This window comes from Staurois parvus, unplaced genomic scaffold (assembly GCF_062004578.1).
Source record: "Staurois parvus isolate SC_StPar_1 unplaced genomic scaffold, SC_StPar_1.0 ptg000746l, whole genome shotgun sequence".
In the NCBI taxonomy this organism is placed as follows: domain Eukaryota; kingdom Metazoa; phylum Chordata; class Amphibia; order Anura; family Ranidae; genus Staurois; species Staurois parvus.
This window is the reverse complement of record NW_028318542.1, coordinates 555,538-627,626: the sequence shown is the minus strand read 5'-3', so window position 1 is coordinate 627,626 and position 72,089 is coordinate 555,538. Positions and strand designations below refer to the sequence as shown.

General features: G+C 45.1%; 1 protein-coding gene across 1 annotated transcript; it reads left to right on the top strand.

The window, feature by feature from the left end:
* Positions 1-32,417: 32,417 nt before the first annotated feature.
* Positions 32,418-60,600, top strand: LOC149445090 (mitochondrial 10-formyltetrahydrofolate dehydrogenase-like). The gene is made up of 9 exons (XM_089654227.1): positions 32,418-32,585; positions 36,821-36,908; positions 38,638-38,731; positions 39,324-39,423; positions 43,422-43,520; positions 44,032-44,197; positions 54,540-54,645; positions 58,296-58,495; positions 60,390-60,600. The coding sequence occupies exons 1-9, from the start codon at positions 32,418-32,420 to the stop codon at positions 60,443-60,445; spliced, it is 1,077 nt and encodes a 358-aa protein (XP_089510353.1). The 3' UTR covers positions 60,446-60,600.
* The last annotated feature ends 11,489 nt before the right edge of the window (positions 60,601-72,089 follow it).

Below are 72,089 nucleotides of genomic sequence, written 5' to 3'. Positions count from 1 at the left end.
AGACACAGAATTGTTACTCGCACAGACACAGAATTGTTACTCAGGGCCACAGAATTCATACTCAGGGATAGACAGAATTGTTACTGAGTGCCAGAGAATTGTTACTCAGGGACAGACAGAATTGTTACTGAGTGCCAGAGAATTGTTACTCAGGGACAGACAGAATTGTTACTGAGTGCCAGAGAATTGTTACTCGCACAGACACAAAATTGTTACTTGCACAGACACAGAATTGTTACTCGCACAGACACAGAATTGTTACTCAGGGCCACAGAATTCATACTCAGGGACAGACAGAATTGTTACTGAGTGCCAGAGAATTGTTACTCAGGGACAGACAGAATTGTTACTGAGTGCCAGAGAATTGTTACTCGCACAGACACAAAATTGTTACTTGCACAGACACAGAATTGTTACTCGCACAGACACAGAATTGTTACTCAGGGCCACAGAATTCATACTCAGGGACAGACAGAATTGTTACTGAGTGCCAGAGAATTGTTACTCAGGGACAGACAGAATTGTTACTGAGTGCCAGAGAATTGTTACTCGCACAGACACAAAATTGTTACTTGCACAGACACAGAATTGTTACTCGCACAGACACAGAATTGTTACTCGCACAGACACATAATTGTTACTCAGGGCCACAGAATTCATACTCAGGGACAGACAGAATTGTTACTGAGTGCCAGAGAATTGTTACTCAGGGACACCTAATCGTTGAATTAAATAGTATGTCAGACAACATGCAGAGGAGTGGCAGAGGAGGCAATGTTTTAGGAGCGAGCAGACGTGGCAGCAGAGGAAGGGGTCGAGGCAGCAGTATTCGCAGCCAGAGGCCAGTGCTCCCGGTGTCATCCAGCGGTCGTGTCTCCACCGACAACCCTGCCGTCATTGATTGGTTGGCTCGGTCGTCTTCCTCTTCCCAGGTCACCTCTGACACCTACAGCCAACGGTCGGTGGGTACGTCAGACACAACCGTTAGTTGGCATGGCCCGGGACCAAGCCCACTGAAATCACGTGTCCTCTACCTGCCCCTGTCCTTTGCTGTTCCCTCACCAAGCGAAGTATCGCATGCTGTGGGCTCAGCCCCACTGTACAGTGAGGAAGAGCTAACAGAGGGCGGTCAGGAACGGGGGGAGACATCGGCCTTTTCAGCAGCCAAGCGAACAAGTACTGGCGAGGAGAGTGGCTCGGTAGCCGGTCTAGAGACAGGTCTGTCTCCTGACCCAGACGCAGCCGAGGGGGCTAGTAGTGAGGCGGAGACCCTACTTGATGATGAGGAGGTTGATCGCACTTGGCAGCCTCGTCGTCATCAGGCAATTTCTTCCGCATCATCAGGAGAAGAGGGTGGCAGCTTGGCAGCGAGCAAAACAGTCGGTGGGTTGCCCAGGAGACAGCAGCAGGGTCGCATCAGTGTCAGTGGAGCCAAACGTCCACGGAGTAGAGCACCAGCTCCACTGCAGCCTACCACCACGGCCAGTAGTGGTGCCGTTGCGCACGGAGGAAGTAGCAGTCAGCCAGTGAAGAGTAGCGGGGGCAAAGTTTCCTACTCGGTGGTGTGGCAATTTTTCCTCAAGCCGCCCGAGGAAGTAAACGTAGCCGTATGTCGACTATGTGGCCAGAAATGCAAGCGTGGCCAGGGGGCCCATGTTGGGACTACAGCGTTGCGTCAGCATATGCATCGTCACCATTCGGTGGCCTGGGAAAACCGTGATAAACATACGGCGGTTCTGCCTGCCCCAGCCCCCGCTCCATCACCCGCTCCGTTACTTGCTCCGTCACCCGACGTCGTCAATCGCCCTCTATCAGCCAGTCAAGGCTCCAACACCTCTGCTGAGGGGAGTTGTCGCTCATTGGCATCTTCCGCTCGTTCAGATGCTCCTTCTCCTGCTACTCCTCTTCTCGGATTCCGTCAACAGTCTTTCTTGGAATCCGTATCCAAGAGACAACAGTTTGCGAGCACGCACCCGACGGTGCAAAAGCTGAACGTCCTCCTGTCCAAGTTGCTGGTGCTGCAGTCCCTCCCTTTCCAACTGGTGGACTCAGCACCTTTCCGAGAAATGATGGCTTGTGCCGCGCCGCGGTGGAGAGTGCCAAGCCGTCATTTCTTTGCCCAAAAGGCAGTGCCAGCCCTGCATTCACATGTAGAAGAGATGGTGGGCCAGTCTTTGAGCATGTCGGTCTCTGCCAAAGTGCACGGCAGCGCCGACGTGTGGAGCTGTAACTACGGTCAGGGACAGTACATGTCATTTACGGCCCACTGGGTGAACGTGGTGCCGGCACAGCCGCACCAGCAACTTGGACAGGTCACGACGCTTTTGCCTCCACGTTTGCACGTCCTTGGTCCAGCAAGCATGTCCGCCTCTACCACCTCTTTTTCCGCCGTGTCCTCAGCCGCCACCCCCGTGCCAAGTCCCATTACCCGACCGGCATATCACATGTGCAGGGCGCAACGGTGTCACGCTGTGCTGCACCTGGTATGCCTTGGCGAACGTAGTCACACAGGGGAGGAACTGCTGAGTGTAATGAACAGAGAAATCGACAGATGGCTGTCTCCGCGCAAACTAAAAATCGGAACCATGTTGACTGACAACGGAAAGAACATGGTGTCTGCTCTGCGTCAAGGAAGGTTGTGCCATGCGCCATGCATGGCTCACGTGTTCAATCTGGTTGTCAAGCGGTTCCTAAAATCCACCATCCCACTGCAAGACATCCTTAAAATGTCACGTAAACTGTGCATGCATTTCAGCCATTCCTACACCGCAAAGAACACCCTCATTGAGCTGCAGCGGCAGAACGGAATTCCACAGCATCGCCTGATCTGCGACGTTGCAACAAGGTGGAATTCAACCCTACACATGTTAGACCGCCTTTACGAGCAGCGAAAGGCCATCACCGATTTCCTGATGTTACAAGCGGATAAAGGTACTCCCCTGTGTAACTTAGATGTCAGCCATTGGCAGCTCATGCGTGACACCTGCCGCTTGCTCAGGCCCTTTGAGGAGGCCACGCTATTCGTGAGTCGGCAGGACTATGGGATGAACGACGTCATTCCTCTGTTGCACGTCCTGGAACAAATGCTGTTAACAATGGCTGGTCAGGGTGCGGTAGACGTGGCGCACAGATCTCAACGCCACATGACCCCTGTGGGGGCAGGACAGGAAGAAGAGGAGGAGGTAGAGGAGGACATTTGTGCTCAGGAATTATTGAGTGAAATGGGTGGTTTTTCCACTCAGCGGACAGGAGTGGAGGAGCAGGAGCATCTGGTAGAGGAGGAGGAGGAGGAGACAGAGGACCCAGACGCACCGTGGCAGTATGCTGTGGAGATGGAGGCAGGGAGTCCCTCGCATTCCTTGGCACAAATGGCCCATAGCATGCTCGGTTGCTTGCGTAGCGACAGCCGAATAATAACCATCAGACAGAGGGATGACTTTTGGCTGTCCACCTTGTTGGACCCTCGCTACCGGTCCAAAATGGTGGCCTTTTTCACACCTGCTGAGAGGGAGGCCAAAATTACGTACTATAAAAACCACCTATGTAGTCAGTTGGTCTCTGCCTTTGTGCGCCAACGTCCATCCTCAGACACTGTGGGCCCTGTGCGCTCGCGTTCCGCTGGCATGGCAGCAGGGGAGGGGTGGGGTGGTAGGAGCAGTGGCAGCTCCACCAGCAGCGGCTGCCTCAGTCTGCAGTCGATGATGAGTAGCTTTCTTCACCAGCGCAGTGAGGAAACTACTAACCAGCCGCAGCAGCAGCAGCAGCATCAGGTGGACCTGGAGCAGGAGCTCAAACAACAGGCTTGGGCCTACTTGGACAGCACCCTGCCAACCGAGGTAGACAATCCCCTTGACTACTGGGCAACGAAACTTGACCTTTGGCCCCAACTAGCTGAATTTGCCCTTGAAAGGCTGTCATGCCCGGCCAGTAGCGTGGCATCGGAGCGCGTGTTTAGTGCGGCAGGAGGTATTGTAACTCCGCGGAGGACACGACTGTCCACCCAAAGTGTGGAGAGACTCACGTTTGTGAAAATGAATCAGGCGTGGATTAGTCTGGATTTCAAACCACCAGTTCCTGACACAACTGACTAAATCCGCCATGAATCATGCCTCAAACATGTGCCACTTTCAGGTCTCCTCACACTGCTGGTGTGTTTAATTTTTTGACATAGGGTGCTGGCAGATTACGGGCCTCCTATAGCTGCTGCCAGGCCCCTAATCTGCCATAGGCCCCTATATACCGCCTCCTCATGCTGCTGCTAGGTCCAGAGTCTCTCATGGGTCCCTGTACGGCCTCCCATTGCTGCTGTCTCCATCGCCACACTCTGCTGCCATGTGCCACTTTCAGGTCTCTTCACACTGCTGGTGTGTTTAATTTTTTGACATAGGGTGCAGGCAGATTACGGGCCTCACATAGCTGCTGCCAGGCCCCTAATCTGCCATGGGCCCCTATATACCGCCTCCTCATGCTGCTGCCAAGTCTAGAGTCTCTCATGGGTCCCTGTACGGCCTCCCATTGCTGCTGTCTCCATCGCCACACTCTGCTGCCATGTGCCACTTTCAGGTCTCTTCACACTGCTGGTGTGTTAAATTTTTTGACATAGGGTGCAGGCAGATTACGGGCCTCACATAGCTGCTGCCAGGCCCCTAATCTGCCATGGGCCCCTATATACCGCCTCCTCATGCTGCTGCCAAGTCCAGAGTCTCTCATGGGTCCCTGTACGGCCTCCCATTGCTGCTGTCTCCATCGCCACACTCTGCTGCCATGTGCCACTTTCAGGTCTCTTCACACTGCTGGTGTGTTAAATTTTTTGACATAGGGTGCAGGCAGATTACGGGCCTCACATAGCTGCTGCCAGGCCCCTAATCTGCCATGGGCCCCTATATACCGCCTCCTCATGCTGCTGCCAAGTCCAGAGTCTGTCATGGGTCCCTGTACGGCCTCCCATTGCTGCTGTCTCCATCGCCACACTCTGCTGCCATGTGCCACTTTCAGGTCTCTTCACACTGCTGGTGTGTTTAATTTTTTGACATAGGGTGCAGGCAGATTACGGGCCTCACATAGCTGCTGCCAGGCCCCTAATCTGCCATGGGCCCCTATATACCGCCTCCTCATGCTGCTGCCAAGTCCAGAGTCTGTCATGGGTCCCTGTACGGCCTCCCATTGCTGCTGTCTCCATCGCCACACTCTGCTGCCATGTGCCACTTTCAGGTCTCTTCACACTGCTGGTGTGTTAAATTTTTTGACATAGGGTGCAGGCAGATTACGGGCCTCACATAGCTGCTGCCAGGCCCCTAATCTGCCATGGGCCCCTATATACCGCCTCCTCATGCTGCTGCCAAGTCTAGAGTCTGTCATGGGTCCCTGTACGGCCTCCCATTGCTGCTGTCTCCATCGCCACACTCTGCTGCCATGTGCCACTTTCAGGTCTCTTCACACTGCTGGTGTGTTAAATTTTTTGACATAGGGTGCAGGCAGATTACGGGCCTCACATAGCTGCTGCCAGGCCCCTAATCTGCCATGGGCCCCTATATACCGCCTCCTCATGCTGCTGCCAAGTCTAGAGTCTGTCATGGGTCCCTGTACGGCCTCCCATTGCTGCTGTCTCCATCGCCACACTCTGCTGCCATGTGCCACTTTCAGGTCTCTTCACACTGCTGGTGTGTTAAATTTTTTGACATAGGGTGCAGGCAGATTACGGGCCTCACATAGCTGCTGCCAGGCCCCTAATCTGCCATGGGCCCCTATATACCGCCTCCTCATGCTGCTGCCAAGTCTAGAGTCTGTCATGGGTCCCTGTACGGCCTCCCATTGCTGCTGTCTCCATCGCCACACTCTGCTGCCATGTGCCACTTTCAGGTCTCTTCACACTGCTGGTGTGTTTAATTTTTTGACATAGGGTGCAGGCAGATTACGGGCCTCACATAGCTGCTGCCAGGCCCCTAATCTGCCATGGGCCCCTATATACCGCCTCCTCATGCTGCTGCCAAGTCTAGAGTCTCTCATGGGTCCCTGTACGGCCTCCCATTGCTGCTGTCTCCATCGCCACACTCTGCTGCCATGTGCCACTTTCAGGTCTCTTCACACTGCTGGTGTGTTAAATTTTTTGACATAGGGTGCAGGCAGATTACGGGCCTCACATAGCTGCTGCCAGGCCCCTAATCTGCCATGGGCCCCTATATACCGCCTCCTCATGCTGCTGCCAAGTCCAGAGTCTCTCATGGGTCCCTGTACGGCCTCCCATTGCTGCTGTCTCCATCGCCACACTCTGCTGCCATGTGCCACTTTCAGGTCTCTTCACACTGCTGGTGTGTTAAATTTTTTGACATAGGGTGCAGGCAGATTACGGGCCTCACATAGCTGCTGCCAGGCCCCTAATCTGCCATGGGCCCCTATATACCGCCTCCTCATGCTGCTGCCAAGTCCAGAGTCTGTCATGGGTCCCTGTACGGCCTCCCATTGCTGCTGTCTCCATCGCCACACTCTGCTGCCATGTGCCACTTTCAGGTCTCTTCACACTGCTGGTGTGTTTAATTTTTTGACATAGGGTGCAGGCAGATTACGGGCCTCACATAGCTGCTGCCAGGCCCCTAATCTGCCATGGGCCCCTATATACCGCCTCCTCATGCTGCTGCCAAGTCTAGAGTCTCTCATGGGTCCCTGTACGGCCTCCCATTGCTGCTGTCTCCATCGCCACACTCTGCTGCCATGTGCCACTTTCAGGTCTCTTCACACTGCTGGTGTGTTAAATTTTTTGACATAGGGTGCAGGCAGATTACGGGCCTCACATAGCTGCTGCCAGGCCCCTAATCTGCCATGGGCCCCTATATACCGCCTCCTCATGCTGCTGCCAAGTCCAGAGTCTCTCATGGGTCCCTGTACGGCCTCCCATTGCTGCTGTCTCCATCGCCACACTCTGCTGCCATGTGCCACTTTCAGGTCTCTTCACACTGCTGGTGTGTTAAATTTTTTGACATAGGGTGCAGGCAGATTACGGGCCTCACATAGCTGCTGCCAGGCCCCTAATCTGCCATGGGCCCCTATATACCGCCTCCTCATGCTGCTGCCAAGTCTAGAGTCTCTCATGGGTCCCTGTACGGCCTCCCATTGCTGCTGTCTCCATCGCCACACTCTGCTGCCATGTGCCACTTTCAGGTCTCTTCACACTGCTGGTGTGTTAAATTTTTTGACATAGGGTGCAGGCAGATTACGGGCCTCACATAGCTGCTGCCAGACATGTAATCTGCCATGGGCCCCCGTACCGACTCCTCATGCTGTGACGTTGCAACAAGGTGGAATTCAACCCTACATATGTTAGACCGCCTTTACGAACAGCTAAAGGCCATCACAGATTTCCTGATGTTAAAAGCGGATAAAGGTACTCCCTGTGTAACTTAGATGTCAGCCATTGGCAGCTCATGTGTGACACCTGCGCTTGCTCAGGCCCTTTGAGGAGGCCACGCTATTCGTGAGTCGGCAGGACTATGGGATGAATGAGGTCAAATCGGCCATGGGCCCCCGTACCGCCTGTTCACGCTGATGCTGGTCCCACAGTGTGACCTGGGTCCCTGTACGGCCTCCCATTGCTTCCACTCTGCCATGTGCCACTTTGAAATCTCCTCACACTCCTGCGGTTGTCCATTTTGTCATAGGTTGCTGGCAGATTACAGGCCTTCCATAGGTGCCACCAAGCCCCATATCGGCCATGGGCCCCCGTACCGCCTGGTCACGCTGCTGCTGGGCCCATAGTGTGACCTGGGTCCCTGTACCGCCTCCCATTGCTCCCACTCTGCCATGTGCCACTTTCAGGTCTCCTCACGCTCCTGCTGGTTTCCATTTTGTCATAGGTTGCTGTATGGCCTCCCATTGCTGCTGCCTCCACCGCCACACTGTGGCTCCAAACGCTGGTTTTGGCCCCGTGACTGGCCAAAGGAGTGAAGTGTGCAGTGATTCTAAGATCGACGGCACTCATCTGCATGTCATACTGACAGACAGTATTATTTCTCTTCCCCAGCAGACTCCAAGGGCATTTAAATTAAAGGTACAGTGTTCTGCACTAATATTAAGTCTCTCTGAAGCCTAGAAACACCCTTTTTTAAGTTAAATTCACAGCGAATTTATTCGACTCGAATCGAATATTGTCCACGAATTCGCCGAATCAGTCGAATCGAATTTTTCATTTCTTCGCTCATCTCTAACCATGACCTTACCCTCCAATGCTGAGACGGCTTGGCTGAAGGTTGGAATACCAGCCACAGGACTCCGCTCTCGCCGCACAAAAAGAAATTATATTTTTCAGCAGTCACAGTGTTGAAATTGTGAAAATTTCTTAAATTTTTTATCTTTCCATTTTTTAAACTCTGCCATGGCTGGTCCTAAGCCTGTGCTGTGAAAATAGTAAGGTTGGGTACTGGGAGAGTAAACCAGCCCTTTAAAAAAACATTTGCCACTATATTTTGAGTGGAAGGAAGAAGTTCACTGCTCCTGGGACTGGACAAGTGTGACTAGCAGAAGGTTTAACAGGGTAGCATGGAAATAAGACTGATCATTATATTATCCAAGATTGGATTCAAGAAGTAGATATGATGCATGAGATGGAAAGAACTTTAACCATGACTGATGACAAGTTGATCAGATAGCATAAATTGTGGTCAGATTGGTATATTTTCACCTTTTCAGACATCTATAAGACACTGATGTCTGTTTAATTGCCGCATCAATGTACTGTTTTTGATCAAATCGAGCGTTGAAAAGGAACTTTTATGTTTATATGCACTACATATTATCTGGTCTAGTACCAGCTTGTAGCTCTTTACATAGATAATCTTATCATCTCTAAATACTTCTTTGCATTACAATCTATGGCATGTTTTCAAATGTAAGACTTATTCCCCTTTGTGATTATAAGGCTGAGAAGAATTGTTATAGATGTTATGGCAGTATTTGTAATTTCACCATGTTTTGTTACACTACAATTCTCAACAATAAACTTTTATTGTTTGAAAAAAAAAAAAGGACAGCCAGTTTACCCATTTCCTCCTATTTTTTCTATATTTGCTCTTTCATATATTTCTTTTAATTTCAAGGATGCAACACATCCCAGGGGGTAAATCCAACACATAAATCTGAATGAAAGAATATGTAAACCCCAACACTTCATATTACTGATATGCCTGCTGTACTGCGTTCCATGTGCCAGTCCCTCTGCTTTCATATGCGATCACAGTTTAGGGCTTAAGCTGAACATAAACTATTTGAATTCCAACCAGTTCCTGGTGAATCGGCTGAGGTTTGCACAATGAGTGGCCCTGTCGGCCTCCTCCCACTCAACATCCCTCGACTGAAAAATTGGAGGATCCAAGCAGAAATTATTTATCCAAAAAGCAGCTACATCCAATCAAATGCAGCTGCTGTTCTAGTATTTTAATAGCTGGCGGTCAAAATACAATATCCGCAGCATGAGATTCATGCATCCTTTCTGTGTAGCATGGGACAAGGAATCTCAAAGCTTAAAGTGTTAGTTCACCTTTACAGAAAAAGAGTAAAGGTGAACTAACACCAGACACCCTCTCCAGTCCCCGCTGTACTTACCTCTGGGGTTGCTGAGCTGTCAGCACCTCTACAGACAGTCCAGCTCTCTGAGAATTTGAAATCCCCATTCTTCTGCCTCTTCTCTGTGAAGCGCATCTGGGATGGACCAGATTGATTCTGATTGACCAGCACAGTAAATCGATCTGGTCTGTGACAAGAGTGCTGCCCAGAGAAAAGCGGGGGATTTCAAATTCCTGGACTGGCTGCGGGGGTGCATACGACTCAGCCACCCCAGAGGCAAGTACAGCAGGGACTAGGGAGGGTGTCTGGTGTTAGTGCACCTTTTTTTATTTCTATAAAGGTGTACAAAGCCTTTAAGGCTAAATTCACACCTATGCAGTTTGCGTTTTGATCCGTTTATGCACTTTTTTTTTATTTTTCTTGTTACTAGGAAGATTTAAAACGCATTACATGCTTTTCTACAGCGTTTCCATTGTGCAAGGTGGGGGGTGACTGGGGCATTAAGAGAAGTCTATCATTAGAGGAGAGCACACTACATTCCCAGCACATCTAGAGAGCTGCAGTGGCGCAGATGTTTTACATGTCAACCACTCTCTAAAAAGAGATCCACAGCAGACCATTTTCAGAGGGGCACCAAGGGCTACTTTCCATATGAACACAGCCTGAATATTATCCTCTTAAGGTTTGTATCTTTCAGCAACTGGAACATTTTATGGTATAATTTTTTAATACATATCCATTGCTGAATTGAAGTTGGAAAAAAAAGGACTCTCAAAGTGTCTGAGCATTTATAACCACATACACCTAGATGTGGGACGGTTAACTGTTAGACTGAATTTTGCAATGGGTAACGGTTTCCACAACAATTAGGAAGGTGTATAAGCCCAAAAACAAAAATGGAATTTCTTAGTCCTACAATATGGGACACAGGATCTCATTACTATTCAGTTATATGCAGCCACCTTCACGTGCCTGGATACTAGCAAAAAAGAAGGGTACAGGGGCACCCCCTATATATGACCCCTTCCATTCCCAGTTGCCTCAGTTTTTTTTTTGCTTTTGTCCATAGGAGATTAAACTCATACCTCTACTAAGAGAAGCTTACCTTCTTCCTAGAGGATGATTCTCCCATGCTGAACCATAGCCATTGCATCTCCTACTGAAGCTTCTGGATGTAACCCAACATATTTTTCTTTGACACGACTGTTTCTAGGGCTACCACGGGTTTAATAACCTTAAAAACTATATGAAAAAAAAACAGCTGTACAATATGTATTTTTTTTATTAGGAATGGAAAATATTGATAAAACAGACTTACAAAATCTAGCACACCATAATTAAAAGCATAGCCCGCCAAAAGTAATCCAACAGTCATAGATATAACAGGTTTTAAATACATAATCTGATAATTTAAAATAGTCCTTGTTATCCCTTTTAAAGTGAGGCCTCTCATTAATAAGTAACAACCTTATACAAGCTCACTGAAGTTTATTGCAACTTAAAGTACCAGTAAAGTAAAATTCCAGGATTGATATAGCTAGCTTTAAAACTGCCCCCTCACCCCTGCTACGACCTATACCAGTGATGGCGAACCTATGGCACGCGTGCCAGAGCTGGCACGCAGAGCCATCTCAGTGGGCACGCCAGGAGGAAGAGAGGAAGAGAACGCGCTCTCCTGCGCACCGGGCGATCTCCGTGATCGCTGTGTCCTACGGACACAGCTGATCACGTGACGTGGTAAAAGGCCAATCACAGCGGCCTTTTACCACGTGATCAGCCGTGTCCAATGACACGCTGATCACCGGGAAATGCAAATGCCGGTTCTCGGCTGCACTTTCCTCACGCTGTCAGATCGTGAGGAAAGTACTGCCGAAAACCGGCAGTTGTCAGAGCAGGGAACGGCACCGATCATCAGGGTCACTGATCATCAGTGCCCTGATGATCGGTGCCCAGCAGTGCCACACACAAGTTCCGCCCACCTGTGCCCAGCAGTGCGCCCACCTGTGCCCAGCGATGCACCCACCTGTGCCCAGCAATGCACCCACCTGTGCCCAGCAGTGCACCCACCTGTGCCCAGCAGTGCACCCACCTGTGCCGCCCACCTGTGCCCAGTAGTGCCACCCACCTGTGCCCACCAGTGCCACCCACCAGTGCCCATCAGTGCAGCCCAGCAGTGCTGCCAGTCAGTGCCACCAGTCAGTGCCCAGCGGTTGTGCCAGTCAGTGCCCAGCAGTGATGTCAGTCAGTGCCACCTATCAGTGTTGTCTATCAGTACCCATTATCAGTGTCGCCTATCAGTGCCACCTATCTGTGACACCTCATTAGTGCTGCCCATCAGTGCCACCCATCAGTGATGCCCAGCAGTGCCGCTGGTCAGTGCCGTCTGTCAGTGCCTCCAGTTGGTGCTATCAGTCAGTGCCGCTTATCAGTGCCCATCATTTCCTGCATATCAGTGCATCATCAGTGCCTCCTCATCAATGCTCACCAGTGCCGCCTCATCAGTGCTACCTATCTGTGCCGCCTCATCAATGCCCATCAGTGCTGCCTATCAGTGCAGCCTCACCAACGCACATCAAAGAAGAAATATTACCTGTTTGCTAAATTTTAGAATAGAAGCAAAGGAAACCTTTTATGTTTTTAATTTTTTGCTCTTTTTTCATTTATAGTGCAAAAAATAAAACACCCAGTGGTGATTAAATACCACCAAAAAAAGCTCTATTTGTGTGAAAAAATGATAAAAATTGCATATGGTTACAGTGTTGCATGACCGCACAATTGTCATTGTTAAGTGCAACAGCACTGAAAGCTGAAAATTGTCCTGGGCAGGAAGGGGGTAGAAGTGCCCGGTAGGCAAGTGATTAATTCCAGTGTTGGCACTTTGAAATAAAAAAGTTGGTTTTGTGTTGCAGTTTGGGCACTCGGGCTCAAAAAGGTTCGCCATCACTGACCTATACTAACAACCTTATGGAAGAAAGATGCATATACTTACCTATTCTCAGGCCACTCCAATCTGGTCATGTAACCTCCTTTGTGTCAGCCAGTGATGGCTACAGAGGAGAGAGCGCTTCGACCATGAATGGAATACCTGAGCTATGACGTCACCCATAGGCTTCCTACGGGCCATCTGTTGTCGGTGGTCCCTTCTCTCCTTTGAAGGTACTGCTAGCTGAGAGAGGGGAGCAGATGATGTGACCAGACTAGGGTGGCTTGAAACGAGCTAATTCTATGCATCTTTCTTCAGCAAACTGTTGGCGCTATATAAATCCTGTATAATAATAATAATATTTAGTACAGGTGTTAGAAGGGGCCGGGAGCAGTTTCAAGATTAGTTATATGATCCCAGAATTCCAGTTTAATTTGTACTTAGATGCAGGAAGTCCATAACAAATTAAAGCAAGTGCCAGAAGGGTTTCCCAGACAATTTTATTTTACACCCCAAATACTGAACCATGAGAGATCCACACAAACATAACTAGTGGATTTATTCCATAATCAGTCTCCATTTAATGTTGGTGTATGGACCACCAGTCACATAGCCACACTGGTTGTGGATAATAGAATTTTGGATTCCATAGAAGGGCCGAGTCCTGAAATGTTCACAAGACTGGACCACTGAAGATGGTTCAATAAATCCATGCAAGTTCAACAGGTGCTCAGTAGTGTCAATAAAAAAAGGGTCAGCGAACTCCATGATTTGTGCTTTCAAAGTGGATTTATCCTATAATGGAATATGCGTATAGTAACAAGTCCACAACATGAAGGGTACTACGGGACCATTGAGGCATAGCAGGTCATTTATCTATACATCTCTCTGGGACCCACAGAAAGAGCAAACCAAGTAAAATAAATGTCACTCACTGCACCAATTGAGTTTAATATTTAAGCGTCCATCTCCTGAGTCAGCTAAAGCCCACTGTTGGCTGACATCACAATGCTGGTCCAGGCTCCGAAAAGAACCTGACCCTATGGTGGGGATTCGCTCACAAGCACAAGTGAGCTGCTGAGAGCCTGAGCCAGCGGCTCCCACTCCCTCCACAGCCCAGTGCTGTAGTGAGCACTGAAGAGGCAGAAGAGAGAGCCAGTGCCTGACAGTCTGTGGCTCTCTGCAGACTGAAGAACGATCAGCAGTGTTTGATCACTCAGATCTTGGTCTTAAGAGGCAATGGGGGACAGCTGCAGCCATCTAGGCAATTATGTTTGTTTTTTTCCAATCCCATACTTCCCTTTTAACAAGAATACCACTAAACAGGTTGAAGATATGCTTTCCTTTAAAGATTTCATCAACAGTCTCTCCTTAAAGGCTTACACCATCTTTTACACCAGTATTAAGGGTGTAAGACGTAACGGGGTGCAAATGGCCCCTCCCCACCCTATGATAATACGTAGGGGTTCTTCCTCTCCCTACAGCTGTTAAAATGGTGAATGAACTACCACCACAGTGGCAGACAGATTTGTAGTTCCCAATGAAACACAATCATGGTAATCACTGCATTCATGGTTAATTGACACTTCTCCAGATCTCCAACTGAAAGCTGGTACCTTGGGCAGGGAACTGGAGGAAGAGTCTGCAGTAGCCTGACATAGCACCTGTGATCCACTAGTCATAGGTGCAATGCTTTGCAGGCTCCTGTGAAAAATAAAATGAATGCACATTTATTTTCACCTGCAAAAATATGTATATTTTTTCCTAAAGGTGGCCTTAAATCCCAGTTTGAGTTGATCGGTGTTGCCCTCTGTTGGTTGGAACTTTATTCTGAAATCGTTTCAGAATGGGTTGATTCCCTTAGAAGTGGACCCTTCCACCACTGTGATAGGTTCTTGTTTCTTGGAGCTACACAGATATATACACCGGCCTGCAGTATGTGCTCAGAGCACTGGAATCCACCCAAGGTACTTTCCTAGACCCCCTTGGTGTAACCTGTGACTTAGCCATGCAGTGTTTTACAGGTCCAGGGCCACAGTGTCTCTCTCTGGTGGGCCCATCCCTAAAGACAGCTTAGGGAATATGCCCACAAGGGAGCATGCCCACAAGGGAGCTGTTTAATGGGGCATGTACCCTGGATTCTGCCTAAAATTTCCAATCTACTTCATAGGGACCGCAAGGCATCTCAGGACCACCAATGTGGTAAGTATAGGTGTGCTTAAAGTGATTGTAAAGCCTTATGTTTTTAATTAAAATAATATGTTATACTTACCTGCTCTGTGCAAAGGTTTTGCAGAAAGCAGCCTGATCCTCCTCTTTGCAGATCCCCCGCCGACGCTCCTAGCTCCTCGTCTTCAGTGAGGACCCCTATAGGAAGGCGCTTCCTATGGGTACACTACTGCAGACTCATTCCCAAGCCCTGTTGCCTGCGTCCATAGACACAGACAGCGGAGCTCGGCCCCACACCCCTCAACACAAATTTATTGTCAGGAGCCAATGGCTCCTACTGCTATCAGTCTGCCATGTGAAGAGGGACAGAGCAGAGAGCCGCTGCTCTTAGACACAGCGCTGGATCGCAATGGTAAGTAGAGGAGGGGCTGGCTGGGGCCAGATCTCAGAAACAGATGGTTTATTACCTTAATGCATAGAATGCATTAAAGGATAAGTTCACCTTTGGAACATGTTACATGTTCCACCTGTTTATAGGGTAGAACATGTAACATGTTCCCATAGCTGCAGCCACGTCCGCTGCCTCCCTTTCTCTGACAGACAGTATAGATAGACTTCTCCCCGTACTGTCAGATTGGAAAACAGGGCTCCGCCCACACAGCTGCATCACTCATTCACAGAGTTCTGTGACTGAGCGCCTACAAGTCCTGGCAGCCTTAGCGGCTGTGGGCTTGTAGTTTTCAATGAACTACCACAACACTGTCAAGCTCTGTGGTGGTTCATTGAAGCTTCCTGTCAGTATATCTGCTAGGCCGTACATCCCGTACGGGAAAGCAGATAATCTGGCAGGTGTGCAGGAGATCTGCATGGCGCCAGCGATCTAATGATCGTTGGTGCAATGCTTTCCAAGCTCCTGGAGACAAAAATAATAAATGCACATTTTTTTTACCTGCAAGAAAACGTGCATTTATTATATTTGTCCAAAGGGTGAACTTATCCTTTAAGGTAAAAAAAAACACTTTAATGTAGTCCTCAAGTCCCCCAAGGTGTTATCACATGAGCGCCAGATGCATCCTAGCTTCCTCCAGAACGTTTACTTTGCCTCCTAGCTTCCTCCAGAACGTTTACTTTGCCTCCTAGCTTCCTCCAGAACGTTTACTCCGCCTCCTAGCTTCCTCCAGAATGTTTACTCCGCCTCCTACTTCATCCAGAATGTTTACTCCGCCTCCTACTTCATCCAGAACGTTTACTCCGCCTCCTTCTTCATCCAGAACATTTACTCCGCCTCCTAGCTTCCTCCAGAACGTTTACTCTGCCTACTTCCTCTAGAATGTTTACTCCGCCTCATATCTTCCTCCAGAACTTTTACTCCGCCTCCCAGCTTCCTCCAGAATGTTTACTCCACCTCCCAGCTTCCTCCAGAACGTTTACGTCGCCTCCTAGCTGTCTCCAGTGGCAAATCACAGACAGCATGAACCCTTCCTGCTCCGGCAGTATTCTTGTGAGTACCCCTTGTGGTGTGTGTGTAGGAACCCCTCACAGCCAAGGCAAAGCCCTATCCTCCCCTGGAACCTGTCATTGCTGCAATGTCCTTCCACCAGACCTTAGGTCTCTGCTCCAAACATGAAAGAGGTATCAAAATGGAGTTGGGGTCACAGTATACTTTCAGGGGCCCCTCCTAGTCCTCATTCCTGCAGAGTGAGGGCCCCTTTGATATACAGGGTGACGGCTTCCTTTACTGTATACTGCCAGGGTTCCCTACTACCTAAGCCTAGAAGCTAGGGGAACCTCAAACTAAACACGGTCAGAGTCCCCTCCACCTCCGGCCTGCAGACTGAGGACCCCCTTTACTGTCGGGCCAATAAAGAATTACACAGGGTAAGGGCCCCTCTTCTCACAATGATAACCTTCAGGACAAAGCCCCCCTTTACTGTCAGGGGTCCCTCCTTCTCAGGCATAGAGGCATTCCAGGGACGACCAGCGATCAGCAGACAGGGAACCTCACGGCACTCGGCGTTCCAGGGACGACCAGCGATCAGCAGACAGGGAACCTCACGGCTCTCAGGTAGGGACACGGCAGGCTTCAGCAGGTAGGGACACAGCAGGCTTCAGCAGGTAGGGACACGGCAGGCTTGCAGGGTCTTGGCTGTGGGGTCTGTTTAATGTGAACTGCCTTGTATAACCGCTAGCCTACAGGGCACCCCCTTCCTGCCCAGGCCAATTTCCAGCTTTCAGCGCTGTCGCACTTTGAATGAAAATTGCGCGGTCATGCAACACTGTACCCATATGAAATTTTGATAATTTTTTTGTGACAGAGAGAGCTTTATTTTGGTGGTATTTAATCACCTCTGGGTTTTTTATTTTTTTTTAAACACACCAAAAACCACTGAAAATTTTGAAAAAAAAAAATGTTTTTTCTTAGTTTTTGTTATAAAATTTTGTAAATAAGTGATTTTTCTCCTTCACTGATGTGCGCTAATGAGGCTGCACTGATGGGCACTGATAGGCTGCACTGATGGACACTGGGTGACACTGATGGGCACTGATGAGGAGGCACTGGTAGGTGGCACTGATGGGCATTGACAGGCATCACGGATGGGCACTGAAAGGCAGCACTGATATATGGCACTGTTAGGTGGCACTGACTGGCACTGTTAGGTGGCACGGACTGGCACTGTTAGACGGCACTGACTGGCACTGTTAGGCGGCACTGACTGGCACTGTTAGGCGGCACTGACTGGCACTGTTAGGCGGAACTGATGCACACTGATAGGCGTCACTGACTGGCACTGATAGGCGGCACTGACTGGCACTGATAGGTGGCACTGATTGGCAGCACTGATAGGTGGCACTGATTGGCATTGATAGGTGGCACTGACTGGCACTGATGGGTGACACTGAAAGGCAGCTCAGATGGGCACTGATATGTGGCACTGATGGGCACTGGCACGAGGCACTGACATAAGGCACTGATGGACACTGACAGGTGGCACTGCTGGGGCTACACTGATCATCAGGGCACACTGATCATCAGTGCTCTGATGATCAGTGTACATGTCCCCTAAACGGAAAGCCCATTACAGGCTCTCCTCTCCTCTCGAGCTGTCAGCGTGACAGCTCGAGAGGATAGAAGTGCCGATAACCGGCATTTCCCTGTTTACATGTGATCAGCTGTGATTGGACACAACTGTTCTGATGGACACAACTGTTCAAATGACCGAGCCGACATCTTCGAGGGACACAGCGCAACGCCGATTGCCGCGCTGCACGCTCCCTGAGCCACGCATGCGTGGTGAGAATGGGAGGACATCATATGACATCCTCCCAGAACAAGAGAACCACCTTGTGCCCGTCATATTACTATATGGTGGGCGGGAGGTGGTTAATGTGAACTGCTGTTGAGATGAACTGCCTTGTTTAATGTGAACTGTCTTGTTTAATGTGAACTGCCCTTGAGCTGAACAGCCTTGTTTGAACTGAACGGCCTTGTTTGAGCTGAACGACCTTGTTTGAGCTGAACGGCCTTGTTTGAGCTGAACTGCCTTGTTTAATCTGAACTGCCGTTAAGCATAACTGCCTTGTGTAATCTGAACTGCCATTGATCTGAACTGCCATTGATCTGAACTGCCATTTGAGCTGAACTGCTTTGTTTGAGCTGAACGGCCTTGTTTAACTTGTTGCCGACCGCAGATAGCCGAATGACGGCTGCACTGCGGCCGGCCAGTTCTGAGTGGACGTCATATGACGTCCCCCCAGAACGCGCTCTCCTGCGCGCCACAGGGGGCGGACACAGCTGATCACGTGATGTGGTAAAAGGCCAATCACAGCGGCCTTTTACCACCTGATCAGCGGTGTCCAATGACACGCTGATCAGAGGGAAATGCAAGTGCCGGTTCTCGGCTGCACTTTCCTCACGCTGTCAGATCGTGAGGAAAGTACTGCCGAGAACCGGCAGTTGTCAGAGCGGGGATCGGCACCGATCATCAGGGCACTGATGATCAGTGCCCTGATGATCGGTGCCCAGCAGTGCCACCCGCAAGTTCCGCCCACCTGTGCCCTGCAGTGCGCCCACTAGCTCCGCCCACCTGTGCCCAGCAGATCACCCACCTGTGCCCAGCAGTGCACCCACCTGTGCCACTCTGCAATTTCACACACATGTGCCCAGAAGTGCCACCTACCTGTGCCCAGCAGTGCCACCCACCTGTGCCCACCCACCTGTGCCCACCAGTGCCACCCACCTGTGCCCACCCAGCAGTGCCACCAGTCAGTGCCCAGCGGTTGTGCCAGTCAGTGCCGCCAGTCAGTGCCCGGCAGTGATGCCAGTCAGTGCCGTCTATCAGTACCCATCATCAGTGTCACCTATCAGTGCCGCCTATCAGTGCTGCATATTAGTGCCGCCTATCCGTGACACCTCATTAGTGCTGTCTATTAGTGCCGCCTATCCGTGCCACCTCATTAGTACTGCCTATCAGTGCCCTTTAGTGCTGCCTATCAGTGCCGCCTATCAGTGCCCATCAGTGCTGCCTCATCAACGCACATCAGCGAAGGAGAAAAATTACCTGTTTGAAAAATGTTATAATAGAAAAAGAGAAACTTTTTTTTTTTTTCAAATTTTTGGCAATTTTTTATTTATAGCGCAAAAAGTAAAGCGCCCAGTGGCGATTAAATACCACCAAAAGAAAGCTCTATTTGTGAGAAAAAAATGATCAAAATTTCATATGGGTACAATGTTGCATGACCGCGCAATTGTCAATCAAAGTGCGGCAGCGCTGAAAGCAGAAAATTGGCCTGGTAAATAAGGGGGTATAAGTGCCTGGTAGGCAAGTGGTTAATCTGAACGGCCTTGTTTAATCTGAACGGCCTTTTTTAATCTGAACTGCCATTGAGCTGAACTGTCTTGTTTAATCTCAATTGCCGTATAGCTGAACTGGGTGGTCTGGTGGGGGACTGTGACACACTGGCTCTGAGGAAGAGGTACAACCTCAAAACGCGTCAGCCACCAGCTATCCAGAGGTTCACAGTCCCCCACCAGACCATCCATAGGGGTTCCTGATCCACTGTGCATCCCCTGCGACATGTTTCTCATTTTGATCTGATTTTACATTTGTATTAGTGTCACTGGAGATGTGAGTGGCAGTTGGTTCTCACCCAGTGCCAGAATGCCCAAAAAGTCGCTGATTGCCGCCATTACTAGTATAAAAAATGAACCACTTGTCTACTGGGCACTTATGCCCCCTTCCTGCCCAGGCCAATTTTCAGCTTGCAGCGTTGTCACACTTTGACAATTTTGCGGTCATGCAACACTGTACCCATATGAAATTATCATTTTTTCACACAAATAGAACTTTCTTTTGGTGGTATTTAATCACAGCTGGGTGTTTTTATTTTTTGCGCTATAAACAAAAAGAGAGCAAAAATATTGAAAAAAAAGTTTTTCTTTGTTCCTATTATAAAATATTGGAAACAGGTAATTATTCTCCTTCACTGATTTGCGATAATGAGGTGGCACTGATAGGAGGCACTGAGAGGCGGCATTGACAGGCTACACTGATAGGCGGCACTGCAGGGCACAGGTGGGTGGCACTGCTAGGTCACTGCTGGGTGTCACTGATGGGCCCTGATCATCAGTGCCGATCACTTTCCGGTTATTGGCAGTACTTTCCTCATGCTGTGACAATGTGAGGAAAGTGCAGCCGCTAATCGACAACTGTATTTACCTGGTGATCTACTGTGTCATTGGACACAGCTGATCACATGGTAAAAGGCCGCTGTGATTGGCCGTTTACCATATCACATGATCAGCTGTGTCCGTATGGGGGCGTGTTCTGGAATGACATCCATGGGCGTCCTCCCAGAACTAGACAACTGCGCTGTAGCCGTCTTTCGGCTATACCGTGGTAAGGAAGAGGTTAATTAATACTCCAAGATATATATATCACCATTTGTAGACACTATAACTTTCATGCAAACCAATCAATATACACTTATTGGGATTTTTGTTAACCAAAGACATGTAGCAGAATATATTTTGGCCTAAATTAAGAATTTTTTTTCCCCAAATTTTTTTATGGGATATGTTTTATAGCAGAAACCTTCTTTTTTAATTTTGGTCATTGTTCAGTTATAAAAAAATAATCCCAGCGATGATCAAATACCACCAAAAGAAAGCTGTGTGTGAAAAAAAGGATATCAATGCCATTCGTATGCAGTGTTGCCCCATCAGTGCAGCCAATAGTGCCCAACAGTTGAATCAGTGCCACCTAACAGTGCCCATCAGTGAAGGAGAAAAATTACTTGTTTACAAAACATTTGAATAGAAACTAAGAAAAACGATTTTTCCCCTCAAAATGTGTGGTCTCTTTTAGTTTATCAAAAAATAAACCCCCCCAGTGGTGAATAAATACCACCAAAAGAAAGCTCAGTCTAAAAAAAATGATAAAAAAGTAGTTTGGGTCCAGTGTTGCATGACCGCACAATTGTCAAAGTATGAGGGCGCTGAAAGCTGAACATTGGTAAGGGGGAGGGGGTAAAGTGCCCGGCAGGCAAGTGGTTAAAGCCAGAAAATAGGGAAACGGCACGCTGAATGATGCTTTGTGAATGGGGACACAAAACTAACAGATGTTGTCCTAATCCGTGTGCTACAGAGGAATCCTGGGAAAGCAACATGGCTCCAATCATCAACACACCACACACATCCAATGCAATGTACACTAGGCCGGCACACCCCTCCACACACGGTGGTTGGGGAGCGGACTGTACAATCACACGGTGACCCCATCCTCCAGCGTTAGGTAACCTGCTACACGGCACGGCAAGCAGCACACACCCCGCACCATCGCCCCTCCATTGCAGGACAGCCCGATCATGTGACCAAACATCACTCCCGCCCCTTCAACGACACAGGATAATAACCAATAGCTGGCAATGTCTGCACCGCCGCTGTCCAATAGCCGAATATTAGACAAGGGGGTCTGGCTGCATACTGGAGCTCCACTTTCCTCAGGAAACATGTGACCTCCACTCTAACTTTTTTAAATGAACTTTAATGTAACGTTTCCTGTCGAGCTCCAGCCTGCAGCCATTGGTTGTTTGTTACATTACAGTTCGTTTAAAAAAAAAAAGTGGAGGTCAGATGATATAGCGGGACTGCAGCGGGCATTCTGACACTGTGCACTATACACAGTGCAGCACACGTACAGCTCAGTACACTGTCCATGCATGTCACTATACACAGTGCAGCGCACGTACAGCTCAGTACACTGTCCATGCATGTCACTATACACAGTGCAGCACACGTACAGCTCAGTACACTCTCCATGTATGTCACTATACGCAGTGCAGCACACGTACAGCTCAGTACACTATCCATGCATGTCACTATACGCAGTGCAGCACACGTACAGCTCAGTAGTACACCGTCCATGCATGTCACTATACACAGTGCAGCACACGTACAGCTCAGTATTACACTGTCCATACATGTCACTATACACAGTGCAGCACACGTACAGCTCAGTACACCGTCCATGCATGTCACTATACACAGTGCAGCACACGTACAGCTCAGTACACCATCCATGCATGTCACTATACACCGTGCAGCACAAGTACAGCTCAGTACACCGTCCATGCATGTCACTATACACAGTGCAGCACACGTACAGCTCAGTAGTACACTGTCCATGCATGTCACTATACACAGTGTAGCACACGTACAGCTCAGTACACCGTCCGTGCATGTCACTATACACAGTGCAGCACACGTACAGCTCAGTACACCGTCTGTGCATGTCACTATACACAGTGCAGCACACGTACAGCTCAGTACACCGTCCGTGCATGTCACTATACACAGTGCAGCACACGTACAGCTCAGTACACCGTCCATGCATGTCACTATACACAGTGCAGCACACGTACAGCTCAGTACACCGTCCATGCATGTTACTATACACAGTGCAGCACACGTACAGCTCAGTACACCGTCCATGCATGTCACTATTCACAGTGCAGCACACGTACAGCTCAGTACACCGTCCATACATGTTACTATACACAGTGCAGCACACGTACAGCTCAGTAGTACACCGTCCATGCATGTCACTATACACAGTGCAGCACACGTACAGTCAGAACACCGTCCATGCATGTCACTATACACAGTGCAGCACACGTACAGCTCAGTACACCGTCCATGCATGTCACTATACACAGTGCAGCACACGTACAGCTCAGTAGTACACTGTCCATGTATGTCACTATACACAGTGCAGCACACGTACAGCTCAGTACACCGTCCATGCATGTCACTATACACAGTGCAGCACACGTACAGCTCAGTACACCGTCCATGCATGTCACTATACACAGTGCAGCACACGTACAGCTCAGTACACCGTCCATGCATGTCACTATACACAGTGCAGCACACGTACAGCTCAGTACACCGACCATGCATGTCACTATACACAGTGCAGCACACGTACAGCTCAGTAGTACACTGTCCATGCATGTCACTATACACAGTGCAGCACACGTACAGCTCAGTACACTGTCCATGCATGTCACTATACACAGTGCAGTACACGTACAGCTCAGTAGTACACCGTCCATGCATGTCACTCTACACAGTGCAGCACACGTACAGCTCAGTACACCGTCCGTGCATGTCACTATACACAGTGCAGCACACGTACAGCTCAGTACACCGTCCGTGCATGTCACTATACACAGTGCAGCACACGTACAGCTCAGTAGTACACCGTCCGTGCATGTCACTATACACAGTGCAGCACACGTACAGCTCAGTACACCGTCCGTGCATGTCACTATACACAGTGCAGCACACGTACAGCTCAGTACACCGTCCGTGCATGTCACTATACACAGTGCAGCACACGTACAGCTCAGTACACCGTCCGTGCATGTCACTATACACAGTGCAGCACACGTACAGCTCAGTACACCGTCCATGCATGTCACTATACACAGTGCAGCACACGTACAGCTCAGTACACCGTCCGTGCATGTCACTATACACAGTGCAGCACACGTACAGCTCAGTAGTACACTGTCCATGCATGTCACTATACACAGTGCAGCACACGTACAGCTCAGTAGTACACCGTCCGTGCATGTCACTATACACAGTGCAGCACACGTACAGCTCAGTACACCGTCCGTGCATGTCACTATACACAGTGCAGCACACGTACAGCTTAGTACACCGTCCGTGCATGTCACTATACACAGTGCAGCCAACGTACAGCTCAGTACACCGTCCGTGCATGTCACTATACACAGTGCAGCACACGTACAGCTCAGTAGTACACCGTCCGTGCATGTCACTACAGTGCAGCACACGTACAGCTCAGTAGTACACCGTCCATGCATGTCACTATACACAGTGCAGCACACGTACAGCTCAGTACACCATCCGTGCATGTCACTATACACAGTGCAGCACACATACAGCTCAGTAGTACATCGTCCATGCATGTCACTATACACAGTGCAGCACACGTACAGCTCAGTACACCGTCCATGCATGTCACTATACACAGTGCAGCACACGTACAGCTCAGTACACCGTCCATGCATGTCACTATACACAGTGCAGCACACGTACAGCTCAGTAGTACACTGTCCATGCATGTCACTATACACAGTGCAGCACACGTACAGCTCAGTACACCGTCCATGCATGTCACTATACACAGTGCAGCACACGTACGACTCAGTACACCGTCCATGCATGTCACTATACACAGTGCAGCACACGTACAGCTCAGTACACCGTCCATGCATGTCACTATACACAGTGCAGCACACGTACGACTCAGTACACCGTCCATGCATGTCACTATACACAGTGCAGCACACGTACAGCTCAGTACACTGTCCATACATGTCAGAAAGTGTCTGAGAACATGTGAATGTATGAGGAGCAATGGCTCATGGGAGTGCCCCGCCTACTCAAAGCTGAAAGGGGGCAGAGAAGGGGGCGGGGCCTGATCTAAGTTCGGCTTGAGAGACAGCCAATCAGGTGCGTGGTGCGAAAGCTGAGCTTTTGAGGCTCAGTCTGCGATTGGCCAACTACAGGGTGGTTGTGTTTGGATGATCACACAGAAATTCCTTCCCGTCAGCTGCAGCGTGGAGGAGGGGGCGGGGACTCCGAGGCTGTAAAGGTAAGAAAACATAGGCCATGCCTACTCAAAGCTGATAGGCAGCAGGAAAAGGGGGCAGGGCTTGATCTAACTTCGGCTTGAGAGGCAGCCAATCAGGTGCGTGGTGCGAAAGCTGAGACTTTGAGGCTCAGTCTGCGATTGGCCAACTACAGGGCGGTTGTGTTTGGATGATCACACAGAAATTCCTCCCTGTCAGCTGCAGTGTGAAGGAGGGGGCGGGGACTCCGAGGCTGTTAAGGTAAGAAAACATAGGCCATGCTTAATCAAAGCTGATAGGCAGCAGGAAAAGGGGACGGAGCTTGATCTAACTTCGGCTTGAGAGGCAGCCAATCAGGTGCGTGGTGCGAAAGCTGAGCTCTTGAGGCTCAGTCTGCGATTGGCCAACTACAGGGCGGTTGTGTTTGGATGATCATACAGAAATTCCTGCCCATCAGCTGTAGCGTGGAGGAGGGGGCGGGGACTCCGAGGCTGTTAAGGTAAGAAAACATAGGCCATGCCTTCTCAAAGCTGATAGGCGGCAGGAAAAGGGGGTGGGGCTTGATCTTACTTCGGCTTGAGAGGCAGCCAATCAGGTGCGTGGTGTGAAAGCTGAGCTTTTGATGCTCAGTCTGCGATTGGCCAACTACAGGGCGGTTGTGTTTGGATGATCACACAGAAATTCCTCCCTGTCAGCTGCAGCGTGGAGGAGGGGGCGGGGACTCTGAGGCTGTTAAGGTGAGAAAACATAGGCCATGCCTTTTCAAAGCTGATAGGCAGCAGGAAAAGGGGGTGGAGCTTGATCTAACTTCGGCTTGAGAGGCAGCCAATCAGGTGCGTGGTGTGAAAGCTGAGCTTTTGATGTTCAGTCTGCGATTGGCCAACTACAGGGTGGTTGTGTTTGGATGATCACACAGAAATTCCTCCCCGTCAGCTGCAGCGTGGAGGAGGGGGCGGGGACTCCGAGGCTGTTAAGGTAAGAAAACATAGGCCATGCCTTCTCAAAGCTGATAGGCAGCAGGAAAAGGGGTGGAGCTTGATCTAACTTCGGCTTGAGAGGCAGCCAATCAGGTGCGTGGTGTGAAAGCTGAGCTTTTGATGCTCAGTCTGCGATTGGCCAACTACAGGGTGGTTGTGTTTGGATGATCATACAGATATTCCTCCTTGTCAGCTGCAGCGTGGAGGAGGGGGCGGGGACTCCAAGGCTGTTAAGGTAAGAAAACATAGGCCATGCCTACTCAAAGCTGATAGGCGACAGGAAAAGGGGGCGGAGCTTGATCTAACTTCGGCTTGAGAGGCAGCCAATCAGGTGCGTGGTGCGAAAGCTGAGCTTTTGAGCCTCAGTCTGCGATTGGACAACTACAGGGTGGTTGTGTTTGTGCGATCATACAGAAATTCCTCCCAATCAGCTGCAGCGTGGAGGAGGGGGCGGGGACTCCGAGGCTGTTAAGGTAAGAAAACATAGGTCATGCCTACTCAAAGCTGATAGGCGGCAGGAAAAGGGGGCGGAACTTGATCTAACTTAGGCTTGAGAGGCAGCCAATCAGGTGTGTGGTGCGAAAGTTGAGCTTTTGAGGCTCAGTCTGCGATTGGCCAACTACAGGGTGGTTGTGTTTGGGTAATCATACAGAAATTTCTGCCCGTCAGTTGCAGTGTGAAGGAGGGGGCGGGGACTCCGAGGCTGTTAAGGTAAGAAAACATAGGCCATGCCTACTCAAAGCTGATAGGTGGCAGGGAAAGGGGGCGGGGCTTGATCTAACTTAGGCTTGAGAGGCAGCCAATCAGGTGCATGGTGCGAAAGCTGTGCTTTTGAGGCTCAGTCTGTGATTGGCCAACTACAGGGCGGTTGTGTTTGGATGATCATACAGAAATTCCTTCTTGTCAGCTGCACCGTGGAGGAGGGGGCGGGGACTCCGAGGCTGTTAAGGTAAGAAAACATAGGCCATGCCTACTCAACCTCACGACACTCGGCGTTCCAGGGACGACCAGCGATCAGCAAACAGGGACGACCAGCGATCAGCAGACAGGGACGACCACGGCTCTCAGGTAGGGACACGGCAGGCTTGCAGGGTCTTGGCTGTGGGGTCTGTTTAATGTGAACTGCCTTAACCATTTGAATACCGGGCAATTTTCCCCCTTCCTGCCCAGGCCATTTTTCAAGTCTCAACGCTCTCAAACTTTCAATGACAATTGCGCGGTCATACAACACTGTACCCAAACTAAAATTTTATCATTTTCTTCACACAACTAGAGCTTTCTTTTGGTGGTATTTAATCACCGCTGAGGTTTTTATTTTTTGCTAAATTATCAAAAAAAGACCAAAAATTTCAAAAAAAAAAACACGTTTTTCTTTGTTTCTGTTATAAAAGTTTGCAAATAAATAATTGTTCTTCATAAATTTAGGCCGAGATGTATTCTGCTACATGTCTTTGGTGAAAATAACCCAAATTAGGATGTATTTTTTAGTTTGTAGGAAAGTTATAGAGTTCACAAACTATGGTATAAATCTGAATATTGATCAATCCTGAAGTTCTGACGGCCAATCTAATTTCCTGAGGTCCAAGAATGTCAGAACAGTACAGATATCCCCCAAATGACCCCTTTTTGCAGAGTAGTCAGTCCGACGTACTTCATAAGAGGCATGGCGAGTTTTTTGAAGTTGTATTTTTTTTGTCATAATTTTTCGGAAAATGAAAAAATGTAAAAAATTATTTTCACTATTTTTTTTTTTACATACTGTCACCAGTGCAGTACAGCATCTTCATATAACTGGCATGGCAGTGATCAGGGACACTGACTATATATTTTTTAATTTTTTTAAAAAAATGTTTATTATTTTTAATTTTTTATTACATTCTTTTCTTTTTTTAAGATTTTTTTTTCATATTTCACTATGTCCAAAGTAGTACAATGTTACCATAGTAACATTGTACTACTTTGGGGAAGTGATCAGTATTTGTTTTTGTTTTTTTACACAATTTGCTTATAGCAAAGAATTTACTTGCATGAAATCGATTCATTCAGGGTTTTTTTTTTTTTTTGTACTTAGCTGTGATTTGGCCACAGCTAATCACATGCCATGTGCATGTGATCGCTGTGACCATTCACAGCTAGACAGTAGTATACAATGGATGGCATGAATGAAGCCATCCTGTGTATACAACTGTCACGTGACCTGCTGTGACAGGTCACAGCAGGTCACATGGTACCGGCAACAGGGCCGATACTCAGATCTGTCATCGGCCGTGTCCGAGGTACACGGCCGGTGACAGATCGCGCCGCTGCGCGGCTCTGCAAGTGCGAAAAGTGCGCATATGTGGGAGGACGCCATTTGGCGTCCAACCGGGAAATCCAATACATTTTGCCGGCCGCCTTTTGGCTATTGGCCGAGCGTGTATTGGTTAACTGCTAGCCTACAGGGCACTTATACCCTCTTCCTGTCCAGGCCAATTTCCAGCTTTCAGCGCTGTCGCACTTTGAATGACAATTGCGCGGTAAAACAACACTGTACCCATATGAAATTTTGATCATTTTTTTGCGACAGACAGAGCTTTATTTTGGTGGTATTTAATCACCTCTGGGTTTTTTATTTTTTCTTAAACAAACCAATAACCACTGAAAATTTTGAAAAAAAAAAATTTTTTTCTTAGTTTTTGTTATAAAATTGTGTAAATAAGTGATTTTTCTCCTTCGCTGATGTGCGCTAATGAGGCTGCACTGATGGGCACTGATAGGCTGCACTGATGGATACTGATAGGTGGCACTGATGGGCACTGATGAGGAGGCAGTGGTAGGTGGCACTGATGGGATTTGACAGGCATCACTGATGGGCACTGAAAGGTAGCACTGATATATGGCACTGACTGGCACTGATAGGCGGCACTGAATGGCCTTGTTTGAGCTGAACGGCCTTGTTTGAGCTGAACGGCCTTGTTTAATCTGAAATGCTGTTGAGCATAACTGCCTTGTTTGAGCTGAACGGCCTTGTTTGAGCTGAACGGCCTTGTTTGAGCTGAACGGCCTTGTTTGAGCTGAATGGCCTTGTTTGAGCTGAACGGCCTTGTTTGAGCTGAACTGCTGTATAGCTGAACTGGGTGGTCTGGTGGGGGACTGTGACACACTGGCTCTGAGGAAGAGGTATAACCTCGAAACACGTCAGCCACCAGCTATCCAGAGGTTCACAGTCCCCCACCAGACCACCCATAGGGGTTCCTGAACCACTCCGCATCCCTTGCGACATGTTTCTCATTTTGATCTGATTTTACATTTCTCTTGTGAGTATTTTACAATTTATAAATAAATCCCATTTTTAAGGTAATGCGCCAGGCCTGTGCGCCCTCTTTTTGTTTCTTATATACAGCTTTACCCATTGTGCATAGTAGTGGTAATAATAATTAGAATGAATGGATTTCATTTGGTATGCTTCATTTATGTTAAGGACAATAAATATTAGTCTGTGTATGACAAGAGTGGGGGCATGTAAAGGAATGGAGAGGGGGTAAAATGTTCACCCTGCCTTCCTTCACATGGCAATTTCATTACAATCCCGCAAAGAGATGGCCCAATCCAGCAGAGACATCCCCAAAATCCAGCACAGAGACAGTCCCCATCCAGCAAACAGTCCCAATAAAAGCAGGGAGATAAAACCCAGCACTGCCCCTAATAAAACAACACACAGTAATCACAAAACAGTACACAGCTAACCCTTTGATCGCCCAGATGTTAACCCCTTCCTGCCCAGTGTATTAGTGCTTTTTATTAGCATTGATTACTGTTATAGTGTCACTGGAGATGTCAGTGGCAGTTGGTTCTCACCCAGTGCCAGAATGCCCACCAAAGTCGCTGATTGCCACCATTACTAGTATAAAAATGAACCACTTGTCTACTGGGCACTTATGCCCCCTTCCTGCCCAGGCCAATTTTCAGCTTGCAGCGTTGTCGCACTTTGACAATTTTGCGGTCATGCAACACTGTACCCATATGAAATTATCATTTTTTCACACAAATAGAACTTTCTTTTGGTGGTATTTAATCACAGCTGGGTGTTTTATTTTTTGTGCTATAAACAAAAATAGAGCAAAAAGATTGAAAAAAAAGTTTTTCTTTGTTCCTATTATAAAATATTGCAAACAGGTAATTATTCTCCTTCACTGATGTGCAATGAGGTGGCACTGATGGGAGGCACTGAGAGGCGGCATTGACAGGCTACACTGATAGGCGGCACTGCAGGGCACAGGTGGGTGGCACTGCTAGGTCACTGCTGGGTGTCACTGATGGGCCCTGATCATCAGTGCCGATCACTTTCCGGTTATTGGCAGTACTTTCCTCATGCTGTGACAATGTGAGGAAAGTGCAGCCGCTAATCGACAACTGTATTTACCTGGTGATCTACTGTGTCATTGGACACAGCTGATCACATGGTAAAAGGCTGCTATGATTGGCCGTTTACCTTATCACATGATCAGCTGTGTCCGTATGGGGCATGTTCTGGAATGACATCCATGGACGTCGTCCCAGAACTAGACAACCGCGCTGTAGCCGTCTTTCAGCTATACCGTGGTAAGGAAGAGGTTAATTAATACTCCAAGATATATATATCACCATTTGTAGACACTATAACTTTCATGCAAACCAATCAATATACACTTATTGGGATTTTTGTTAATCAAAGACATGTAGCAGAATATATTTTGGCCTAAATTAATTTTTTTTCCCCAAATTTTTTTATGGGATATGTTTTATAGCAAAAACCTTCTTTTTTAATTTTGGTCATTGTTCAGTTGTAAAAAAATAAACCCAGCGATGATCAAATACCACCAAAAGAAAGCGGTGTGTAAAAAAAAAAGGATATAAATTCCATTTGTATGCAGTGTTGCCCCATCAGTGCAGCCAATAGGGCCCAACAGTTGAATCAGTGCCACCTAACAGTGCCCATCAGTGAAGGAGAAAAATTACTTTTTTACAAAACATTTTAATAGAAACTAAGAAAAACGAATTTTCCCCTCAAAATTTGTGGTCTTTTTTAGTTTATCAAAAAATAAACCCCCCAGTGGTGAATAAATACCACCAAAAGAAAGCTCAGTCTAAAAAAAATGATAAAAAAGTAGTTTGGGTCCAGTGTTGCATGACCGCACAATTGTCAAAGTATGAGGGCGCTGAAAGCTGAACATTGGTAAGGGGGAGGGGGTAAAGTGCCCGGCAGGCAAGTGGTTAAAGCCAGAAAATAGGGAAGCGACACGCTGAATGATGGTTTGTGAATGGGGACACGAAACTAACAGATGTTGTCCAAGTCCGTGTGCTACAGAGGAATCCTGGGAAAGCAACATGGCTCCAATCATCAACACACCACACACATCCAATGCAATGTACACTAGGCCGGCACACCCCTCCACACACGGTGGTTGGGGAGCGGACTGTACAATCACACGGTGACCCCATCCTCCAGCGTTAGGTAACCTGCTACACGGCACAGCAAGCAGCACACACCCCGCACCATCGCCCCTCCATTGCAGGACAGCCCGATCATGTGACCAAACATCACTCCCGCCCCTTCAACGACACAGGATAATAACCAATAGCTGGCAATGTCTGCACCGCCGCTGTCCAATAGCCGAATATTAGACAAGGGGGTCTGGCTGCATACTGGAGCTCCACTTTCCACAGGAAACATATGACCTCCACTCCACTTCTTTATTTAACTTCAATGTAAAAAATGGCTGCAAACTGGAGCTCCATTCGACAGGAAACATGTGACCTCCACTGAAACTTTTTATAAATGAACTTTAATGTAACGTTTCCTGTCGAGCTCCAGCCTGCAGCCATTGGTTGTTTGTTACATTACAGTTCGTTTAAAAAAAAAAAGTGGAGGTCAGATGATATAGCGGGACTGCAGCGGGCATTCTGACACTGTGCACTATACACAGTGCAGCACACGTACAGCTCAGTACACTGTCCATGCATGTCACTATACACAGTGCAGCACACGTACAGCTCAGTACACTGTCCATGCATGTCACTATACAAAGTGCAGCTCAGTACACTGTCCATGCATGTCACTATACACAGTGCAGCACACGTACAGCTCAGTACACTGTCCATACATGTCACTATACACAGTGCAGCACACGTACAGCTCAGTACACTGTCCATGCATGTCACTATACACAGTGCAGGTCAGCACATTGTTCATGCATGTCACTATACACAGTGTAGCACACATACAGCTCAGTACTGTCCATACATGTCAGAAAGTGTCTGAGAACATGTGAATGTGTGAGGAGCAATGCCTCATGGGAAGTGCCACGCCTACTCAAAGCTGATAGGCGGCAGAAAAGGGGGCGGGGCTTGATCTAAGTTCATCTTGAGAGGCAGCCAATCAGGTGCGTGGCGCGCAAGCTGAGCTCTTGAGGCTCAGTCTGCAATTGGCCAACTACAGGGCGGTTGGGTTTGGGTGCGCTCCGTGTAAGAAAACAAATCGCGCCCACTTTCATGTCTTCCTACATCAATGCTTGCGGCCGCATAGAGAGAAGAAAGCGAATAGTCACTACAGGAAGGAGCGGGAACTTACGGAAACCGAGTCGGTCATTTTTAATAAGGTACATGAGAAAACCATGGGGGGAGCTAGTGGAGTGCTGAGGCCTCCTGGGCTCCGCCTTGCATCCCACCCACAAACCTTCTCAGCTCTGACGCTGCTCATCGATGAGGACGGCGATCATACCGAAATTCTTCCCCGTCAGCTGCAGCGTGGGGGAAGGGGCGGGGACTCCAAGGCTGTTAAGGCAAGAAAACATAGGCCACGCCTACTCAACCTCACGGCACTCGGCGTTCCAGGGACGACCAGCGATCAGCAGACAGGGACGACCAGCGATCAGCAGACAGGGACGACCACGGCTCTCAGGTAGGGACAGGCTTGCAGGGTCTTGGCTGTGGGGTCTGTTTATTGTGAACTGCCTTGTTTAACCACTAGCCTACAGGGCACTTATACCCCCTTCCTGCCCAGGCCAATTTCCAGCTTTCAGCGCTTTCGCACTTTGAATGACAATTGTGCGGTCATGCAACATTATACCCATATGAAATTTTTATAATTTTTTTGTGACAGAGCTTTATTTTGGCGGTATTTAACCATTTGCCGCCCGCCCTATGGCCGAATAGCGGCCAGCAAATGTCATCAGCGTTCCAGGTGGACGCCATATGGCGTCCTCCTGCACATGCGCAGATTGCGCTCTTGCAGAGCTGTGCAGCGGCACGATCTGTCACTGGCCGTGTAACTCGGACACGGCCGATGACAGATCTGAGTATTGGTCCCTGTTGCCGGTACCATGTGACCTGCTGTGATCAATCACAGCAGGTCACATGACAATTGTATACAATGGATGGCTTCATTCATGCCATCCATTGTATACTACTGTCTAGCTGTGAATGGTCACAGCTAATCACATGCACATGTCATGTGATTAGCTGTGGCCAAATCACAGCTAAGCACAAAAAAACAAAACAAAAAAAAAAACCCTGAATGAATCGATGTCATTCAGATAAATGCTTGCTTATAGCAAAGTAATTCTTTGCTATAAGCAAATTGTGTAAAAAAAAAAAATACTGATCACTTACCCAAAGTAGTACAATGTTACTATGGTAACATTGTACTACTTTGGTCATAGTGAAATACGAAAAAAAAAATCTTAAAAAAAAGAAAACGAATTTAATAAAAAATAAAAAAATAAATATTTTTTTTTTTTCATACTGTCATTAGTCAGTGTCCCTGATCTCCGCCATGCCAGTTATATTAAGACGCTGTACTGCACTGGTGACATTATGTAAAAAAAAAATAGTGAAAATCATTTTTTTAATTTTTTCATTTTCTGAAAAATTACGGCAAAAAAAATACAACTTAAAAAACTTGCCATTCCTCTTATGAAGTATGTCGGACTGTCTGCTTTGCAAAAAGGGGTCATTTGGGGATATCTGTACTGTTCTGACATTTGGGGGATATCTGTACTTTTCTGACATTCTTGGACCTCAAGAAATTAGATTGGCCGTCAGAACTTCAGGATTGATCAATATTCAGATCTATACCATAGTTTGTGAACTCTATAACTTTCCTACAGACTAAATAATACATCCTAATTTGGGTTATTTTCACCAAAGACATGTAGCAGAATACATCTTGGCCTAAATGTATGAAGAACAATGACATCCCCAGTGACACCAATACAGTGATCAGTGCAAAAAAAAAAACACTGACACTGTACTAATGGCACTGGGGAGGAAGGGGTAAACTTTATTATTCAGTGAAAGGGTTAACTGTGTGAGGGGAGTGTTTTACTAGGGGGCGGGGGTGTGTACTGCAGGGAACACCACTGATCGGGAGAGATAAACTCTTGTCTCCCGATCAGCCTGTCAGGAGCTGTCAGGGAACTGACAGAAAGCACAGCTACTGCAGCTGTGCTCTCTATCACTGATTGCCGCTAATCGCCGGGACATAGCTGGTAACGACTGACATCCACGGCCGTGATCGGCGGGACAGGTAGGGCCTCGTGCGCGCCCCCCTACCTGTTTTGAAAACAAACGCCTGGGCGGCATGTGGTTAGACGACCCACGCTCAACATGTTTTTGGCTCACATATTTTTCATTGCTTATTCACAATCAAAGTAAAAAACTTAAGACCGACAAACACTGTATACTGTAAACAGTACATATTAATCCTGGCCCCTTCTCTGCATTTTCTATGCTGTGCATTCAAAGCCTCTCTTTTCTTTCTATAGTCTGTTACACTGTACATTATACTTTTGACCCATTCTCTGTATACTGAATGTTGTACGTTGTACTCCTGACCATTTTTCTGTATAGTCTTTATTGTACATTAAAAAGCTATGTTTCACATTACACTTCTGACCTCTTCTCAGCATATTCTGATTCTTTGATATGAAGGGCTTATGGAGCTTCTATACTGTTCGCAAGTACGTCTCTTAGAGGCCCTCTTGGCTGATCCCTCTCCTAGGTCGATCGCTGTGTAAAGAGATCGCTTCTTAGAGTTCGAAAACGAAGAGTTGGAACTCTGCACTGCTGTCCCGTCGGTGTGCCCAGTCTCGACTGTAAAATGGGGAAGAAGGTATACCCCTTTACGGAGGATAGACAGCAGGACCTTTTTGCCCGGAGTATCAGCTTTACAGCCAATCAGCCCTTTTATCCTTGATCCATAGAAAAATAGACAGACAAATATTTAGATAGATCCAAACCAGGCATCCGCTTTTACCAGAGAAAAAACTCAGACCAAATAATGTGCCAGAGAAGTAATCTACTCTGGCCAGAGCACAACACATGTAAAAAACACACAATACTGACAAGAACATTAGATGACACATGTTCAACATGTTTTTGGCTCACATATTTTTCATTTCTTATTCACAATCAAAGTAAAAAACTTAAGACCAACAAAAACACTGTGTACTCTAAACAGTATATGTTACTCCTGGCCCCTTCTCTGCATTGCATATGCTTTGCATTAAACTCCTCTCTTTTCTTTCTATAGCCTATGTTACACTGTACATTATACTTTTGACCCATTCCCAGTATAGTGTATGTTGTACGTTGTACTCCTGACCTTTTTTCTGTATGGTTTTGATTGTATATTAAAAAGCAATGATTCACATTACACTTCTGACCTCTTCTCAGCATATTCTGATTCTTTGATATGAAGGGCTTATGGAGCTTCTATACTGTTCGCAAGTACGTCTCTTAGAGGCCCTCTTGGCTTATCCCTCTCTACCTAGGAGAGGGATGGCTGTGTAAAGAGATCACTTCTTAGAGTTCGAAAACGTAGAGTTGGAACTCTGCACTGCTGTCCCGTCGGTGTGCCCAGTCTCGACTGTAAAATGGGGAAGAAGGTATACCCCTTTACGGAGGATAGACAGCAGGACCTTTTTGCCCGCAGTATCAGCTTTACAGCCAATCAGCCCTTTTATCCTTGATCCATAGAAAAATAGACAGACAAATATTTAGATAGATCCAAACCAGGCATCCGCTTTTACCACAGAGAAAACTCAGACCAAATAATGTGCCAGAGAAGTAATCTACTCTGGCTAGAGCACAACAGTGTTTTAGCACTGTGAAACCCTTTTTGAAAGATAAATAGTGTATTATATACACTATATTGTAAAAAGTATTGGGACACCCCTCCAAATCATTGGATTCAGGTGTTCTAATTACCTCCATGGCCACAGGTGTATAAAATCAAGCACCTAGGAATGCAGACTGCTTCTACAAGCATTTGTGAAAGAATGGGTCGCTCTCGGGAACTCAGTGAATTCAAGCGTGGTACTGTGATAGGTTGCCACCTGTGCAATAAGTCCATCCGTGAAATTTCCTTGCTACTAAATATTTAATGGTCAACTGTTAGTGGTATTGTAACAAAGTGGAAGCAACTGGGAATGACAGAAACTCAGCCACGAAGTGGTAGGCCACGTAAAATGACAAAGCGGGGTCAGCTAGAGTCATTAGCTAAAGACCTCCAAACTTCATGTGGCCTTCAGATTAGCACAACAATAGTGCGTATAGAGCTTAATGGAATGTGTTTCCATGGCCGAGCAGCTGCATCCAAGCCTTAAATCACCAAGTGCAATACAAAGCGTCGGATGCAGTGGTGTAAAGCATGTTGCCACTGGACTCTAGAGCAGTAGAGACATGTTCACTGGTGTGACAAATCACGTTTCTCTATCTGGAAATCTGATGGATGTGTCTGGGTTTGGCCAGGGGAATGGTACTTGCCTGACTGCATTGTGCCAAGTGTAATGTTTGGTGGAGGGGGATTATGGTGTAGGGTTGTTTTTTAGGGGTTGGGCTTGGCCCCTTAGTTCCAGTGAAGTGAACTCTTAAGGCGTCAGCATACCAAGACATTTTGGACAATTTCATGCTCCCATCTTTGTGGAAACAGTACAATATGATTTTTTTGCATGTCAGCATAATCTATTTTTTGTGGTTATGTCCTTATGACATTTCTATTATCTTTTTTTTTTAGGTTACTCCTCTTACAGCTTTAAAATTTGCTGAGTTGTCTGTAAAAGCAGGTGTACCCAAAGGAGTCATCAATATCCTGCCAGGGTCAGGTAATATTTTAAAACTTACATTCATAACACAAAAAAAATTAAAATTAGATATTAGATACTATGCTATAAAAGGTGCTTTCCTACTCAACAAATCCTACTCCAAAGAACCATGACTATCACAATCAATCTTTACAAACAGAAATTACACTCCTCCTATTTGTTCACATGGTACATGCTGTACGTATTATGATGTATTGCTTCTTCACTGATCACAAGACTTTTTTTTAAAGATTCCTATGTTTAACACATTTAGTTGGGAGCCTAAATTAGATCTAAACCCTCAATATATCACATTTAGTCAAATAAAATATTTTGTGTCATAATGATATGCCATAAGTTTTTTTTTTTTTAATACTGTTTTCACATTTTTTTATCTCATGCTCATGGCAGGATTCCTGAAAGCTGCATATTTAAAAAAACTGAAAACAGCTCATGAAATTAAATGTATATGTTAAAATTTGTGTTACATTTGTTTTTTTGATGATGTGATAATGCTGTTAACAATGAAAAAAGTCACAACATCTGACCAGTACAATACAAAATTGAAAGCATATGTTGTCAGTATAGTTTAAGAACTAGGTGTCAGTGCCTGGTCAAATGATGAACATTAAGAAATGAAAAGATGGATGGCGGTCAGTCTAACAACTAGCAGATGATGGAAAGAGGAGAGGCTTTAGCTGTTAAAGCATAAAATATATTTTAATTTAATTGGAGGGTAGGATGTCAATTGAAGGGTCACTGGTTAACAGTCTGGTTTGAAAAAAATGGGTATATTGAAAACAGTGTAATATCATTTGTTGGGTATCTGTAGTTTGAAATAGATTTTAGTAATTGGGTCTAAATCTCATTTATGTTAATATCTACATTGCCAGTTCTTAGAGATGACTTCACGTTCATCCATAAAGTGCATGTTTGACATTGGTAAAAAAGGCCTACAGTGTATAGATGTTAGAAGGCAGAAGGTAGCGGCTAATTCTTAACACCAGTGTCCTGTCATAACTGAAATATCAATTTTCAGTAGACAGAGAAAATATTGTTACTGAGGGGTAGAGTGATATACAGTAGAAACAGCAGCTGATCATGTTCCAATAGAAATAGAGGACCTAGTCATGGAAACGAGATTGAAGATGGGATGTATAGACAAAGCTGACTATGGACTGGAATGGGGGGAGGGGGTCACCTATAAAGTGCAGTTTCCCTTGACATGTAAAGTCCATGTGCTGCCAGTCATCACACATTTCTAACAAGTGTTAGACAAAAGGGTAGAGCTTAGTAGGAAGAGGCAGGGTTTAGCATATGCAGCCTCGGGGGCAGAATGTAGATGATGGGAAGGGGAGATTGCACTGCCATAGAAATAGTGTTTGGAAAGGTGTTGCAGCACATGGGTTTGGAAAATGTTTAGTATTTAAATGATACTGATCATTCAGATCTAGAAGGACAGAAATCTTAAATTCACGGAGTCCCTTTTAATTTAAATATGATTACATTTAAACATTGTGTGCCAAAATGTTTAAACACTCTTTTTCAGGTTCTATTATTTGAAGACTACAGTATTGGTTTACCTACTCCAGCTATTGCGAAAACATATGGGAATAGCACCATGGAATACATAATTAAGCAGCTTAGCTAAGGACACACATTTGCACACATCTTTATTTAATATTCACAATACTTTTTGGTCAAAAGGCCTCCCTTTGACATATAGATTAACTTATTTTTCTATTTAAAGGTGGTTTGGTAGGACAGCGGTTGTCTGAGCACCCGGATATTCGCAAACTTGGCTTTACTGGGTCCACACCAATTGGCAAACAGATTATGAAAAGGTATTTTTTGTGAATTTTCTTTTTTTCATACAAGTTTGTAACAGTCAATCGTTATTATTTATTATTAGCTTGTAAACAGGCTCCTATGCCTAACCTCAGATTTATGAGCATAGTGTGATAAATCAAACAAGTAAAAAATAATATTATAATAACAGGAATTTACTTAGTTTGGTTTAAAGATATATATATATATATGATAAAATACATAAATAGAGCATCATTGTAGTCCAGGGGAGCCTGTAATTTAATTTAAAATTCCTGGAAGCAGCAGTCCTCTTTTCCCAGGCACTTTGAGTAAACTCAACTACGGTAATCTTTGTCTTCCTCCCATATGCTGTATATACCTTTCCTATTCTGGGGCCTCCTTGTCTCCTGCTGGAAACTAGGTATAACTAGTTTCACCAAATAATGGTATCAGGAGACAAGGAATGTAAGCATATAGTAAGGTCAGAGGTCATAGGTAACAAGAGTAATCAAACCATACTGTATAAATATAAACTACTACTAGGTTTAACTATTAAAACCCTATATTACACAACTTATATGTTATATATTAGTGTATTCATGTACAGTTACTCTTGTGTCTATACAGTTGTGCTGTCAGCAATCTAAAAAAGGTTTCACTGGAACTTGGTGGGAAATCTCCTCTAATCATCTTTAACGACTGTGATCTTGACAAGGCTGTAAGAATGGTGAGAAGATTTACTAATGAAACAGTATGTTCTTGTTCCAGATATTAGACTGAGAAATTTGCAATCTGTAAAGAGAAGAAACTAAATATGAAATAAAAATATGTTTGGTTATTTGTTACAGTGAACCTAGATCAACCACTTTTGCCGCTGCCACTAAAATAGACCAGCACCTTGTGGAGTCTGATCAGCTACATCTGCACTGCTACTTTCAACTTGCATTTACGGCAAAGTGCAGGTTCTGTGTGAGGCAAAAGTAGTGATTGGTGAAGTCAAGTAGCTAATTAGTGTTTCCACTGCAGACAGAGATAACCCTCAGTTGAGAGATGGAAATGGCAGCGAGCAAACAGTCAATCAGACTCTGGAAGAGCACTAAATATCTCAAAGGAAGTAGGACCACCATGCTTTTATGGCAGCAGCAATGAGTACTAGTAGAGAGTCCTTTTTTGAGAGTATGTATTGGAAACCTGTAAATATAAAATATGAAAACTCCATCCTGACTTTGATTTAAAGGTACATTAACCTGATTCTTGTTTAGTACCTAGTGAATCACTGGGCTAAAACAAGCATGCAGGAAAAGAGCTTTTCTCTCTCTTTCATTAATTGTTATTGAAATTATCACGAAAGAGACATAAACATGGATTTTGAAATCTTTAACAAGTCAGAACTGTGATCAGTAATACAGAAAGGTAGTGGCTGCTCAAAATTGGTAATTTCTTTCAACGTTTTCTAGAAAGAAATTAACATTTTATTCTTTCAGAGCAGAGCGGAAAAGTTAAGAGGGTAATGGTGGAAAAAGTAAATAATTTAGAGCTGTAGGGGAAAGAGGTTTGATTCTACTTTGGGTAATGTATCTGGAAGGATCAGTATTATACTACATTGGAAGCAATAACTAATTTATGATCATTTATGATGATGTAAGGAGGGACTCTACCAGACTCTGAAGTAAGGGCTACTCTGCAGATTCTGATGTAAGGGGACACTCTGCCATACTCTGATGTAAGGTAGTGGACACTGATGTGAACATGGCACTCATCTCAACTGCTACACTCCATATGTTGTTTTGTTTATTGCGTACACCTGACCCATGTGCTCTGTACATTTTGCATTGATATACAGTAAATAGACCTGATCAAGATGTTCATTGTCTCAACAGTTGCTAGTTTTAATGAAATTCTTCTTTATAGTAGGCTCAGTAAGGCAGTCTAAACATTAGTCATTTTTTATTTGTACAACAGCAGGTTGAAAAACAAAATCTAGATTCCCACATCCACGGCATTCGACGTGGATGGAGGAATCACTCCTATTGAGGTATTGTGTTCTGACAGCAGAGAGACTTCTCTGCTGCCAAAATATGCTGATAGGTGCTGCCGCCTTTAACTCATGTGGACATTTTCCTAAAGGCTGGTTGTACAGAAGTCGATCGGTACACTGCCCTACAAACTGCTGATCCCTCTCTGCTCTACTAACCCCTATCCTCTGACTTGCTGACCCCCAGTACCTCCAGTGCACTCTGCTATTGATTCCTGTTTTTGTACATTGCCGCCGACATGTTTTACTGCACCCCCACATCATACTGGCTAGATCCAGCCCAGATTTCCTTTAAAATGAAAACATGTCAAATACGGTAAAGGATAGCAGGACCTTGACTATATGTATCATATAATGGCAGACTTTTGGCACTTAACTTGTATTTCTCTGAGAAATATACAGTTCATACAGTATATAGCAGGCATCACTAAGTGGCGGACCACGGTCTGCAAACGAACCGAATGACAATCCTATACGGACCTCCGCTCCGACACTTAGCAGCCTGGATGTACTCTGCAGCTGATATCCCCCCCCCACCCACGCCGCAGCTGAGCTACCGCTTCCGCCACAACATTCATTATAGAAGGCAGAAGGCACAGCATGTCCAGCCAGCGGGCGGGAGCTATCCAACTTTTCAAGTTAACAAGCCGGTGGTTGGTTGCTAGGCATTCCTAGCAAGCACTCACCTGCCTGTTAACATGAAAAGCATGTCCCACATGTCCCACCCTCTGTCCAGGCATGCCGTGCCTTCTACCTGCTGTGTAAGGTAGGATCGAAAAGGAAGGTTGTGAATGGCAGGGGGGAAATATAAGGGCGGGGGCATTCATATAAAGGGGACTTGGCTGCAAGGAAGGAAGGTGGGAGCTGTGAAGGGGTAACAGTATACAAAAAAGGAGAGTTTTAAAGGGGACTGGGTGTGCAAGAGCAGGCTGAGATGCAAGTAAGGGGGGTCTGCAAAGGGTACTGGGTGCAAGTAAGGGGGGCTGTGAAGTGGACTGGAGTACAAGGAAGGGGGGCTGTGAGGTGGACTGGAGTACAAGGAAGGGGGGTTGTAAAGGCGGCAGGGGTGCAAGGAAGGGAGGAAATGTAAAGGAGACTGAGATGTAAGTAAGGAGCGGCTGTAAAGGGGCTGGGGTACAAAAAAGGGGGGCTGAGAAGAGGACTTTGGTGCAAGGAAGGGGGGTTGTGAGGACCCGGGTGCAAGGAAGAAGGGGCTGTGAAGGGGGCTGAGATGTAAGTAAGGGGGCCTGTAAAGGGGAATGGGGTGCAAGAAAGGGGGGCTGTGAAAGGGACTTGGGTGTATGTGGGGGGGGGGCTATGAAGGGGACTGAGATGCAAGTAACATTGTAAAGAGGACTGGGGTACAAGGAAGGGGTGCTGTGAAGTGGACTGGGGTGCAAGGAAGGGGGGTTGTAAACGGGACTGGGGTGCAAGGAAGGGAGGAACTGTCAAGGGGACTGGGGTGCAAAAAAGGGGGGCTGTGAAGAGGACTTCGGTGCAAGGAAGGGAGGCTGTTAAGAGGACTGGGTTGCAAGAATTGGGGGCTGTGAAGGAGACTGAGATGTAAGTAAGGGGGAAGGGGGGGCTGTAAAGGGGACTAGGCTGCAAAGAAGGGTGGCTGTGAAGGGGACTGGGATACAAGGAAAGGGGGGCTGTGAAGGGGACTGAGATGCAAGTAAGGGGGCTGTAAAGGGGACTGGGGTTCAAGGAAGGGGGGCTGTGATGGGGACTGGGATTTAGGTAAGGGGGCGGTGATGTAAAAGGGTGACAGAGGACGCTCATGTGAAGGGGAGGGGGACTGTGATGTGAGGTGGTGGCTGAGGACACTGATGTAAAGGTGGGGGGGGGGGGGTTGTGATGTGAAGGGGAGACAAAGGATAATTAAATAAAGGAGGCAGTGTGATGTAATATGGGGGGATTTGAATGCAAAGAAGGGCTTTGATGTAAAGACGTGGTTCAGCTATCTTAAAGGTGGTACTGTGGTATAAAGTGGGGCTGTTATGCGAAGAGGGCTGTGATGTAAAGGGGAATCTGTAATGTAAGAGGGTGGGGCAGTGATATGAAGAACCCGAATCATAGCACAAACATAAGACTCGGACCTCTGCTGGATGAAAGTTTTAATAATCAGATCTCCATGAATTTTAATTCAATATCCCTGGTATATAGTATAATAATGAGGCTTTTAACTCCCAACCCTAACATCTGTTGATTCTGCAAGTTTGGCCCTTTCTGCAGCACTTTCTTTGGAGAGCTGGAAAGCTACAAAAGTCTTTCCTAATTTGTAGCAGAGTTGTCACCCTCCCCTTGCAGCACCTTCACAGAAGCCTGCTGCATGATATAAACACGTTGGTGTTCACAAAAGCCACAGTCCGGCAACGGGCTCTAGCATGGAGGAGTGACCTGTGCACCCACAAGTGCTTGCCTAGCTGCCATGTAGAAATACACATTAAATGAGGAACAAAAAGGTATCTATGTGCTAAATGTTTAATAAGCACATAAATAACAGTATTGGTCTGTCTATTCACTTTCAAGTATTTTGATGCATTACATACACTGTATATTTATTCTTTATGTTGGAACTAAAGTTGTAATGCTCAAGAAATACAAATAACAGAAAAATATCCATCTATATCAATTGCATAGACAATGTTTAGCCTTTATTATTTAGTACTTTACTCTTGTGTTTGTAGGGTATGGGAGCTGTGTTTTTCAACAAGGGTGAAAACTGCATTGCAGCAGGCAGACTGTTTGTTGAAGAATCTATACATGATGAATTTGTAAAACGCGTGGTAAGTCAGTTGCATGTCATAAGGTCTTACAGTATGTAAAGTTTAGTAAACTGCATTCTCATATACAACGTACAGTATAATTTATTTACAGTATAATTTATTCAGGAAACATTTATATACTTGAACCACCCAAATAATGAATTGCATAAAATGTTTATTTAAACCTACCTGGTCTCATTTGCAAAAATAACCAAAACACTATACGGGGCATTGGTGAGTAGAGTTTTGTGATCAATAGCGGCTTGTGAAACTGCATCATTCACTGATACGTTTTGTTATATAAAATCTGATGGGTTGTAGTGCTGTGCATGCCATCATTTCCAGTTGCACTATTGTACTTGAAAGAATGTCTTAGCTCTAATCTTTATTTCTAACCTAGAAGAGTTTATCTAACAAGTTTATCTTATATGTAAATTATCTTATGTTTATCTTATATGTAAATTATCGAGGGCACTTAAGAAGTAAAAGGGAATGTATGGAACATATTACCAAGCCTATGCTAATTGTGTAGGTAGAAGAAATTAAAAAGATGAAGATCGGTGACCCTCTGGACAGATCTACAGATCATGGTCCACAAAACCACAAGGCCCATCTGGACAAACTGCTGGAGTACTGTGAAACTGGAATGAAGGAAGGAGCCACCCTGATTTATGGAGCCAGACAGGTGCCTCGTCCAGGTACTTACAGAGAAAAGCCGTGAAAGAAATTCTAGATGATGCTGAAAACAATCATTAAGGTGTATCTCTAGCAGGGGCGGACTGACCATCTGGAAACTCGGGCTCTGCCCGAGGGCCCGGGGTCAATAGGGGGCCCCATGAGATGCCTCTGATACCTTTTTCATAGGCTTTTTTGAGTTTGGGCAAGGACACAGGGGCCCCATGATCCCCTATTGTCCAGGGGCCCCATGAGTTTTCAGTCTGCCCCTGATCTCTAGCTAAAATCTTTGTATTTTATTAAGGAATACAGCAATGTGGTCAATTCTTAGACTTTCCTGTTATACTGTCACCTTCAAGAAGTTGGGACACTAGCAAATGAATGTTAAGTCAGCCCTTTTATAACAATCATGCCTCATTTTTTGCTAGTGTCTTTGAGGTTAGACACCTTTGCTACAGCTCAAGATGCTCCGTACACCGTAGATATTTTTGGTGACTTAAAAAATGCTACTTGAGATAGTTTCTACACAACAGCAATGGTTTTGGAGGCCTTAGTGGGACTCCACTGGACTGGAAGATTGCAGAGCTAATCTGAAATTTTGACTTTTGGGCACTGGGCTCTGCATTGTGAAAAACAACCAAACACTTGTTTATGTTCAAATATTTAGTGCTTAATGTAAATGCTCACATAAAACAAAGCCTCCCAAAGTCTCTGTTGTTATAGCCAAGTGGAAAGAGTGATCCTGCAGCTCCTAGTTCCAGATCTGGGACCGATCCAGTCCAGGTACATTAAAGAGAACAAAATTGCAATAGATCAGTAAAAGAGTATCACATTTATTGGTAAAAATAGCACTATCTATCTAGTCGTATCCAACCCTTGGCGATTGCATGGACTGTCACTCGTGACTTTTTTCATGAATTCTCTTAGCAATTATTTTACAGGGTAGGTTGCCAGGTCTTTCCCCAATCCCTACCATGCAGGAGATCCTGCATGGCCAGGGATGAAACTAGGGACAATTGAGACAGAAGCCAATTAACCTACCAGCTTGTCTTTGGAGCGTGGGAGGAAACCGGAGTACCTGGAGGAAACCCACGCGAGCACAGAGAGAACATGTAAACTCCATGCAGGAGGCGCCATGGTTGGGAATTGAACCCATGACCCATTTACTGCACAGCAGACATGCTAACCACTAAGCCACTGTGCCGCCCTAAAAATAGCACACTTACATCAAATTTGCCTGCATCCAGCTCTTAGTGCAGAAGTAAACCTTAATGTAAGCATGCTATTTTTTTTACCAATAAATTAGATATTCTTTTACTGATCTCTACCACCTTGCAACTTTCTCTTTTGGGCTCTGCATTATGGCATTTTTACAGACCACTGTGCATTGGTTAAGTAGCAGCGTGTTCTCCAAGCCCAGAGCTGTGGCAACACCTCTGATATGAGTCAGTCTTTATGGATTCACAAAGTAAATAAAGCTGGTCGGACTGAAACACTGAGGGCTAGCTCACAGTTGGTACACTATTTTAAAAATTCTCATACTGCCATCTTACAGTGGTAATTGTTAAGGGTGAGGGAACTGAGTGTTGACATCACCTGCTAGGTGGAGTTGTGCGTGTGACACCATTCAACTAGTCTAAAGGAAGTCACTTCCCGGCTGCTGCTGCTCATGGATCAACCACTCTCCAGTATCATTCCACTGCCCATCTACTGTGACTTTGTCACCAGTGACCCATTTCAGCATCAGATGCTTAGATTTACTACTAAGCAAGGCCATTCCTCACTTTGGGCCTAGTTGTTTTCCACTTTACTGTGCAATAAGCAAAAGACAAACAGAAGGCAGTCTCAGTGCAGCAATCTCAGCCTATACTTCTCCATTGTTCCTAGGAGCGACTTGGTATCTCCAGAAGGTTACACCTGTAACCTAGATCCTATACATATATAGGGCCATCCTCATCAAAATCCTAAATTGCTTGGCAGCGTAAGACTGAGACCAGCCATATGTCCACAAGATCTTTAGTATTCATGTGAATAATTAATGTAGCAAACTGCTCACAGAGGCTCTAATCGTGCTCTGGCACCATCCAGGACAGAATCTAATTTCAACCTTATTGAACTTCTGCCTCTGGGTGTGCCTGAGGTCCGTACTACCATCTATGATTCACATTCAGAATCCTTACAGTCTTTTACTGAGGAGACTGTATTTCTGCAAAACCACATGACTCAGATTGACAAAGAGTTCTTAATAATATGATTTTTGCAGTATGTTTAGTCTTGCAGTTGGAGGATCAGCCTACTGTTCCATGCATAGGGTCTTTTGATAAGGTGAAGGAGTTTTTCCTTTGAAATGTGTCTATTGATAAGTGGTATTTGTCATCCACCTTAACAAACATACCACCAAACAAGTTAATGATCTTACCTTCAGGGATTTCATCGACAGACAGTTGGATTCCCTACTTAGGTCTTAGTTTGAGTTCTCTGGAATACCTCTCCCTGTTGGCTTTGTCTCAGATTTGTGAATGCATGTCTTAGTGGATCAGATCTCTCACTCACTCCATCTCACTTACATTCCCTCTTGTCCTGAAGCTTTTTGAACAAATATCTGGAGCTCTGATGGTTTCTTTCAAGCATTCAAGCTTGTATCTTGCATGGGTGTATGGTCATTCAGATGCATAGCGTTCATTGACTTTGCATCTGACCTGCTGAGGATACACTTAAGGAGCATTTAAGGGTAGGTGTCTGTTTAGTTCTGCCCTTGACATTGTCATTACTGATAATTCACATCCATGCATGTCTCCCTAAGAGATACCATGACATCCTGCTAATTTTGATTTCCCTCTCCCTGAAGTGAAGGGTTAAAGGGCTTCTATTCTAGCCTGTGATGTAATTTGGTTGGTCTTTTTTCTATACATATATTGTCTATCCAAATTTCTTTCCCTGATATCAAGGGCTAGGTATTCTAGTCTTAGGCCTTTAATCAAATATATATTCTTTGTTGTGGACCACCTGCAATGTTGGTCCATGTTTTCATTCCCTCCTCAGCTAGTTTGTTATTCCACCTATTTTCTTTATAGCGGATGGTTGGTTGTCTTCCCCATCCCCTATTTGAGGTCCATCATTCTTCAGGTAACAGTTTCCTCTTACTGGCTGTTTCCTGTCCTGGACTGTAGCACTGGATTGATCTTTAATGCCCTCCCCTTGGGGTCATGGCAGTTTTTCATATTTTATAGAACCTGCTTTGTTTAGCCTTCATTCAAGTGTTTAACCCTCTCAGGTGCCCCTTGTATTATGATTTCTGGGTCTGTGAGAAGTCTGTGACTACTGCCCACCCATAGTTGGACTGCTTTTGGACATTCCAAATTAATTCACTACATTCCTGTGTTCCTTAAAAGACAATAAAGAAAAAAAATTTACTTACCGTAAAATGTTTTTCTTGCAGCCACTAGAGGACACAGGTCTCATTCCTGTTTTTTGCTGGCCTAATGCACTGCTTGCTCACAGGCATGAAGATTGAAGCTGGGTTTATACAGGGGTCAGCCTAACATTTTTGTTTTCCATTGTCATAACTTCCTTAAGGTGGTAGTATAATCCAAATGTCTACTAATTTAATATATTCCCGTGTCCCTCAATGGATTTCAAGTGAAAAAAAAGGAATTTTGATTTGCCTGTAAATTTCATATCTTGGATTACAGTACAGGACACAAGCTGAGTATTCATAGACCCTGGGTTTTAGAAGGTTTGTACCTTCAGGTGATAGGAAGTTAGAGGACAAACCCCATGGGCCCTTTCCCTTTAACCCTACTCCTCTTCACGAGTCCTCAGTTTTGTAGAAAGCAGTGCAGATTAACCACTTGCCGACCGCGCATAGCCGAAAGACGGCTTCACCGCGGCCGGCCAGTTCTGAGTGGACGTCATATGACGTCCTCCCAGAACGCGCTCTCCTGCGCGCCCCAGGGGGCGCGCACCCGGCGATCTCCGTGATCGCTGTGTCCTACGGACACAGCTGATCACGAGATGTGGTGAAAGGCCGATCCCACCGGCCTTTTACCACGTGATCAGCGGTGTCCAATGACACGCTGATCACAGGAAAATGCAAGTGCCGGTTCTCGGCTGCACTTTCCTCATGCTGTCAGATCGTGAGGAAAGTACTGCCGAGAACCGGCAGTTGTCAGAGCGGGGATCGGCACCGATCATCAGGGCACTGATGATCAGTGCCCTGATGATCGGTGCCCAGCAGTGACCCCCGCAAGTTCCGATCAGCGGTGCGCCCACTAGCCCCGCCCACCCATTCCCAGCAGTGCCCCCACCTGTGCCCAGCAGTGCCCCCACCTGTACCACTCTGCAGTGCCACCTACCTGTGCCCAGCAGTGCCACCTACATGTGCCCAGCAGTGCCACCCACCTGTGCCCACCCACCTGTGCCCACCAGTGCCACCCACCTGTGCCCACCCACCAGTGCTGTCCACCAGTGCCACCCACCAGTGCTGCCAGTCAGTGCCACCAGTCAGTGCCCAGGGGTTGTGCCAGTCAGTGCCGCCAGTCAGTGCCCAGAAGTGATGCCAGTCAGTGCCGTCTATCAGTACCCATCATCAGTGTCACCTATCAGTGCCGCCTATCAGTGCTGCATATCAGTGCCGCCTATCCGTGACCCCTAATTAGTGCTGTCTATCAGTGCCGCCTATCCGTGCCACCTCATTAGTACTGCCTATCAGTGCCCTTTAGTGCTGCCTATCAGTGCCCATCAGTGCTGCCTATCAGTGCCCATCAGTGCCGCCTCATCAACGCAAATCAGTGAAGGAGAAAAAATACCTGTTTGAAAAATTTTATAAAAGAAACAAATAAACTTTTTTTTTTTTTTCAAATTTTTTGCACTTTTTTTAATTTATAGCGCAAAAAGTAAAGCACCCAGTGGCGATTAAATACCACCAAAAGAAAGCTCTATTTGTGAGAAAAAAATGATCAAAATTTCATATGGGTACAATGTTGCATGACTGCGCAATTGTCAATCAAAGTGCGGCAGCGCTGAAAGCTGAAAATTGGCCTGGTAAGGAAGGGGGTATAAGTGCCTGGTAGGCAAGTGGTTAACCAAGGTATAGAGGGAAGGGTGTCCTGTGTCCTGTACTGTACTCCAATATATGGAATTTACAGGTAAATCAAAATTCCTCTTAACTTATTTGTGCAGTACAGGACACAGATTGAATATTCATATCCCTTGGCATCCTCAAGCAATAAATGAGAAAGGTGGGCAACAACTAGGCAACAAGGGTCAATAAACCCAATTTCAGAGTTCTACTACAAGAAAGTTGCGCCTGAAAAACAGCATCTGCAGAAGACTGGATATCCACCTGGTAGAGCTTTGAAAAGGTATAAAAAGAGCAGAAGGTGGTGGTCTTACAAAGCTGGGCAAAGAAACTCCAACTGACCTGGTGGATTGGGTGTGTAAAAGTGCAGGAGGAGCTTTGTCTTTGAGAGTGTACAAGCTCTAGCAATCGTGTCTTATTCATCAAGTGATGGTGAGCTTGGAAGCAGGATGTCACTTCAAGGTCTTGAGGAAAGGACAATAGGGAATCTGTCTTCCTGATTGAAGCTGTTGCTTTTAGGTAGACTCTTGTGGCTCTGACTACATCTAGGCAGTTGAGAGCAATTTTCTTTGGGTCCCTTGGAGCAAGGTGTAAATATGGTAGGACTATGCTTTAAATAAGGTGGAAGATTGATGCTGCCTTAGGCAGAAAAGATGGTCTTGGGCCTAAGACATGTCATTGTGAAGAATGAGGAATCCCCCTTTACAAGAGAGAGCTGCCAAATCCAAGACACGTCTGACACATGTGATAGTGACCAGAAAAGCCACCTTGCAGGAAAGGTAATCTAAGGGAATATCCTTGGGCAGAGAGAATCAAGTTCATTTCCAAGGAAGGACACAGAATGCTACAAATGGGATCTTGATCCAAAGTTTTATTAAGGAAAAGGCCAAAGGTTTTTGTAAAAGAATGGACAAGCCCAAAACATGTTCTTTCAGAGTTTTTAAGGACAAGTTCCGGTCAAAACCTGATTGTAGGAAGGCCAGAATGAAAGGCACACAGACATCTCTGGGACTGAGGTGCTTTTGTTCACACCAGGAAAAGAAGGATTTCCAGGTACTTTCTGGAAGTGGCTCTTCTTGCTTTTAGCAAGGTATGACAGACTCAGAGACTCCTTTATCTCTTAAGACCTGGGCTTTAACAGCCATACTATTGAAGCAGGATAAATGCATAAGGCCCTGAGACAAATCTGGCCTGTTGGAAAGAGGCCAGGTGTCATGTCCTAGGAGTATGTCTGTTTACCAGGTTCTTCTTGTCCAGTTTGGTGCAATGAGAATCACCATCTTCTCTTGCTCTGTCTTGTGGATCAGATGAGGTAGAATTCACTTAGGGGGGAAAAGGCCTAGATTAGCCTGAACTGAGACCAGGGGATTATCAAGGCATCCAATGCCAGCACTAGGGTGCCTTGGTCCTGCTGTTTTTATTGATAGATTAGGTTCTGTGGGGTTTTACCTACTCTATTTGTGTGTGCATGTCTAAGTTTTATTGAAATTTAAATTGTAATTTACGGATTGGGGTAGATTCAGAGATATATACTTTTAAGAATGTATGTATGTGTCCGGGGAGTTGTTTTTATTTTATTTGTATGAGTAGTGCCGTTGATCGGCATAGGCTGTTCAATGGCGCTAGTTCACCAAGTCCATTGCTGTGAGTTCTGCATAGCAGTTCCTGTGTTCCCGTTAATTGTTTCTGCGCATCCATGGTAACCATCAGGAAGGGTGTGTATATGTAGTGTGGTGTGCCTTAGGATTGCATGACTCTGAGGAAATCAAATCAGGAGGCAACACATTAGGTGGGAGTCTCCGGGACATCATCATGCTGTTCAGAGTTCTTGGAGACTGCTGATCCCAGGCTGCAGGGGAATCGGGTCAGGCAGATGTTCCGGAGACCAGTGACTTTGTTTTTACTTGTGTCAACCTTGATGTTTTACATGTGAATGTTCTGATCATTTATATTTTAATAAATTAACACAATAGAGAGCACTATGGAAATGTCCCAAATTAAATTGGGGAAAGGCACAGCCTCAAATGAGGCTACCATGAGGCCTAGAATTCTCATAGAAACTCTCATTGTGGAATGTCTCTTTGACCTTAATTCTCAAGCATGAGCTCTGAAAAAGAGAGGATTTTCTTCTCTGGAAGGAAAACATTTACAGACTAATGTATTCTCGGGGCAGAAAAGGCTGGAGAGAAGATTTTTGGAAATTGATCATCCAAAGAAAAGCCTGGAGCATCTGAATTGTACTGTGGACATTTGCAGACAGCTGGAAGGGACATGAGTCCTTCAGGAGAGGGTCATCCATTTAACCTGTTGCCCTGAGTTCTGAGAAGGGCAAGAAGAGGTACTAGGACCTTTATGAATACTCTAGGAGCAGACTGGATAACCGTGTGTACTCTCCAGTGCTTCAGGAAATTAATTGCCAAAGGGAGGCCAAGGAGACCAGGACAGAAGTGGCCTAAAGATAATGCTTCAGGGGTGCAGCCCTCCTCAGACGGGGGAAATCAACCACTGGAAAAAGAGAAGACAGGCTGCGCAAACACCTAGTGCATTATCCAAGATTTATTCAAAGGTGAAAAAGACAAAAACATACTCACAGACATAGCATGTATAAAAATCTTTTGCATAATGGAGATGGCCGCAGCAACGGGCAAGGTGTTCCAACTGTCAGTGTAGTCAGGAGGCTGACACGTTTCGGGGACGAGTCCCTTTACTGGTAGCTCTGAGGAAAGAGCTACCCCCGAAACGCTTCAGCCTCCTGACTACACCGACAGTTGGAACACCATGCCTGTTGTTGCAGCCATCTCCATTATGCAAAATATTTTTATACATGCTATGTGTCAAGGTCCTACCTTTCCTCAGGGCTTGTGCTGCTCCATGTGCTGGCATCCATCTTAGGTGTCTGCAAATCATTGTGGGATCCTTTATGCTTTCAGCCCTCTGCGGCTCCTCCCCCAGGAGGTGGCAGGCTTATCACATATAAGTCTGCTGGTTGTAGCTGTCCATTGCATTCGTGTCCTGTCTGTTGCACAGCAGCAAGCTCCTGTTTAGTTTCTCGTTGCTCTCCTGGATACCGACTCGGCTTTGGGAAGACTCCTTCCTGGCTTCTGACCCCAGCTCTGGCAACCATCCTTCCTGGCTTCTGACTCCGGCTCTGGCGACCATCCTTCCTGGCTTCTGACCCCGGCTCTGGCAACCATCCTTCCTGGCTTCTGACCCCGGCTCTGGCAACCATCCTTCCTGGCTACTGTTCTACCTAGTCATCCGCTGTTGCTGTTGGACTTGCATAGACTTTGTCTTGTTTTTGTATAATAAACCTACCTTTAATTGCACCTCCTTGTGTGTCTAGCTCCTCGTCCCTGACACTATGTCTGTGAGTATGTTTTTGTCTTTTACACCTTTGAATAAATTGTGGATAATGCATTAGGTGTTTGCGCCACCTGTCTGCTCATTTTACTCTGGGAGCAGAGGATAGGCCAAATACCCCTGTTGGGTCTCCCTCGGACAAGAGATGGTTCAGGGCATTCTTCAAGTTTGAATAACCTTGGGCAGTTTTTGACTGATTTAAGAGGGGGTGAGTCCAAGGATACAGGATTGTGTTGATTGTTCATTGCCCTTGTCCAGTTAGCTGCAGTTTGATAGACAGGGACAGCTGGTTGTAGAGCTGGACCTACAGTACAAGTGTAAAGACAGACTTTAGGAGTGTCTCAAACGTCCTAACTGCAGAATCATTGAATAAAGGTAGAGTGAGATGTTTGTTTCAGACTGAGATTGCAGAGTCAGCTACTGGAACAGACTGCTTTTTAATTAGCTTTCTCCACTACATAGAGGTCAGTAATTATTTTCAGAGGGGTAAAAATCTTTTTTAGAGTAACCTAATCATAGATTGCCCATTCTATGTGTTAATGAACTGGGAATGTCTTTATAGATTTTGAAGGTCTCTTTGTACCAAAAGGGGTGTGATGAGATGTAGGAGAATCAAGTGTGACAGTGCTGAGGCTTTTGCACACAGAAGTGAACATATCAACCTTAACAAGTATGTTGTATGATGCTGCAGTTTCAGGTGTATAGAGTCTGGGGTTGACAAACCCTCTGCAGCCTCCTCTAACCCTGCATCCAGGTCCCCTATGTCCACCTCTTTTAGGCAAGTCTTCTGGATTCGATAGACAGAGGAGTTGGAAAAAGGGCTAGGCATTTTGGAGCCTTGGACAGAAATGGCAATATTAAAGCTTTTAGTTCATGGAAGTAGAGTTGGATGCAGAGACTGATGTTAAAATTGGGTCCAGTACAAGAAATGTCGTCGTTAAGTGTTGTTCGGGCCTTTGGCAGAGCGAATGTTCACCAGAGCTTTTGCCATGGCTCCTTTTCAGTTGGTTTCCATCATAGCCATAGGTGAGGTAGTCCCTGTAGGTTACTCACGCAGTAGAATGCAGAATATAGGGTAACCATGTCTGGAAGGAGTATGCAGCAACCCAGGTGTAGACTGTCCTGTAGCAACAAGCGTCCTACTAGATGTAGCAAAGTCCTCATGGTGAAAGGGTGGGAGGAAGCATCTGGGCACTTTGTAAAGGCTCTAGGCAAAAGTGTTGGTAAAGTGTGCAACTAGTGGTGTGATGTAACATCTGGTCATTCACCTAAGAATGATCTCTGAGTTGTTTAAATATTAGTGGCAAGTTTGAAATGTTTGCACTGTAAAGTGAATACATTCCAAGTTTATTCTGTCTTACCTGTCCATGACGCTGGACCCTATATTGTGCTTCATCCATCACACCCCTGAAGGGGTCTTCAGGATATGGGTTCCATAGGGATGAAGCACAGACCTGGACCTGAGTTCCCGTGTAGGATCCAGTGTCTAAAGCAACACTACAGGCCGTCCACATATTGTGTGGTACGGGTACAGCCCCCAAAGTTTTACCATCCTGGATCCATTGTCCCCAGAGCATGAGATAAAGAGAACTCTTCCAATGGGAACACCTATTCCAGGGACAACTGTCTAAGAGGGGAACTCCCCTACTTTAGGGAGACTTCCTCTAATTTCCTGTTGCGTCCCTGGGACAGAAAATGAAGGGAATTTCCCCAGTGATACACAAACAGAAAAGAATAAACTGGTCGGGGTTTTATTTTTATCCTAGTTTATCAAAAACTGAAAAGCTTTGGCTTTACATACAGTACACTTTAATGCACCAATATATACTGTATAATAAACTAGCATTGATATGAATGTTGCTATGAATATAATCATCGACATACAGTAAATGTTAAAAAAAAAGATACCCTTTAATATTTTTTAGGTTTTTTTATGGAGCCAACCGTATTTACAAATGTAGAAGACCACATGTATGTTGCCCAGGAAGAATCCTTTGGGCCAGTAATGGTTATTTCCAAGTTCAAGGATGGGTAATGTTTTATATTTAAATTTTGATGTTTATGAAAACATACGCTGATTGTTTCTTGTTTGTTTGTCGTTTTTCTGTGACAGAACAAAAATGTAAGCATACCTATAAAAATTATACAGTAAATGAAGTAATGTTTTATTGGTTTTGCTGGAATGGATACAAAGCAATAAAAGGGGCTGAACTGTTTGTGCACATCTGTAGTCCTACTGACTTGAGATCATGTGACCAAATGACTCCAAGAAAGTTAACAATTTAACACTTCTATGACTATCCTAGCAAGACTGCTAAGAAAATTCTATATTAACATTTGAGAACAGGGTAACCCTCATTTTCCTCCTGGGCAAAACCCTCAACAATTTACATGGTGGATCAACAAGGGTCTCTATAGGATAGCACATTTTCTAGACCATAAAGGGATCAGCTTTTATAAGCTTAGAGCAATTTAAAAATTGAAAATGATTCCTGATTGCTTGATATAGCTGGGCATTGGAGAAACCCACTTGCCCTTGTCCCAATTTCCCACAGAGAAAAGGAACAATGTCCAAGTACTCTACACAAATAGCAAAAGACAATTAGCGTTGTCAATATTAGTGCAAAATACCATAAGCTATCTGTAACATATGAAATCTAATATATATAAATAATTAACAAATAAACATGCTAAAAATCTGTGAATTGCTAGCTGCTGCCCAGCACCGTTAGGCATTTTCACTCCACTCCTCCTAAACATGATACAAACAATGATGCAGCGCCAAATACCGTATATACTCGAGTATAAGCCGACCCGAATATAAGCCGAGGTACCTAATTTTACCACAAAAAACTGGGAAAAACTATTGACTCGAGTATAAGCCGAGGGGGTAGGAATAGTGCCCCATCATTGGTGTCAGTGGGGGGAGGAATAGTGCCCCATCATTGGTGTCAGTGTGGGAGGAATAGTGCCCCATCATTGGTGTCAGTGGGGGGAGGAATAGTGCCCCATCATTGGTGTCAGTGGGGAGAATAGTGCCCCATCATTGGTGTCAGTGGGAGGAATAGTGCCCCATCATTGGTGTCAGTGGGGGGAGGAATAGTGCCCCATCATTGGTGTCAGTGGGGAGAATAGTGCCCCATCATTGGTGTCAGTGGGAGGAATAGTGTCCCATCATTGGTGTCAGTGGGGGGAGGAATAGTGCCCCATCATTGGTGTCAGTGGGGGGAGGAATAGTGCCCCATCGTTGGTATCAGTGGGGGGAGGAATAGTGCCCCATCGTTGGTGTCAGTGGGGGGAGGACGAGTGCCCCATCATTGGTGACCCCTGCTCCAGCCTGGGCTCGTTCGCTCCCTCCCTCTCCCATGGTACACACTTACCTGTCAGATGTCTTCCTTCTCCGGCCGCTCTCCTCGATCGATCTCCACGATGCCGCTCGGCTCCTCCTCTCCAAGCTCCACCTCCTCGCCGGTGATTGGCCGCCGGAACTGTAGCTCAGGAGAGGCACACAGGCGCCCAATCACCGGCGAGAGGAGGAGCCGAGCGGCACCGAAAAGATTGAGCGAGTGAGGAGGAGGAGAGCGGCCGGAGAAGGAAGACATCTGACAGGTAAGTGTGTACTATGGGAGAGGGAGGGAGCGAACGAACGAGCCGAGGCTAGAGCAGGGGTCACCAACGATGGTGCACTATTCCTCCCCCCACTGACACCAACGATGGGGCACTATTCCTCCCCCCACTGACACAAACGATGGAGCAGTAATCCCCCCCCCACTAACACCAACGATGGGGCACTATTCCTCCCCCCACTGACACAAACGATGGGGCAGTAATCCCCCCCCCCACTAACACCAACGATGGGGCACTATTCCTCCCACACTGACTGGATTGATCCCGGGGGTGTGTCCAGATGACAGGGACGGCATGTCATCTGCAACGTTGACTCGACGTTGACTCGAGTATAAGCCGAGGGGGCCGTTTTTCAGCACAAAAAATGTGCTGAAAAACTCGGCTTATACTCGAGTATATACGGTAATGAAACAAAGAAAGTCCATCAATATATATGTGGCCAGCCACCAGTGAATTCCAAATATCTAAGTCTCCAATTTTACAGGACACCCACATGTCACATGCACAACACCCAGTGAACAATAAGCACTCACCTCCTGTATTGGACCTTTATCGATATTTGCCCCCTCTGGGGCTATACTTCAGTTGGCTCCTGGCTCCCGGTATGGTCCAAGTACACATTCTCCAGTGTTTTTAAATATACACTATATTGCTAAAAGCTCCAATCACCTCCATGGCCACAGGCGTATAAAATCAAGCACCTAGGCCTGCAGATTGCTTCTACAAACATTTGTGAAAGAATAGGTTGCTCTCAGGAGTTCAGTGAATTCAAGCGCGGTACTATGATACAACCTGGTTGCGACCTGTGTAATAAGTCCATCCATGAAATTTCCTTGCTACTAAACATTCCACGGTCAAGTGTTAGTGGTATTATAACAAAGTGGAAGCAACTGGGAACAACAGCAACTTGGCAATGAAGTGGTAGGCCACGTAAAATGACAGAGCAGGGTCAGCGCATGCTGAAATGCACAGAAGTCGCCAACTGTCTGCAGAGTTAATAGCTAAAGACCTCAAAACTTTGTGTGGCCCAGGGCTGTATTTACCACAAGGCAAACACGGCGTTTGCCTAGGGCGCCACTTTTCAGGGGGGCAGCACCACCCCCTGGAAGGAAGTACACTTGCAGCATGAGGACCGGGTGGGAGTTGAGAGAGGCTGCAGAGTGCTTGGTTGTGTATGCAGAGCCCGACTCTCATTCTCAGGGTTGTCTGGAGCTGTGAAGGTGAGTGACTTTCTGTCCAGGGGGATGGGATGCAGTGGTTTAAAGCATGCCATCACTGGACTGTAGAACAGTGGAGATGTGTTCGCTGGAGTGACGAATCACGCTACTCTGTCTAACAATCCAATGGACGTGTCCGGGTTTGGTGGTTGCCAGAAGAATGGTACTTACCTGACTGTATTGTGCCAAGTATAAAGTTTGGTGGAGGGGGGATTATGGTGTGGGGTTGTTTCTCGAGGGGTTGGTCTAGGCCTCTTAGTTCCAGTGAAAGGGACTCCTAATGCGTCAGCATACCAAGACATTTTGGACAATTTCATGCTCCCAAATTTGTGGGAACAGTTTGTGGATGGCTCCTTCCTGTTCCATCATGACTGCACACCAGTGTACAAAGCAAGATCCATAAAGACATGGATGAGCAAGTTTGGGGTGGAGGAACTTGAGTGTCCTGACCTCAACCCGATAGAACACCTTTGAGATGAATTAGAGCGGAGACTCCAAGGCAGGCCTTCTCGTCCGACAGTGCCTGACCTCACAAATGCTCTCCTGGAAGAATGGGCAAACATTCACATAGACACACTCCTAAACCTTGTGGACAGTCTTTCCAGAAGAGTTGAAGCTGTTATAGCTGCAAAGGGTGGGCCAACTCAATATCGAGCCATCCGGACTAAGACTGGGATGCCATTAACGTTCATGTGCTTATAAAGGCAGGCGTCCCAATACTTTTGGCAACATAGTGTAGCTTGCAGTACAAAGCACTTTAAACACTAATTCTGAATATTATTGTCATAGTAGAATTTATTGCTGTCATTTCCATTTCTTTTGTTTTTGCTCATGCAGTGATATTGAAGGTGTTCTGGCACGAGCCAATAGCACAGAATATGGGCTAGCATCTGGAGTCTTCACAAAAGATATCAGTAAAGCAATGTATGTGACTGAGAAGCTGGAAGCCGGAACCATGTTTATCAACACCTACAACAAAACAGACGTTGCTGCACCATTTGGAGGATTCAAACAATCAGGCTTTGGCAAGGACTTGGGTAATAATTTGGTTTATTATGAACATCTGTGTATGTTAAATTATATAGAAGGGGAAAAACATCCATAGACTTTGCTCAGACTAAGAATATATTTGACAGTTAATTGACCAATTAGATTAACAGTAATCTTCAGATAATTTGCCTGTACATTCATTCACTCTGATTCTGTGTTCTTAGATGCTAAATGGGGTTGAGGAAATAGTAGTCACATGATGACTATTTCTACGTGTTATATGAATATCATTTGCTATTTTCCTCAACGCCCATAGTCATAGAATGCAGTACAGTTGCCAAATGATCCGTTTGAATAGGTTTATCCATATAAATATAAAGTAAACATGTCACTTTAATATCAATTTAAATGTAACAGTTGCATGCAGGTACTGTTAAAGTACTTCTTCCTGACCCTAGGTGCTCAATATACACAAAGCAACCTCTAGTTCTGATGTCACAGTTCTACCTTGTCCCTACCCCTTACACTCTTTTTTTTAACTAAACAAACTGTTGATTTTACTGTCAGAGCAGAAATGGTTGATCACTATGTAGCTTGTAGGCCACAGTGGAAGATGACCTGTCTCAGCTAAGGGCTTATAAGTGACACTCTGACTCTGGTTTACTAAAGCAGTAGAGCATGTTCACTTTCAAAGTGAATTTTGATTGATCTGTGTGCCAATGTGAGCTACATGCAATGGATATTGTGTAAATCCAGCCTTAAGCATGGACCATCTAGTTGTTTATATCTAGTGTACAATGAAAGGCTGACCGGTGAAGTTTCATTGGTAAAGCGATGCTTCACTCTAAAAAATAAAATTTTAATAACATGACACTCACCTGTCCAGGGATCCAGCTCTGCACTCACCCGCTTCTTCGCTGGTCTTTGGGTCTCTGTCACTGGCATGTTTACTGTGGGCAGGCAGCTGTGATTTCTTGCAGCTGCACAGCCACCTGCCCACTGCGCATGCGTGAGCCACGCTGCTCCTTCTGCATGGTCCCAGTCTTCTGGGACCTGTGATGTGGGGGGGGGGGGGGGGGAATGCTGGTGTATTGCCACAGAGAACCCACCAGAAGTAGGCATGGATACTTGTCAATAACCAGGTACCCGCCGCCCCCCTCAAAAAAGTGAAGGGGGGGGGGCATAAAGTGGAATGTGCCCTTTAGGGTAATGTTCCGTTTTAACTATAGACCAACTAGCTGCCTATACCCAGTGTACAACGAAAGGCTGCCCACTGAAGTTTCATGGATTAACGTGAAATTAAACCCAGGTTTGAAAGAAAAATATTCTAATAAAATATGCATTCTTAACTTAAAATATGTACATTCTATTGTTCTCAGCTGCCTCCAAAACTCTAAATTCCATTTTTTTTGTTAGCTGCTATGATCTGACTTCCTGTTAGAGGGTGGCAAGGTTATTTCCCTATGGTCCCACTGTATGTAGCAATGAAGACACCTTTTTCTTTCTCACTTGCAAGGTGGACCAGAGACTATGGCATGTGTAGCGTGCATAGAGCAGTGCACATGCCCATAATTAATGCATGCTACTAGTTTCAAACAAATGGAAGCAAGGAGGGTAAATGAGAGATTCAGGAGCTCACAAAGGGTGTTACAAGTAGGTATAAAAACACAAGAATAGATCACAGGGCTATTAGGCAGTAGATATGTATGTATTATTTTTGGAGAGTAGGATATTATTTAATGGCAGTTTCAAGATGACACATGTCCAATAATTTCAACCACATCAAGATGCGTTCTCAGAACCCTGCACCCACAGTTGATGCACATAATCCAGTAATATACCTTGAATTTAAACTGAATATAAGGCAAATAAGGTGTTCACTATGAATACACTATGAACATTGCTTACGTGTAGCTTCTAAAGTCTTGTTTTGTCACACAGGTGAAGAGGCTCTCCATGAATACCTCAGAACTAAAGCAATTACTGTGGAATACTAGACTTGTCAACTGAATCCAAATACCCACAGGATTTATTTTTGTAATCAGATAATTTTCACATCTCTAAAGAAAATAGAGCACCATTTAATATGGATGTATTAAGGATACCACCAAACTATTTCCTATTTCATATAGCATCAATCTGTAATGATTCTTGTCTTATGAGGTGTTATGATGCAGCAGGATATATTATCTGCATTATAAGCAGGCCTTTTTTATTAGAAAAATAAATAAATATCACTTGTGTAAACATTTTTGTATTGATGAATTTGGTAAATGTTGTAAGCCACTTCCATGCATGGACTTTTCCGGTTGCTACCTGTTACAGCAAAATTGCCTTATAAAAGATTCCTGTCAACGACCTCACAACACTGAGAGGCAATGTATCCCTTTATGTGACTAAAATCCTAATAAAATCAAATGTCCGTACATAAAGTCCTCATTGCAGAGCTAAAGAAATAAAATCTAAGTCACATCCTTATCAAGTTTCATCCAGATAAGATCCCTCATATCCGAGTGTATGAAGTAATAATAAATAGAATCACCACTTGTGGAGTACCATCACCATCTACCTCTCACCTGATGGAAAAGCTTACTGAATTTCGGTCTAATAATGCCTTTAACCCTATTATCCCTGGGTTATGGTGATATCCTTCATCTTATAGTACTGAGAGCCTCCGGTGCAGTTGAATCATGGGGATATGTATGGGAAAAAATGCTAAAAAGTGTGTACCTGTATACACAATTTATTAAAAAATGTTAAAAATAAATACACTCACAAATAGGGTGCACTGTCCTGGTGCACTACAGATACCAACAGTGGTCAGAACAGATATTCCATATACCTGCGGTACCTGGTGGGAATTCTGTGAGTGGAATGAGCCACGCAGGCGTAACTCGTAAGGGTGTGGAGAGTAACATTTTAAAACTTAACAGTACTCACAAGGTAGATCGCTACAGGAGAAAATCAGAGGATGAGAGCAAGGGAGGGAGAACGCTGATTCCGCTCACAGAATTCCCACCATGTGCAGCGGGTATATGGAATATCTGTTGGTATCTGTAGTGCACCAGGATAGTGCACCCTATTTGTGAGTGTATTTATTTTTAAAATGTTTTAATAAATTGTGTATATGGGTACACACTATGTCAGCATTTTTTTCTATACATATCCCCATGATTCATCTGCATCGGAGGCTCTGAGTACTATAAGATGAAGGATATCACCATAACCCAGGGATAATAGGGTTAAAGGCGTTATTAGACCAAAATTCAGTAAGTCTTTCCATCAGGTGAGAGGCAGATGGTGATAGTACTCCACAAGTGGTGATTCTATGTATTATTACTGGATCAAAATTGATAAGTATTTCTTTAGCTCTGCAATGAGGACTTTATGTACGGACATTTGATTTTATTAGGATTTCAGTCACACAAAGGGATACATTGCCTCTCAGTGTTGTGAGGTCTTTGACAGGAATCTTTTGTATTGCAACATTGTAGCACTGTCCTGACAAGTATATTGTTTATTGTATATGTGGTGTGGACATATGAGGACATAGCAGCAACATTTTCAGTTTTGTGTCCATTCCTTTGTATCTGATTAGTGTTATATATAATGATTGCACACAGGTTTTTTTTTACTTTTAAAGTTGCCCTTACTGCCTATGATTATGAGGAATGTCCTGGTGTTCTTTTCCCTTTTTGTTGTGAAATTAATTGACATCATAAGTTTCTGAAATAGTTGTACTACAAAAAAAACACGTACATTCATTTTTCCAGCACCACCTTTACTTAAGTACATGTGTAAAACTGTAAGTGCATTTACTTATTTCACTAAACATTAACCACTTTAACTCTTATACTTGTACTCCCTACCAAAGTCTACTTTTAATAAATAAATAAATAAATAAATAGGTGTATACTTTCCTGCTCTGTGCAATGGAATTTCCCAAAACAGCCTAAAGCTCCTCTTGTGGAGTTCCGCCCCAGCACTCCTGGCTCCTCCTCTACTCCAAGTGCCCTATAGAAAGATACTTGCTATAGGAGCATTCATGCGGGCTCAATCCCGAGCCACGCTGCCTGCGTCCATTGACACACACAGCATGGTTCGACCTTGCCCCACCACAGGATTTGACTGCAAGCAGTGGAAGGCTATGCCTCCTGCTGCTCTCAGTCTGTCCTGTGAGAGCAGGGAGAGAAAACAGAGCTTCTGCAGATGGGCACAGCACGGGATCGAGTGTGGATTTAGGAAAGTATGGGAGGGGAGGGGGTAATACTGATGCCTAAACATTTTTTACCTTAATGTAGGGAATGAATTAAGGCAAAAAAGACTTTAGAACCACTTTAAGATAACAAAAGTAATTACATGTATTTTTTTTTGGGGGGGGGGGGGCAAACAAAGCTTTTATTTGAATAATTGTGATATTGTCTTACAATTTATTATTCTCTTTTCAATCCTTGGACTAAAAGATGTAACAAAACTAAAGAAAAAAAAACCTTTTTTGTTTATTATAACTAGTCTTACTGTAGATAGTAAGTCTAGATTGATTATTTTTCCTTTTTAAAATGACACTAAAAATAAGAGCATGGTACAAAGCATTGCAAAGTGTACAAAAGAAATAAAGGTTTTTTTTTTTTTTAATTTTTGTATATTTTTTTTTAACGCAACACTAAAACATTAAAGCACAGTTTAAAAAGGTTGAAATATTAATTTAAAATAATTAGCTGAAAAATACTAGCTAAGGGAATTAAGAAGAGGAACTTAAGTCCACCTAGGGAGTGGCTCTGCCTCTCCCCTGGTGCCATCTTTATGACCATGCGCAGCTATGCCAATGGCATTGCCTGGCCTTTGGGTCCTGGCAGAGCTTGTCAGCACATCTGCACACAAGCAGATGAATTTCCTTGCATACGCAAAGACAGGGAAGGTTTCAGACCTCCTTGGTAGCACTGTTTGTGCATGTGGAAACCCCGAGAGCGTGTGCTGATGGCCGGGGAAACTAACTCACGCAGAGATGTGCTGCAGCGCTCTCGCGGGACCCAAGCCTGGTGGCACATCTGGGCAGGGATATATGCTTACCTAGGCGAGAATTGTGGAAGTGCTACTTTGCAGCACAAATAAAGCACTTAAAAAAAAAAAAGAAAAAAATGTTATAAGAGAGGGATAAGGAAAGGCATCACAACATGCTCCTTTAGGATGGAGGTCTGCAATAATTAGGGATGTTTAACTTAGGGTAAAATAAGAATACATTTTATTTAACTTTTTTTTTAAACTTGTAAGGTTGCTTTAACTGTCATCATTTGCAGATCAAAGGGAACCCCTTTGATCTGCATACCAATGAAACAGAGTAAATATGATGTAACAATAATATTATGTCATGTCATATTTCTCAATGAAGCATATGGACACTGTTTAGAAACTTTTTCACCACAGCAGCTGTAGGTGATCTCATTTTGACAGCTAGGATTTGCTGGGCAAAATTTTTTTTTTCTTGGACAAATTGGGGATTGTCAGACTGTAACAAACATTGTGGCTGCATCATATTATTTATAGCATGTCTATTGGAGCATACTTTGTGGCAGAACAAGAGGGAACACTGCACTAGGTGTCTAGATTGAGCTTTGTGAATTATATCAGGCCAAGTACCTTGTTTTCCAGGAGGGATTTGGTCAGGGAACTTACAGCCTTCATCCTTTAATACTCATGGTTTGGCCAACCTGAGCCCTAAGCCTTCCAGAACTAGGGATGAGTGAAAATTGCCATTTTCACTTTACTAAAAGGTGGCAATGATTGGGACATTTTCACTGAAATACATTGGAGTTAATGAAGAAAAAATTTGGTGCTTTTGTTTTTATCATACACAGGCCTTTAAATGGTTCCTGAGGATTATGGGTGCTCTTTTAAACAATCCTGGAACTTACTTATTGACTCAAATGTATTTGGGGGAAATGACACAATTTTTTCTCAAATTTTAGTGAGGTCAACACGGTAATTTTTTTCTCATCTCTGTTCTGTAGTACCCATGGCTCTGGATAGTCAAATCATGAGCACAACAGGATTAGTTTGTAATCACTCCCATCCTGGAGAATTTTGGTATCACTTTTAGTCTAGCCCATCACTAGAATACCTGGGGTGTCCCCACTAGAAGCAAGGGCTGCTGCCAGTATACAGTAAATCCAAGGGCATGCATTCAGGCATGCAAGCCATTCCACCTCAGCAAGGTGGTAATACCATCGGGAACTGAAACAAATGAGTAAGATACAACTGCTGACTGAGGTTATGCTTTGAAAGAGTGACAACTGCATTCTGCCCCATAACGGGCACTTGCAGAACAGACATGTAACACTGCAAACTTGTTCATCTTCAATAAAAAAATATTGGGCAGTAGTTAGGCCACCCCACCTACTGGCTTCCACTGATTAATTTCTCCCCCTATGGGGGGTTTTAATTGTTACGTAAGAGGCACTTGTATGTGATTACTATGGAAATGCTATAGGAATGAATACTTAAATGTCCACTCACGTTAAGCCTACATAGAGGATATAGCCTCAAAATGCTTCCAATAAATTACTATAGAATAGGTGTAGTTTTCTAATGCATGGTAAAATCAATTGCTTAATTGCTTTGAAACACACATATAGTCTATAGATTCATCTTCTACATGGATATAGACTTGCCTCTAATGTTCTAGCTTTTTTATTACATACGATAAGATCTGGAAGAATTGTACATTCTGATCTATACAGCCTTGTACTAATAAGGATCCTGGTGAAAACTGATGCTGCTGGAGACTGTGTACCTGAGTGTGTTTAGCTGAAAGGAAGATAAAGGCAATGACAGAACTGTTCCAAACTAAATGATGAACATGAAAAAATATATTTCATGTTAAAACAATGCTAAATTTATAATTGTAAAACTTTTCCACTTGAGCTCCAGGTTTTACCCCCTTCATGACCAGACTATTTTTTGCTACGCTACTTTAACTGGTAATTGCTTGGTCATGCAAAGCTGTACCTAAATTAAATTTATTTAATTTTTTCACACAAAATAGAGCTTTCGTTTGGTGGTATTTGATCACCACTGTTTTTTTTTCTAATTATTATTATATAACCAAAAAATGACTGAACATTTTGAAAAAAACACCCAATTTTTTTTACTTTCTGCTATAAAACATATTCACTTAAAAATTTTAACAAATCTAATTTTTTAATAAATTTAGGCTAAAATGTATTCTGCTACATGTCTTTGTTAAAATAAAATCTCAATATGTGTACATTGATTGGTTTGTGAGAAAGTTATAGCGCAGGGGTGGGCAAACTTTTTGACTCGAGGGCCGCAATGGGTTCATATATTGGACCCGGGGGCCGGACCAACAGTAGATGAATTATGTGTATGTGTCATCCATAGTAAGTATAGTAATATTCCCCCATAGTAAGCATAGTAATTCATCCCCCATATAGTAATTCATCCCCCATATAGTAATTCATCCCCCATATAGTAATTCATCCCCCATAGTAATTCATCTCCCATATAGTAATTCATCCCCCATAGTAATTCATCCCCCATATAGTAATTCATCCCCCATATATTAATTCATCCCCCATAGTAATTCATCCCCCCAATAGTAATTCATCCCCCCTATAGTAATTCATCCCCCCTATAGTAATTCATCCCCCATAGTAATTCATCCCCCATATAGTAATCCTTCCCCCATATAGTAATTCATCCCCCATAGTAATTCATCCCCCATATAGTAATTCATCCCCCATAGTAATTCATCCCCCCTATAGTAATTCATCCCCCATAGTAATTCATCCCCCATATAGTAATTCATCCCCCATATAGTAATTCATCCCCCATAGTAATTCATCCCCCATATAGTAATTCATCCCCCATATAGTAATTCATCCCCCATAGTAATTCATCCCCCCTATAGTAATTCATCCCCCATATAGTAATTCATCCCCCCTATAGTAATTCATCCCCCCTATAGTAATTCATTCCCCATATAGTAATTCATCCCCCATAGTAATTCATCCCCCATATAGTAATTCATCCCCCATATAGTAATTCATCCCCCATATAGTAATTCATCCCCCATATAGTAATTCATCCCCCATAGTAATTCATCCCCCATATAGTAATTCATCCCCCATATAGTAATTCATCCCCCATAGTAATTCATCCCCCATATAGTAATTCATCCCCCATATAGTAATACATCCCCCATAGTAATTCATCCCCCATAGTAATTCATCCCCCATAGTAATTCATCCCCCATAGTAATTCATCCCCCATATAGTAATTCATCCCCCATAGTAATTCATCCCCCATATAGTAATACATCCCCCATAGTAATTCATCCCCCATAGTAATTCATCCCCATATAGTAATTCATCCCCCATAGTAATTCATCCCCCATATAGTAATTCATCCCCCATAGTAATTCATCCCCCATAGTAATTCATCCCCATATAGTAATTCATCCCCCATAGTAATTCATCCCCCATAGTAATTCATCCCCCATATAGTAATTCATCCCCCATAGTAATTCATCCCCATATAGTAATTCATCCCCCATAGTAATTCATCCCCCATAGTAATTCATCCCCCATATAGTAATTCATTCCCCATATTAATTCATCCCCCATATAGTAATTCATCCCCCATATTAAGTCCCCAAGTCCCCCCTGTGTTAATTCACTTACCTTTGCTCCGCGCGTTCCTCTCGCCGTGTCCCGCGCCGTTCCGGTGCAGCATGAAAATCTGTCTCCTATGAGGATCTGTCCCCCTCGACGTATCTGCGCATGTGCCAGTTTCAGGCATTAGCAGCCAATCGGCGATCTCCGGCACATGCGCAGATACGTCGAGGGGGACAGATCCTCATAGGAGACAGATTTTCATGCTACACCGGAACGGCGCGGGACACGGCGAGAGGAACGCGCGGAGCAAAGGTAAGTGAATTGACACAGGGGGGACTTGGGGACTTCAGGGCGGACTGCGAGAGGAGCCTAGCTCCGCGGGCCGGATTAAAAGGTCCGCCGGGCCGTATACGGCCCGCGAGCCGTAGTTTGCCCATTGCTGTTATAGCGTCTACATACTATGGTATATACACTGGAATATTTATTTATTTTTAGACTTGTAATGGCAGTGATCAGCAATGTATAGTGGGACTGTAATAGTGCGGTGGGCAATCTGACACTGATGCTGGCTGAGAGGTACACTAACTGACATCACCAGTGACACTAATACAGTGATAATAATATACATTGTCACATGATTGTTCCCCCTGTCCTGAAACCTGCTGACAAAATCCTGCTGTGTCCAATCACAGTGGGAATCGGCCGGGGGGGAAGTGGGACCTGAACCTGGAAGACACTGCCGACATACAGGTACATAAGTCAAGGTGCGCCATTTCATTTATAACTTGCTAGAGTCCCCTTCTGATTTTGTGTATCTCTTGGGAACACCAATGGAAATACATTAGTCATAGTTCCTGAGGAATCTTGAAAATTAACTGCAGAGATCTCTCAATCAGATTTAAAAAAAAAAAAGTTAAAGAACAGCACCTAGTAAATAAAAAATATCAACTTTGCTAAAAGAAAAAAAAGTGGTATATTACTTTTTTTTCTTGAATTTTATTTCTGGTGTGAGCTTGTAGTTGACAATAAGGATGGTTGCAACATTTGGCCAACAGAATGACACAAGAATAACAGTATTCATTATAATAGTATAGTTTAAATGATATGTACAGCTCTGGGAACATGTTATATGTTCCACCCGTTTTTGTTGTGGAACACGTAATATGCTCCCAGTGCTGCACCCGAAGTATGGGGAAAAGTTGACCCCGTATTATCTGTCAGATTTGAAAATAGAGCGGCTGTGCAGGGCTTCATCCACATGGCCACATCATTCATTCACAGAGTTCTGTGAATGAATGCACTAAAAGTCCTGACAAACCTGGCAGCTGTCGGCTTGTAGTTTTCAATGAACAACCATGGCATTGTGGAGCGCCGTGGTAGTTAATGAAATCTTCCTGTCAGTATATCTGCTTGCTTGTGCATCCCATACGGAGAAGCAGATATACTGACAGATCTGCAGGAGACCTGCATGACATCAGCGATCTACTAATCTCAGTGTAAATACAACTGTTCTATGAAGCCCTCAGAGGTTTGTTAGAGAACATTAGTGAACAAGCAGCATCATGAAGGCCAAGGAACACACCAGACAGGTCAGGTATAAAGTTGTGGAAAGGTTTAAAGCAGGCTTAGGTTATGAAAAAATATCCCAAGTTTTTAACATCTCTTCGGAGCACTGTTCAATCTATCATCCAAAAACGGAAAGAGTTTGGCACAACTGCATATCTACCAAGACATGGCCGTCCTCCTAAACTGACAGGCCTGGCAAGGAGAGCATTAACCACTTGGGCACTTGTACCCCCTTTGTGCCAAGGCCAATTTTCAGCTTTCAGCACTGTCGCATTCTGAATGACAATTACACGGTCATGCAACATTGTACCCATATGAAATTTGTATCATTTTTTTCACACACATAGAGCTTTCTTTTGGTGGTATTTATTCACCACTGGGTTTTTTATTTTTTGCACTATAAACAAAAAAAAAAACAAAAAAATTTGAAAAAAAAAGTTTTTCTTTTGTTTCTATCATAACATTTTGCAAACAGGTAATTGTACTCCTTCACTGATGTGCGTTGATGAGGCTGCACTGATAGGCAGCACTGATGGGCATTAATGAGGAGGCACTAATGATGCACTGATAGGCAGCACTGATGGGCACTGATAGGCAGCACTGATGGGCACTGACGAGTGGCACTGACTGACAGCACTGACTGGCAGCACTGACTGATGGCACTGATGGGTGCAACTGCTGGGCAACACTGATGGGCGGCACTGACGGGCACTGGTGGGAGGCACTGATGGGCACTGGTGGGTGGCACTGCAGGGCACACTGATTATCAGTGCCCTGCTGATTAGTGTCGATCTGCTCTGTGACAGCTGCTGGGTATCGGCAGTACCTTCCTCACACTGTAACAGCGTGAGGAAAGTGCTGCCGATAACCAGCAACTGTATTTACTTCGTGATCTGCTGTGTCATTGGACACAGCTGATCAAGTGGTAAAAGGCTGCTGTGATTGGCCTTTTACCTGATCACGTGATCAGCTCTGTCTGTAGGACACAGCGATCATGGAGATTGCTGAGTGCACACCGCTGGGGGCGCGCGGGAGGGCGCGTTCTGGGAGGATGTCATATGACGCATTCCCAGAACTGGATAACTGCGCTGTAGCTGTCCTTCAGCTATAGAGCAGTTACCAAGTGGTTAATCAGAGAAGCAGCCAAGGGGACCATGGTGGGAGAATCTGTCCACAGGACAACTATTAGTTGTGCACTCCACAAATCTGGCCTTTATGGAAGAGTGGCAAGAAGAAAGCCATCGTTGAAAGAAAGCCATAAGAAGTCCTGTTTGCAGTTTACGAGAAGCCATGTGAGGGACACAGCAAACATGTGGAAGAAGGTGCTCTGGTCAGATGACTAAAAGCAAAACACTATGTGTGGCGGAAAACTAACACTACACATCACCCTGAACAAACCATCCCCACTGTGAAACATGGTGGTGGCGGCATCATGTTGCAGGGATACTTTTCTTCTGCAGGGACAGGGAAGCTGGTCAGAGTTGATGGGAAGATGGATGGAGCCAAATACAGGGTAATCTTAGAAAAAAACCTGTTAGTCTGCAAAAAACAGACTGGGGTGGAGGTTCACATTCCAACAGGACAACGACCATAAACATACAGCCAGAGCTACAATGCAATTATTTAGATCAAAGCATATTCATGTGTTAGAATGACCCAGTCAAAGTCCAGACCTAAATCCAATTGAGGATCTGTGGCAATATTTGAAACTTGCTGTTCACAGACGCTCTCCATCCAATCTGACAGAGCTTGAGCTAATTTACAAAGAAGAATGGGTAGAAATGTCACTCTCTAGATGTGCAAAGCTGGTGCAGGCATCCCCCAAAAGACTTGCAGATGTAATTGCAGCGAAAGGGGATTCTACAAAGTATTGACTTGGGGGGGGGGGGGGGGCTGAATACAAATGCATGACACACTTTTCAGATATTTATTTTTTTAAAATTTTGAAAACCATTTATCATTTTCCTTCCACTTCACAATTATGTGCCACTTTGTGTTGGTCTATCACATAAAATCCCAATAAAATACATTTACGTTTTTGGTTGTAACATGACAAAATGTGGAAAATGTCAAGGGGTATGAATACTGTTGTTCCCTGGCTGTCATTCGAATGCTTTGTATTTAATTCTGGCACTCATTTACTGCACACTTTCAGATAGAAACCTACAATGATAGCCCCCATACTTCTCTGACGTTTACAGGTATTGAGCAGAACCAAACGCTCCTATGCTTTTGCAGATGAAGACAGCATCAGCTTAACACCAGGCATGTGAGAGCTTGAAATTTTGGTTGAGAGCTGACATAACAACTGCAGATCAAACAGAGACTAAGATGGCAGCTTCCTTGGCTGTAATGGATAAGAGGGTTTAGTTCCATTTTAAATAAAAACACAAAGAATTTGGAATTCTGCTTTGCCATCCTTATGACCTACAGAAATCTGCCACACTGCATATCCAGGAAGACAACGCCACTATTTCCTGGACCAGCTTTACAGTTTCCAGTGTTACCTCCATTCATCACACAACAAATCACAGTGTAAATATGCTGATACATGGCCCAATGAGCAGTCTGGAGACAGAAAGGTCACACTAGAAACTGTAAACCAGGATTAAAGGGTGTTCAATCACACATGCTTAGCACTCTTGAAGCCTTTCTTGATATGATAAAGTAATATTGTGTGTTCAGTTAAGAGGTCAGGGCCATCAATTATTTACTGCATATGTATTGTGGTGAAAGATAATCCCACATTTCTATTCTCCCCAGGACAGAAACCGGGGGGGGAACCCTTCCAATGGGAATGCTAGTTCTGGTGACCCTTACTTTGGAGGGATTCCTGTTGGGGCCAAGGGACAGGAAGTGAAGGGAAATTTCCTCAGTGTGATACAGGTGGCAAAAAAATTAACATGGGCTATAACCCTCCCATACTCTATCCAGAAGGATTAAAAAAATAGTTTTGCCTATAGTTCTACTTTAATGTCACTGCAGCATATCTGCAAAAGGGAAGCACATTTTTGTGGGTTGCAACAGTATTGCCTATAGTTAGCACTTAAAAATGGACTTGCTCCTGCTCTGTGCCATTCTAACAACTCAAGAAGACAATCCATTTTCTGCTTTCTGCTTTGAATTAACCACTTGCGCTCCAGAGGATTTACCCCCCTTGCTGACCGGGCCATTTTTCATCATACAGCGCTGTGTTACTTTAACTGACAATTGCGCAGTCATGCAACGCTGCACCCAAATGAAATTTATGTCTTTTTTCCCCACAAATACAGATTTCTTTTGGTGGCATTTGATAACCTCTGCGTTTTTTTTGCGCTATAAACAAATTAAGACTGACAATTTTGAAAAACTATATATATATTTTTGACATTTGCTATAAAACATATCCAATAAAAAAATCTAATTTCTTTGAAAATTTAGGCCAAAATGTATTCTGCTACAT

Bases quoted from the DNA above. Each gene is read 5' to 3' on its own strand.
- LOC149445090 (XM_089654227.1), top strand. From the start codon at position 32,418: ATGGGGGGAGCTAGTGGAGTGCTGAGGCCTCCTGGGCTCCGCCTTGCA. The intron at 38,732-39,323 runs GTATTTTTTGTG...GTGTCTATACAG, and splicing joins GGCAAACAGATTATGAAAAG to TTGTGCTGTCAGCAATCTAA. The intron at 58,496-60,389 runs GTAATAATTTGG...TTTGTCACACAG, and splicing joins AGGCTTTGGCAAGGACTTGG to GTGAAGAGGCTCTCCATGAA.